Source organism: Puntigrus tetrazona, chromosome 7 (assembly GCF_018831695.1).
Source record: "Puntigrus tetrazona isolate hp1 chromosome 7, ASM1883169v1, whole genome shotgun sequence".
Lineage (NCBI taxonomy): Eukaryota > Metazoa > Chordata > Actinopteri > Cypriniformes > Cyprinidae > Puntigrus > Puntigrus tetrazona.
The window spans coordinates 3,241,565-3,313,653 of record NC_056705.1 but is presented as its reverse complement, the minus strand read 5'-3'; the positions used below and the strand labels follow the sequence as shown (position 1 = coordinate 3,313,653).

The 72,089-nt window shown below is 39.2% G+C and overlaps 1 protein-coding gene across 1 annotated transcript; it reads right to left on the bottom strand.

Moving 5' to 3' along the window:
• Positions 1-25,128: 25,128 nt before the first annotated feature.
• ednrba (endothelin receptor Ba) lies at positions 25,129-55,001 on the bottom strand. Its single transcript, XM_043243361.1, is given in 8 exon segments — positions 25,129-26,083; positions 26,470-26,578; positions 26,756-26,889; positions 29,432-29,479; positions 29,482-29,583; positions 52,930-53,134; positions 53,226-53,338; positions 54,291-55,001. Coding segments are annotated over 8 exon segments (1,302 nt in total). The 5' UTR covers positions 54,690-55,001; the 3' UTR covers positions 25,129-25,891.
• Positions 55,002-72,089: the final 17,088 nt, after the last annotated feature.

Here is a 72,089-nt window from a genome sequence, read left to right as displayed (position 1 = left end):
TGTACTCTTTTAAAGACCAGGTATACTGACTCTTTAAGTTTGTTTTATTTTTGTTTTGTGTTATTTTTTGTAATGACTGCTGTGCAAATGTTTATGAATTATACCAATTTGGAAACTGTTCTGCCTGGCAAAGTAAATGTTAATCTTGGTTAACTTATAATATTGTCTGGAAATAACTTCTTTCTAGTAGGTTAGTGACTTCTGGAGGTTTTCGTATTGTTGGCGTGCTAGTGAGTCAGATCAACGATCGATGGATGGAGCCGCCTTGAGATCTTTGACTTCTGGCCACCAAACTGGCTTAGCATGCTATTACTTAGGGGAACGATAAAAATGACTCTTTTGATCGAGGAGATGGCTGCATTAAGGTGCGATCTAATGGGTAGCCTTCTGACTAAGACCTGACTAGCCCAGATGCGTCGTGAGTCTGTTCTGGCCAAACAAGGTCTCTAAGCAACTCAGACTTAACGAAACGAGCAAGTCAAAACTAGGAAATATTATAGCATCAATGATCCAAATTTAATGACAACTAGAGGGACTGGCAGTTACATTTAAGTAACATAACTAAAATCATGAAGGATTGAGTCAGACAAAAATTATATAAGGTCAGTACTATAATTGGAAACCTGCAAGATTAATAAATATTAGTGGATTTTCAATCTAGACGCAAAGAAAAGATCGAATACACATTGACCTTCTCACCAGGGCCTCTGGATTCCGTTCTATGGTGCTGGGACCCTTACAATGGCCTACAGCATCTGAGACCCAGAAACATTAGCAAGTGGAGTCGCCTCCCCGCGCATTGCCTCATGCAAGCGGGCAAATTAGTAGAGCATTAACAGAGGCCTGTAAAATCGCAAGGAAAACAGTCACCATCTACACAGACTCGTTATGCCTTTTCAACATGTCATGACTTTTTCGGCTCTATATGGCGTAGAAATTTCTAAACTGATGGTAAACTCATTCAATCATGTGATGCAAAAATAGCAGCCTTGCTAGTGATTTTGCTCTGAAGGTCGATTGCTATTTGCAAGTGCGCTGCATTCCAGATTTAACGATTTTATCATTGGGAAATAAACGCATTATATATCGCTAAGTAAGAATGCAACAAAGGAACAGAACCTTCCTAACATGTGTAATCGTTAACCATAACGAACTAACATTCCTCTGGTTCTCTTACAGCTATGCAGGTTTTCGACATCAGAGGAGAAAAAACAACGGGTGAAGGCCAAGTGCAAACTGAAAGACGAAGCATCTGGCTGAGTACCAAGACAAGCCTTGTTTGCCAAAACACTTTTTCCCACACTATGCCAAATTAGTACCATTTAGACTACATGGGCAAAAAGGGAAGGTTTACATGATCAATCAATATTGGTTCACAAAAAGGATTTACTTCCTTTGCAGAAAAATACTGTCAATCATGTATGATTTGTGCCACAAACAATGTAGGAAGAGGACAACAGGTCCTTTGGCAGCACATCCACCACCAAGTCAACCTTTTGATCATATAATGTTCGATTTCTATTGAACTGACACCAGGTGAAGGCAAGAAATTCTGCCTTGTTTTGCTGATATGTTCAACACTGAAAGATAGATTAAGCAACATATATATTCGTAACACCATTGTACTGACTATGAACACAAATGCAAACAGAGAACTGGGATGCTAGAGGTGTAAAAATAATATGCATAATAGCGTGTTAACCACCTCACTGGGTGTAGAATTTTATCTGTGTTGAAGACGGAAGGAAAACTGAAACAACCAGACACAGTAAACACAAGATGGTGTGTGATTTTGAACTATTTCAATTGGTTTGAGATGAATTTGAGCAACCTTGGAATGTATACTTGCTTCATAAAACTCTCTAGTACTGTGAGCACACTGTTATCTCTTTGCTCATGACTCTACTGTGTGTAACCAGATCATTCTTTTGTTTCTTTGCAAAGAAATAAAAGCAAGGCAAAGACAGATTTGTTTGATTCTTCATTCTCAGTCTTCTACATTATTTTGAATTGAAAATTCCATGACAGTCCCAAGAATTAAAGTGCTAAATAATGTATGTTATTATATATGTTTACCGAGCATGCAGTAATTTTATACTTATACTTGTTAGAGGGGAGAGCAAACGAAATGTGAGATCGAGTGTAAATGACTATGTGAGTTTTTAAGGTCTGCTTCAAATTGGCTGAGTAAGTGTTGCTTATTTAATTTTCCTAAAGTCTGTATCATTTTGTGTATTTGCTGATTAATATGCTTATAATGGTTATGATGTGCAGATGGGGTATGTATGTTTATGTTCTTTTTCTTCTTGTTTGTTTAAACAGGAGAGCTGTTTTGGTACGCTTATTTAGGCGTTTTTGTAACCTTTGTTTGCACCGGGTAAAATTGAAGGGCCTGTGGTTTTGGTTTGGGTAACAGAGGCCAATCCTGTTAAACCTATTCAGGAAAGTTGTAATTTTGTTTCAGACCAACACATTAATTAGGTGGTTGTTCTGTAAATTTATTGGCTTTTATTTTACTTGTCTTAGATGGCCTGAATTAAACCCCAATGCTGAGCTTTAAAGCTCAACAAGAATAATAGAACCCTTATTGTTATATGTTCTAAGTGTGTTTGTGTGTTTTTTTATTTAGTACAAGTATTGATCTGCTCGGCCACATATAGATAATGTTATATGCAGCACCAAATCCCAAATGAGTTATACTTAAAGCCTGTCCTCTGAAAAGTACTGAGAATATTGTTAAAAATTATAGCAACACCTCCCTTTACCTTTTAGACGGCCTATTTTAAAGTAATGTATTTATTTGATTTTAAATGTTTCTGTCAGACAGAGCAAATCTAGTTCTGATCTTGATCAAATCATTTATATAAAGTGTTTTTTGTAGAAAGGATCTAAAATTCAGCAAGCCAAGTTTTATTTATATTTTTTATTTATATTTAATTGTTAAATGAATGGTATGATGTTCTCTGCGATTCTAATTCCGGGAAACAGACACAGTCTCTATAATGTGATATCTGTAAAGAGTCTCTATGTGCTGAGAATTAACTAATTATCAAAGAATCAAATTTAATTTTTAAAAAGGGGCTTAAACTTTAAACACGCATTTGCATAGTTATAGAAGTTACCTGCATTGGTTTGTTACTGCAAAATAACTTGATGCGGTAGACAAAAGGTTCTAGATTGATTTTCAGGTGGGCTGAGGTTTTTCTCTGGTTTCTCTTTAAGGTGGAAAGTCCACAGCAAGATGACAAAAATATCGAAGGTGTTCACTAGAAGGATATCTGTCTCAAAGAAAAGAAGATTTTTGATAGTTCCCCAGACACTATCCATTTGGATGGAACTGCAAAATGCACAGGCACATGGATATTGAGTGAGAAAGTTCTTTATTTGCGTTTATAGCCCATTGGCAGATCTTTTATTGCTGGTTTGGAAATTTGGAGTAAAGTTTTATTCCATAGCACAAGGGAAACCAAGATGCACTTCATGGTCTGGTAATTTATATGCAAATGTCAAAAGGTTACAGGTCTTTTAAGACAATGTCCAAACAAACATATAGAGATCCATACAGATGCTGCAGCTCCCTTGGGCTGAAGATCCTCACATGGACATATCATCAGACCGCAATGGGATCATAATGGCTTGATAGCAGGTGGATACTTCATGGTTGTAGTAGGACTAGACAACAGCTGGGATAACAGTTGTAAAAATAAGGAAGCATTTGGTAATTTAGTCACCTTTCTAATTTGATACCAGATCTCTAATTATGCTATTAAGGATCCAATTATTTTTTGATTCTTTAATAGACAGGATTGGAAAGCAAAGCAGAAAAAGAAGAATAGAAGGAAGTTAAATCTACGCTAACCGAGGGGAGGTCTGCTTGAGCAATGCCTGGAAAGCATCCCACCAATACATCAATATTCAACAATTTGCTGCCCAGTAATACTGGCGAAAAATTAGGCAAACCAAACTGCTCAAATGCTTAGGTTTCTGTAAATGAATCTTAGATATACAAGCTTTTTTAAAACCCCATAAGGAAAGGCATAATAATGGAGTCAAGAGTTTCAAGAATGATTTGGGTAAAAATGGTACATTTTGAAAAGATACAAGAATCTTGAACGCTCACCATTTTTTTAACTGCATTGATTTGGCCGACATTGATGTGGGGAGTGATCATAAAGAGATATGATATGATCTACCTGACCTATGCTAAGTGCAGAATCTGTGGATGATTTCACAGCAATTGCTAAAGGTTCATGGCAATAGCAACAGCAGGTGAAAGTGACACTCTGTCGTGGTGCCCCCTAAGCAACTCGAATTGTGGCGATCTTATCAAGGTTAGTTATCTCCTAATCCTAACTTAACCCTAACTTAAATTCTCTTTAATAGTAGTTAGAATATATTTCATTCCATTTTGATCAAAGTCTTTCAGCATCTAATGCACAATTAAGCATAATTTTTGCCTGGAATAGATTATTTTTAGAAAAAATGTCTAACATTAAAAAGAGGATTTATTAGCACAAAGCCAACCTGGTTGGGGTGAATAATAAAGAAATACATTTTTTTAATCTAGTTGCTGTAATTTTATGAACACTTTTAAATCAGTATTGGCATGCGATTGGACGATAAGAGGACACATTTGTTCCATTTTGCAAAGTAGAGAGAGAAGGAATTTCCTGTTGTAAAAGAATGATTAAACATGTAACATAAGCATATTGCTTATAAAATTCGATAATAAAAGCTATCAGGCTAATTCTACGAGAAAGGCATTAAACACATCTAGCATTCTGAATAGTAATGTCGCATTTAGCATTTCCTGATTAGCATCACTCAAGCTTGGAAGAGGAAATGAATGAAGAAAGTTCATAATAGTTTCTGAAGACAGATGTCTTGGATTTGTATAAATCTGCATGAGTTTATAAAGGATTATTAATGTATTTTGTATTAGTCAAAATGTTACTGGCTCATCCTAAAATGTCTTACATTTTACTACAAAGTCTTATTCACCTGATCCAAAGTAATTTTATTATATCTCATATTTAAGTCACATAATATCATTTAATACACACAAGTCTGCAGTATCCTTATATAATTTTTCCAATTGGGTAAGACGGGCATCTATCGCCAATAAGCATTTTTGTTTTGAGTCAGAAACATCACTTTTATTGTTGATCTCAATAAATTCTGTCAAACATTTTGAAATATGCTGGCAAAAATTCTACATCTGGAAAGGAGGTAAGGGCAACTCAATTGTAACTTCATTTGCCTTAACTAAAGTCAAAGGATACTGTAACAGAATGATCAGAAAGTTGTGGTATTTAGATGCAGAGACTTTAGGTATTAATTTAGAGTTTATAAAGAAATAATCTATTCTAGAATATGATTTATGGACATGGGAAAAGAGGCTGCTTATCAGCAGGATGGTGTAGCCTCCAACACAACAGGTTCAATGACTCAGTAAGATGTTTAATGACTGATGCAGTTAAGGAGGGGGTCTGAATGAACAGGAAATTTATCCAAAACTGGATCCAATATGCAGTTAAAGTCTCTTGGCAAATTATAAAGTATCGAAAATTTAAACCTTACGGAAAAGGCTGGGTCGTTGTAATTAGGGGTACAAAGATTTAAAAAGTAAAGGCAACAACCAGTGATGACAAATATATTGACCATTCGGATCCATTAATATGGATATGTGTTTAAACATAACTGAATTACAAAACACAAACACTTCTGGCTCTGGGTATGAAAGTTTATTGAAAAACTCTGGGATATCCATTTACACTTCAAATGGTTCTGTTCAACATGTTTGATGTGGGTCTCTTGTGGTGGAAGATTATATCAACAGAAGCAGAGTTTTAAATATGAAAATGACTTTAGCTTGTTTTGCCTGACTGTTCAATCGCCATCATGAGGTCTACGGAACCACGGAGGAGAAGCTACGGAGGGAAGAATGGCCATTGACTCCATGGGGCCGATGGTGAGCTGAGGATGAGCGCAGGGCTGCTGGGGAACCATCGACGCAGATGGTGGTATGGGTGGGAGGGAAAGAGAAACCAAAGTGGTAGATTACTGAGGCGTGTGCTGGCTGCGCTTGGAGGGAGCGCCAGGCACGGGCACGGGAATCCACGAGGTGCGGGCACTGGAGGGAGCTCTTGGGGGAATAGGTCTTTGGGGAGCGCCCGTGGAACAGTCCCTAGGAGCGCTTTCTGAGGCAGGAACGCAGACAGCTGGATGGAAATCCAGCGCATTCAGGGGATGGCTGGACAGAATCAGCGGCATTCAGGACGGCTAGACGGATCAGGAACTCCAGGATACAGGTGGTGCCAGGTCTGACCTCTAGATCTACGTCATCCAGCTCTTCCAGTAAATCCAGCAGCCCCAGATAGATAATCAGCTCATTCTAGTCAGAGGTGCAGTGGGCTGGACATTCATGGCTCTCGCTGTACTGCTTTCTCCACTGTGGTGGGCCTTCTGCTCTCAAAAAAACAGTGCAAACAGAACACAAAATACAAGACAACAATAAATATGAAGTAAAAATATGCGCAGGTGGGGAAAAAAAGTCAATTTTTAGGTGTGACTGCTGAGGAGTTTGATGGCTTGGGGAAAGTAACTGTTCAACAGTCTGGGTTGAGAGGGCCTGAATGCTCTGGGTAGATGGCAGGTGTGGGGTCATGTGTAATTTTGGCGTGGCTTTTATGGATGCAGCGCAGGGTGTAAATGTCCGGGAGAGGGTGAGAGACACCAAATGATCTTTTTTCAGCTGTCCTCACTATCCTCTGAAGGGTCTTTATGATAATATATGGTTTGTAGTTTCCAAACCAGGCAGTGATGCAGCTGCACAGAACCCTCAATGGTCCTCTAAAACATAGTCTGATGGGTGGAGGGAGATGAGCTTTCTCAGCCTTCTCAGGAAGCAGAGAAGCAAGGGGCTTTTGGTGATGGAGCTGGTGTTGAGTGACCAGTTGAAGTGATTTCTGAGCAGCTTCAGTGCCTGGTGGTCGATTTGAGGGTACACAACTGTCATTGGTGTCCATGTTCATTTAGTTTCCAGCTGAAATTTCAGCTGAAACATACAAAAACATAATTTTGGTTTGGGAGTGGGCTGTGCTACTTCCATACTGCCATCTTGGTTCAAGAATATTCTTGTAATATTTGAGAGAGAACTATTGTAAGAGTTTTGTTGCATCTAATGAATAATATTTGAGACTGCACACAAATAAAATTTAGCTTGTCATTTTCAACACAGTATACGTGGACACAATTGGACCTTCTGCACATTTTATTTATACAAATAAAAATTTTCTTCAGACTGTGGAATGATATGGAGAAGCAGCACAAAGAGTGATGTAGAAAGCCAGAATTAACTATTGTAAGTAATCTATTTGTGCAAGGTGGGTGACACCCACTTGACGGTTCATTACGGTGGATTGCCCACACAGCTAATGAGATTGGTGCTTTACCGTATTTAAGGCTGAGTCATGTCACCTGTGTGCGCTACCGCTGGGACTGTTTTTGATGAGTGCGATGTGCAGAGGGTGCGGGTCTGTGGTATGTAGCAGTTAATGGAGGAGGGTATGAGGATTGGGTGGCAGATCTTTTCTTTCCCCAGTGCGCAAAGCGGTTGGGTTGATACTTTGTATTGGTTACAGGCTGTCCACCATACAGTTGTGGTATGCGTGTTCTTTTTATTGGGCAGAGTTCATGGAGCGTGACGTTAACTGGTGCTTATTTTATTTAGTTGTGATCCTCGTCTGTCTTTCCTGTACACCCAGAGTTGTGAGCATGTAAAACTTGTGCTTATAATAATCCAGCATTTGGTAAGTGTGATTTTTGCTTTATCCTTTTATATGGGAAATTTATATTTTAAATATCACTTCTATATTTCAGTGCGTTGACGCTTTCCGATGCTGCATCTAGTTACTTAGAATGCGAAGTGTTTACACGGGCGCTTAAAAAGGACGCGCTGCTGTTTTTCCTGTTTTTCTGTTTTTCTCCTTTTCTTTGGGACTGTAACGTTACACCAGCAGAGGAGCCTTCCTATTCTGACCGTCAGCTCTTCCTCTGCTTTCTCCACGCCCAATTCTTTGCTGCCATTTTAACTAGGCCCAACAACAGCCTGGTGCGAAGTATTGCCAGCTCATCACTGCATACCAAGCGCTTTCTTATCTGTCTGTTTTACTGTTTTGACCTATTGCCTGTTTTTTCTTGACTATTGTTCTTTGATTACCTCTGCCTTGACGCACTGATTGGACTGATTATTGTATTTGAACCTTTGCCTGATTATTTGACGCTGAGTTTGGATTACGTTGATTTGTTTGCTATCTTCCATTAACTCCGCATATGGATTCGACTCCGCTTCCGCCTCTGAATCGTTACAGGACTTTCGTTTTCTTTATTTTCCTTTTGTGGTATGCCCACTGTTATGTTATTAATTTTGTTTGCATTCGTTTATCGTCATCATTTAAAACTGATCAAGATCGTAGTTGGTTGCACCGCATTTACCGTGCTGTGAAAAGTGTCCTGATGCAACTTTGACTTTGATAACCTGATTGTTGACCCTATCGCCCAGTGAGCATTTGAAACCTGTTCCATCCAGTATTTGGGTCCTTCTTTGCTTTGAATATTTTTGTAGGTTTAATTTGATGGAAATATCTTGACTGTATTACCGAATGTAATTATTACTTTTTTTTTCTTGTTTTGGCTTGCTCTAGGCACTGCCGGTCCCTGAGGCTGGAGGCTAGTTAGCTTCGGCATTGGTGGTGGTATAATCATGAGTGCAGTGCTGCTTGATTCACTCAGCAGAGTGTGTGTGTCAGCGTGTGTGTGTGTGTGGGATGCACGAGTGCGCCATTAGGATCCTCACTTCATCTAGCCTGCCCTGCTGCCGAAAGCCTGTGCTGTATCTTTTTTCTTTTTTGTTTCTTTGAGTATTCTAAATGCCTTTATTTGTAGGAAACAGAGCTCCTTTTGTGACCATGTGCCATTGAATTGATAATGATTGATCCTGAGACTTTTAACTATTTATTGTGATATCTAAAATAAAGTTCTGTACATTGTTCCCACTGCCTCTCCTCGAAGTTATTCTGGCTCACTTAATCTGTGCTTTCTCCTAATTTTTATTTCCGGTTTTAGTTACAGGTGTATGTATGAAGGTTTGTTCCTTTAAATACAACAACCTTTCTTCTACTCAGCATTGCCACATATTGATCAAAAAAATAACCATAATATCTGCCTTAATAATCAGAGGCTGTAGCCTATGGTGAATAAAAAGTATGAACTTGTCATTATACATGAACACTTCCCAGCAAAGTAAAAAGTATCAACCAAAATGAGCTGAAATCATGTTGTTAGCAAAAAAATCCAGTTTCATACATCTCTTTTATAATTATACATATTATGTTTTTTTAATCACAAAATTGGACTAAAAATCATCTTAAGGTGCTTTTTGCAATTTTAAGATAAAACTTGTGTGTTAGTGTTCCATCTTCTTTTTGACAATCGGGAAAGTCCATATTCTTTCTTCAATCTCCTCTTCACAGTGCTTAAACTCACCTGCAAACAATATCTTAGGAACAGTAAAGTTTAGCTCAAGAAGGTGTCTCAAGATGATCTATGGTGATGTTAAAGGCAGTGCTGTCCCTCTCACCAGTTTGTTCAAGAACTGGAGCTTTGTGTCCATGGCACATTGCATCCCTCTTTGTAACTTTTCCGGCAAACATTGTCCAGGTTTCCGCGAGATGAAACAGACATGACCTGGAGACAATTGCTGAAGACTGTAATTATTTGTAACTCTCTACATATATTTAAATTCTCATCTTTCCTTTAGAAGTTTAGTAACTTTATAAGTCTCTTTGCTGTTGAGCCAAAAGATCAGTGCTTTTATGATGTAAGTGAAAAACAGGAATGGTCAAAAGGGTTCCTACTGGGGCCTGAGATTCTCGCGATGTCCACTCACGCTTTGTAAATTACATGCTTGTGCTTATTCATCTACAGAATCATGCTGAGAGGGGTCACTTAACCTTAACCTCGGCATCTCTGAGTATTGCCGATCCCAGATCAGTTGACTGAATCGTGTAGTTATTGTGCTTTCCGGCCCAGATTTACTCAAAAAGGAGGTATAAATCATGTTGGTGGTAAACGACAGGTGCAAGTAGGGGCACACCAGGAAGCCACTTTATGCATTTGTTTTGACGTGGCTGTTGAGTCATCACATTTAATTCCCTTTAATGTATTATTTTAGTACAATTTCATATTTCAATAATAATACATAACTACTCAAAAATTCAACCCAATTTACACTCAAATGTTCTTTCAGACACACTGTTCGTGTCTGGGAACAAAATGCAAATGCATTGATAGAGGGCAACAGATAATTAATTGGGAAAAAGCAACAACTGGATATGGATTAATTAGTCATGTAATTATGTAACAAATATGCTAATTACTCTGAATAACCTGCCATGCTTTGAGAAGTTAGATAAACCTAGAAGCATGAGAAGTTATCAGGTATTAGGTCTGAGAATATGGCATTTTCATTTACATTTATCCTTTTAGCAGATGCTTTTAGCAGAATACTTAAAGGGGAATACATAATGTGATTCATCTTTTGACAGAGGAGGACAGAGGAAGTAATTGCAATACCAGCCTCAGGCACTGTTCAAATAAGCACAGAGGGACAAAATGAATAAATAAATTTGATTTATTTATTTATTTATTTTTAATTTAGGTGAAGTCAAGTAGTGTCGATAGAGACTTGTGGTGGAAAATTCATGTTTTACTGATGAGGGAGGGATATCTGGGGACCACAGGGGTCTGCACTTGTCCGAAGAAGTCATCAGGTCCATGGTACATTTTCTCTCCTATTCATTTTATCTCCTATTCATGTGTGGAAAGTACAGCTGTTGGAAATGGTAATCCTCACCATCCTCACCATCGCTGGACAAATTCTCCAAGGTCTGCAAGTTCATGCCACTCCACAAACAACCCACTGCCTGGGAGACAGTGGAGGTTTTGATGAATCAGGTCTTCTGTTTCTACGGGTTACCCAAGGACATTGTATCTGATCGAAGATGGGATGGTTAGCAACCTCTGCATGGCATTAGTCTGGCATGCGCTGCTTGCCAACTGTTGCAGTGCGATCAGATAGTAACGAAGTTCAGGTTGTGGCATTTTCTATTAGACCCCAGTCTGTCGTCACAACATAACCCCTGATGGAGGTAACGGAGAAGTTATGTCCTTTGCCGCAACCTCAACCATCGCTGAGAGCTGAGACTGGTTTCAGCCACAGTGGTTACACCTGTAGCCTATTTATACCCGCGTGATGCGGAGGGGCCCAGGATTAGTTAACCACTTGCCAAATTTTATTGCTGTTTTCTTATCAGAGCTAATAAGTGTTCCAAGCAAGACCCCAGTCTGTCGTCATGGAATAATGCTTCCGCTCTCTCCATCATGGAACGAGGGTTACATGTGACCCTCCCCATCTAGGACAATCGGATCACCTTTCTTTTGTTCCTCACCCCAAGTACTCCCTCATCAACCGTGAAGCCATCAGTGAGGACCATCAAAGTCTGGACAGCGGGGGCTGACTCCACACTCCAGGACAGGTTTCAACACACAGACTGGAGTATGTTTGCTTCCCAGGCTACCTGTGGCTCTCACACGGATATAGACCACTACACTTCCTCTGTTCTGGATTACATCAACACCACCATAGACAGTGTTACTACCCAGAAACAGATCACCACATACCCAAATCAGAAGCCATGGATGAACAAGGAGGTGCGCCTTCTGTTGAAAGCACGCAACACTGCCTTCAGATCAGGTGACGCACAGGCCTACAGCACTTCCAGGGCAAATCTGAAGAGGGGCATCAAAAAGGCCAAGTACTGCTACAAGCTGAAGTTAGAGGAGCACTTTACCAACTCTGACCCTCGACGCATGTGGCAGGGCATCCAGGCCATCAGTGATTACAAACCCAACCACTCCACCCCCACAGCACCTAATGTCTTCTTTCTGAACGAGCTTAATGACTTTTATGCTCGCTTTGAGAGGGACAATAATGAAACGGTCACCAATATCACCCCCTCAACCGAACCACCCATCACACTCACCTCCTCAGAGGTTTACACTGCACTAAGCCGGATCAACGCGCGCAAGGCTGCTGGACCAGACGGTATCCCTGGACGCAGACCACGAGCATGTGCAGAGCAGCTCGCTGGGGTATTCGCGGACATTTTCAACATGTCCCTTGCCCAAGCAGCTGTACCAACATGCTTCAAATCCACCTCCATTGTGCCAGTGCCAAAATCTCTAGCCCAGTGTGCCTCAAACGACTATCGCCCAGCACTCACACCCATCGTTATGAAGTGCTTTGAGCGACTAGTCTTGTCACATCTGAAGGACTCTCTGCCTTCCACACTGGACTCCCACCAGTTTGCCTATCAAGGCAATAGGAGCACTGAGGATGCAGTCTCCATCGCACTGCACTGTGACTCACACACTTGGACAACAAAAATACTTTACGCAAGACGGATGCTGTTTGTTGACTTCAGTTCAGCATTCAACACGGTCATACCTCTAAGTTAATCACCAAACTCAGAGATCTGGACATTAACACCTCACTGTGCAACTGGGTTATGGACTTCTGACCAACAGACCCCAGCATGTTAGGTCAGGCCACATCTGTTCCACCACCATCACTCAACACCGGTGTACCACAAGGCTGTGCGCTGAGCCCCTTCCTCTACTCCCTCTTCACCCACGACTGCAGGCCTGTGTTTGGATCTAACTCCATCATCAAGTTTGCAGATGACACTACGGTGATCGGTCTCATCAGCAACAACGATGAGACTGCCTACAGAGAAGAGGTCCAGCATCTGGCCACGTGGTGCAAAGACAATAATCTGCTCCTTAACACCACCAAAACCAAGGAGCTCATTGGGGACTTCAGGAAGGTGAGAAGAGGCTCACATGATCCCATCCACATTAATGGGATTGCTGTGAGCCTGTCTCATGCATCAAGTTCCTGGGAACCTACATCTCGGAGGATCTGTCCTGGACCACCAACACCTCCAGCCTGGTCAAGAAGGCTCACCAGCGCTTATTCTTTCTGAGGAAACTTAAGAAGAACCAGCTGTCCTCAGCCATTCTGGTGAACTTCTATCGCTGTACAATAGAGAGCATCCTAACAAACTGTGTCACAGTCTGGTATGGGAGCTGCTCTGTTGCTGAGCGTAAGGCACTGCAGCGTGGTGTGGTGAAAACTGCCCAGCGCATCACAGGAACTCCACTTCCATCCATTGAGGACATCCAGAAGAAACACTGTTTGGCGCTGAGCACGCAGTATTCTTAAGGACTCCTCTCACCCTGCCCACAAACTGTTTTCTCTCCTGCCATCCGGCAGGCGATTCAGATTCCCGGACTAGAACAAGTAGACTGAGGAACAGCTTTTTTACCAGAGCTGTCTCACTACTGAATTCTACCCCACTGATGTCTGCCCCACCCACCCCATTAAAAAACAAAAACACAAAATGCACTGTTAACATTCATTGCACTCCACTGTATATATCTTTGTAAATGTATGTACATATCCACTGTACATACTCTTTGTAAAATTGTCTATACATATCCTGTATATCCTGCTCTTTCTTATGTACATAACGATCTGTAAATTGTTTACACATAATCACTGTAAATTCTCTTCCCATCTGTAATTTAACTTGTACATATCACATATTTATCTTTGTAATTTATATTTATATTTGTAATTTATATCCTGCACTTGCTGCTTATTGCACTCCTGGTTAGACCTAAACTGCATTTCGCTACCTTGTACTTGTACATGTGTAATGACAACAAAGTTGAATCTAATCTAATCTAATATGTAACCAAGACGTTTTCTGTATAGATTCAGTGAGTTTCTCCTGTGTATTTTTCCCTTTCTTTAATACATAAGGCAGAGTATGATGTTATTCCTCCATTTATTAAAACTAATAAAACAGAATCTATATCATCATCAAGTATTATGTGAGACATTTAAAGTTAATAGAAAACTGTCAATCGACAAGATATAAATTGGCAAAAGTTTGCATCGGACAGTAAAGTTGTGTTTAACTCCATACCAACCCTGTTGGATAGTTATAATAAAAAACAAATATCAAGCATTACAGGAGCTTGATCTGATTCAACAATAGCAGAATACTCTATGTTTTTTATTACCGGGACAAGCAGTAAAGAATAATCTTTCCTAGAGTATGTGTGATGCACATGTGAAATACAAGAGAATTCTTTTTTTATCAGGAAATAAAATCCTCCATGAATCCACACAACCAATTTGGGTCTGTAAGGAGGTGAATCAAAACCTGTAAATGCAATAAGACTAATCTGAGAAGGGATATTCAAAGGAACAAAAGGACTTCAATAAGAGAGTAAACAACACCACCCCCCCCGTTGTGTTTATGACACCCTCCTCACCTCTGCTCTTCCTGCTTCTCCTCCTTCTGCCCAAAAGACTTGGTTTAAAGTTCATTAGGAATAAGGCATTATATGTCATGTGTCTTGTGAACCTATTGTTCTTCACTCTCATGTTTGGTCTCATTTGAAAGGTCTCAAAGATTGGTAAATTGGTCTCAATTTCACAGTAATCACTTATATTATGGAGAAGATTAAGAACTTGGTAGAACTGTGTTCTGTTGAGAAGTGGGTGTGTCCTCCTTTTGGGTCTCTGAACGTGTTCCAGCCAGGTGTGACACTGGAGCATGGGAACCTAAACACCAAAAAGGTTTATACAACTACATTTGGGATCTCTTTGTCTGGTCTGAGTATATAAGGAAAGTGAAAAACACAACAAGGCGTGATTCTGCAGCCAGATCTGCCTCTTAGGTGGTGTGTGTCCTCACATGGATCAATGGATGGAGCCGTGGCACGTTTTTGAGATCTTGACTTCTGGCCACCAAACTGGCTTCAGCATGCTATTACTTGGGAACTCTTTTTGAGTCTATTGAGGAAATGGCTACATTAAGGTATGCGATCAATGGGGTAGCTCTCCGACTAAGACCTGACTAGCCCAGATGTGTCGTGAGTCTGTTCTACAAACAAGGTCTCTAAGCGACCCAGACTCTAACGAATGATAAGTCGAAACTAGGAAATATTATGGTTAATTAATGATCCAAATTTAATCACAACTAGAGGGATCAGCAGTTACATTTAAATAAATATAACTAAAATCACGAAAGATTGAGTCAGATAAAATTATGTATAAGGTCAGTACTATAGTTGGAAACACAAAAGATATTAGTGATTTTTAACTAGACGCAAAGAAAAGACCGAACATGCATTGACCTTCACCAGGGCCTCTGGATTCTGTTCTGCAGGAAAAAGGGGACCCTTACAGGTCATATACCCAGTAATAATCTGAGACATTTTAAAAGAGGTACAGTGTTAGAAAGGCTGGCTCAGTGCGCATACCCCACCTCTCTGATCGGTGCACATGCTCAGACATAACATAAGTGACGCAGCAGAAAGGTGAAAGAACTGTTTATGCAGCTGATGTGTGCGCCAGTAAAATAAAGTAAGTTATTTGATCTTTTATTAATAATCGCCAGCTTAACTGTTCATTATAGGTGTTTACTATGTTTACATGTTATTGGGTGAGTTAAGCATTTATTACTGTTAATGGCGATTATACCCTGTTCAAGAGAAATTAAACTCTTCATATGGAATTGAGCGGATCCTGTGTTTTGACTGACACCCTGGAGGAAGGCTACATATCTGACCTCACCTAATACAGTCCATTTAGTTATAGTTACAGTATTGGTCCTTCAAACCAGATCTGCATTTCTCCTGGACAAAGAATTAATCAGTAGTAATATGCAACCAGAAGGAGCATCTGCACAGGTTGTGAGACCCAAACAACAGGTGCACCTCCTGCCTAGCTTAAAGATTATGATTTTACAACTGTACGCCAACGACAAGACGGTCAGCCAGTATTCCTCACACAACATGGTGTACACAAGGGCTTGGAGACACTGTACAGAACATCTCTTCACCTTTCTCAAGAGCATTGATTCTTATAAGTCAAGCTCCCTGGGACGTTTTTGTTGAATGGCCTGCTGCCTTCAAGAAGGAACATCTTTCAGAATGTGGATGACACTGGATTACAGCCACCTTGTACCAGTTACGCCCCAGTGCAGTCTCCTTATCATCCTCAACCTTCTTCATATTATCAGCCATGGAAAGTACAGCAGTCTACTCCTCTAACTCAGGCATCTTATGTTACACAAGATAGGCCACCCATACAATATGAATCTGCATCTCATCAACACGGGTCTACATTGACTCCTTCACTGCTCCAGCCTACCCATAATCAGAGACTACAAACAGCCTACTTAGCAGCATCATCCTCGGGTCACCCCAACCCTTTCTACTATGACTAGAGATCACTTAAAGATAGCTCTGAGAACCTCTCTACCACGAGATTCCACAGAACAATTCAAATACCAAATCCTGCTGGATCATCTAAGACTTGATGAAGCTCACTTGGTGGCAGACCTCAATTCATCATCCCCATACTCTGATCCTATGGCAGCTCTAAACGAAAGGTTTGGACAGCCACATAAGTTAGCAGTCAAGAAGATTGCCAAAGTAATGGATTCACCAGACATCAGGCCGGGTGACAATGAGGCATTCGACCGGTTCGCTTTTACAGATAAGGGCCCTTGTTGGTATGTTGGAAACTCTTGGAGAGGAAGGTGAAGCTGAGCTCTGATGCAGGTCACATGTAGAGAGACTGCTGAGTAAGTTACCAGCTGAGATGAGATCAGGGTTCCAAGACAGATGTACCACCATCCTGGATCAGTATATAACCTTTGTGAATTCTCAGAGTGGTTGCAGTAAGAGTCTCAGTGCCAGAGCAGTGAAGCACAGGTCAGTTACAGAGGCCAGAGAGTAGATAATAAGTCAGAATGCAGGAGAGAAACAAGACCAGCTGCTCGCTCAGCCAAAATTCTTCATGGAGCTGATGACATTGTAGTTACAACAGCTGCTGAGCCAACCCAAGCTAAATCAGCTAGAGCAGGGACCAAAGCTCCACCTAAAGCCTTCTGCCCATACTGTGATAAAGAGGATCATTATCTCAGTCAGTGTGCCACCTTAAGTCTTTCAGTAAACAACAAATGATAGACTGTATCCAAACTAATCATGGCGGACACACCAGGCAGCACAGTGCACACTTAAGAAGCCTTGCAATATCTGTTGAGGTAAGCATCTGCAAATCTTGCATGAGGACAACACAAAGGCAAAAGAAGATTCTTGCCTTGAACAGTGCCTTTTCCTATCCCTTACCCCCACAGAACTAGAACTCAAATGAAATGTTGAGAAGTTGACGCTCTACCTTTCCGATATGAGAAGAAGGTTACAAGATCCAGGAGGATCAGCAAGCCATTAACCTATTAGAGACCAAGATCAATAGAGTAGAGGTTAATGGGATACTACAATATGCGACTCTTTGCTACGCAAAAAGGATTTTCCCTTCCCATGCCCCCAAAGGAGGTGGTGATGCCAAGCCTCAGGAATATGGAGTGACGACTGATTCCCAAATGATGGAGGCACTGGAATCGGAGAGTCTTGGTATATCCCGCACCATTTGGTCAGCCATAACAGAAAGGATCGTGTGGTGTTTAATTGCTCCTTCCAATATAAAGGTCTGAACCTAAATGATTCACTGTTGCCTGGTCCAGCCTTGAGGCCCTCTCTCCTGGGCGTCTTAGAGCTTTAGAGAGCACAGCATAGGTATCAGTGGTGACATCCGTGGATTTTTTCACCAGGTCCTGCTTTCGAGACGAACCACCTAATGTCTACGAATGGCAAGCATTGCCGCCGGCACCACATACAGTCCATGTTGTGCATCCTTCACCCTTCAAAGACATGTCTCATTGCATAGCACACAAGACGAGGAAACATGCTTCTATGTGGACAACTGTCTTCAGAGCTTACCATCTGTTCAAGAGGCACGGCAGTTACTGGACAAACTTCGTAAGCTGCTATCAACTGGAGAGTTCAACATCTCTCAATGGGACAGTGGCACAGGAGCTGCATGGGGGGGCAGCACAAAGTGGTTCTCTCCAGTCAGCACTTATCAAGAAGCCGAGCTGACTGCACTAAGAAAGGCCCAAATGGACAGTTTCCCAGAGGACTATCAGCTGTGGTAAACCTGTTAGATCTAACAGCCGTAATCCTTTGTTTCTCTCCAGAGTTCACCAAGCCAGCAATCTAATACGAGTTGGAGGACAATTAAGATGTGCAGAAGGCTTCGATCCCAGCACAGTACACCCCATCGTATTGGATCCCAGTCACCCTATGACCCGCTTACTCATCAAAGAGTATGATAATCGCTTTGCCATTTGAGACCAGAAAGAGTGTTCAGCGGCCAGAAGGTTCCCTACCCCAAGTTATCTATCCAGTGTCTGAAATACTAGGAAGACAACGATGGAGGCATTCATAATTTTGGCTGACAGATTCTGAACAGCCTTCATAAAGCACTATTTACCAGGATTGCAAACCAGGAAGGGTCATTACCCTCGGCACACATCAAACCTGGAACTGTTGTCATGCTGATTGACCCTCAGATGCCTCTTCATTCTAGCAGATTGGTAAAGTAGTGAAAGTCTTCCTGGGGCTGATGATCATGCACGACCTGCTGAGATACAGGTAATGGATAGAGTTTACACAAGGCCCATAGCCCAACTAATTGTACTGCCAGAAGACAGAGGACAGAAGACAGAGGACGTTCCTGACAGACACTAGGGGCCATATAAAGGAGGCTTTCAACAGAACAAATTTGGACACAAATTTGGGGGCGGCAGTGTTAGAAAAGCCAGCTCAGTGCGCATGCCACAGCTCTGATTGGTGCACATGCTCAGACGCAACATAAGTGATGCAGCAGAAAAGTGAAAGAACTGTGTGCATCAGTAAAATAAAGTCAGTTGTTTGATTCAGTCTTTTAGTAAAAATCGCCAGCTTAACTGTTCATTATAGGTGTTTATTATGTTTACATGTTATTGGGTGAGTTAAGCATTTATTACTGTTAATGGCATATCGTGTACTGCCAAGCTCATTTGAATATACCTTGCTGCCATGAACAATGACTCAGGTTTCACGACTATGGCAAATAATGGAAACCAATATCAGATTTCTTTTTTCCTCCATGCTGCTGCCATAATAGCAACTATATCGCTGTTTATTTGAAGTTTGTTTACACAATGTTTGTGCTTACATGGTGTTTATGTAAATTGCCTTATACGTGGTTCCACATAGAAGCGGGTTGCCACTTCTAACCATTAGATGGTAGCATTGTTATGTTTATTGCTGTATATATATCGTTTGGTTCTGGAGGAAGGCTCGACATCGGACCTCACCTGATACAGTCCATTTATAGTTACAATATACAGTTTTAGGTTCGAACGATCCAGAGCTGTATCCATCACACAGTTCAAATACCCACCAAATATATGTGTAAATCTGGTAAAAGAAAATATTTTTTCACAAAATTAATGTCATCCCAGTTGGGTGCATAGACACTCACCAAAACTACTGGTTTACTGAAAAGATGGCCTGAAACAATAATGTATCGACCCTCTGCCTGTGTACCTTGACAATTTTGCCTTACCTCTGACATCCCTGTTATTGTTGTCGATCCATCCTGCCTGTTTGACATGGAGGGTTCTATAGGATTGTACAGAGATTATTTAAAGGTGTGTGTTCACTGTGTTTGTTTGTTCACTTCTCACTGTTGAGCCCAAACAAGTATGGCCACATGTCACATCCTTTTCTTTTCCTTAATTCAAAAGGTTTAAAAACTTCCTGTAAGGGTAGGCTTAGGTGTAGAGTTGGTGTAGGGCAATATCATAACATAAAACCATTAAGTTTATGGAGCTTATATATATATATATATATATATATATATATATATATATATATATATATATATATATATATATATATAGCCTAATAATGCATTTTTTTCAAGTAATGTTAATGTTTCCTGTCGTGAGATTATATTTCCCTCAAATGGGAGTTTTTAGGTAATATGCCACACTCTTTTTTTGTGTTCTTCACGCCATTTTGTGGGCCGACAAGAAAAATTTAGTTTTGGATTGTTGGATTGAAGTTTTAGCTTGTTTGCTGTACACCATGTCACACCGCAGCTTTTAGGCATTCAGAAATGACAAGAACCTCCAGTGGGCGTGGTTTTCAGATTATTCAGATTGTGTTGCTCTTTCTAAATGGTTTGTTCCCAAGTATTTACTCCATTAGTGTAAATGACATCACATTTAATGCCATTTAACAGGATTTTTTCATACTGCTGAGTGGATTGTATTAATGGTGGAAATGCATTGTTTGTATGGACTGTATAAACTTCAAAAGGCCGTTCTTTGGCAGTTTAATGGGTTTGCTGCTTTTTTAGTGGTTAAATTTAGCCTGATAAAATTGTATGTTCTTTTCACGTGGTATCCTTGTAAAATTATTTATTTATTTAGTTAGTTAGTTTACTATTGGAGTGGTAAGTCATAATATAAATTATTATGGTCTAATATTTAGCCACACATTTGCCATAAATTATGCTTATAATTACAATTAAATTTGGATACATTTTTTATTTTCAAGTGATTTTTGCTTTGTGCTTTCACTCTTGACATTGACTTCAATGTTGACATTAGGCATTAAAGACATTACAGTTTCTCACTACCTCTTACGATTATACACACATTAAGAGGTTTCTAACCTAGTTTTAAAATGATAAAAGTTTCAAGACAGGGTTAAGGTACAGTTTAGGTAAAATATGCTTTTGAAGTTGAATGCTTTGGGACATTGGATGCTTTGTTTTGTTTTGATCCAGGAACTTAAAAAAAATAAATTATACTGCCCATGTTCTCAGAATACTTGGAATCAGTGTTACATGTACCTCAGACTTATAATTTTACCTTTTTTGAAGCATAAACCCCATAAAAATGATGCAAGCTATGGGTCTTCTTATGGGAAGCTAATGGGGCTCTGAAACCTATAGATGTCTGAGGTTCACTCTCAATTGACCTATCGGTAAACTCCACCTATACTGTTGCTCCTTTGAACAAACAAATGCAATTCCTCACTGTTTACAATGAAAGCATCAGGGGTAAATCTTGTACCCCAAATGTTTTTGCACACTTTTTGGACATGGAGGGCCACTAAATGTGAAATATTCCATGGAGTTTATGAAATATGGCAAAATAAATACAGTGTATAACTGAACAATTTCAAATCACCATGCAAGCGGAGATATCTCATATTACGTTGGTATGTTTCTCATCACGATTGTGAATGACATCCCGGATCAGGACTGTTCATGTGTCGCAGGGTACGATTAAATAAATGTAACATTACCAGTTTAATATGAAGAAACAGTGTAGACCTTTGTTTGTGTTTTTTTGACCTAAACTGTACAAGATGTGAGAACAGTTTGCTCTATAAGTTTGTACATTAGCATGGACTCACTTACATTAATGTCTAGTTTTAACATTCTGCTTAATCAGATGAAAATTGTAACTTAATGAGTGTATGATATACAGACAATTAACATATTTGTCTTCATTTGGATTGAGGTTGAATGCTTAGAGACATTTTGCTGTTTTATTCAGAAAAAAAAATATCATAATGCCTATCCTCTCAGGATACCTGCAAACAGTACCCCCAGATACATTGTTTCCTTTTTGAAGTATAAACCCCATAAAATAGATGCAAGCTTTGGGTATTCCAATGCTTCATCACTAGAAAACCTATAGATGTCCGAGTTTCAACTGATATTCAACTCATTGGCTCATCTGCATTTGTGGGGAGCGTTTTAAGAAAAAGTAGGTTTTCAACTTGAATCAAAATGGCAGACAAGAAGTTTAGCCAATTATGGCAAAATTGGTAACACTGTTCTTGGCATGATCAAACTTCATAACAGGTGCTGTTATTGTAGATTTTAGTTACTGTAGGAGGAGGAATCAGTGTGTACATTTTGGTGTCAATTCAACTAAGCACTGTCATGATTAACAGAAAGGGACTTAAATGCGTGAGTCATATATTTATTGAAAGCACAAGTTCAGGGGTGCACAGGGGTGAAAAATCTTGAGAAACTCCAGTCAGCGGGAGACAACTATGCCTTGGACAGAGCAGAGAACAGAGTGTGCAAACAGAGACTTAAAGCAGGCCAGTGTCAAGGACAAGTTCTCAGCACCAGATTGGATTGGCAGACTGCATTGGGGGGTGCCAACGGGCAGGGAATCTCAGGCTGGTAGAGCAGGACTGGAGGGAACACACACATGGTACAACAAGCCCAAACAAGACAGCACTTAAAACCACACATCAACACTACTCAGCAGCACAAGATGAAATATATCAAACGAAAAAACTGAAAATAAAATAGAAACATAAAACAGTATAACAAAAGTTAATAAAACAGAAAAATAAAGTAAAAGAAATACCAAAATTAGAGGAATGAAGTAGTAATGAAAACTAAAACACAAAAACAAGGTAGTTCAAGACTAGTAACAAGACTGAAAACCATGTAAAAATATAAGCAAGCAACAAAAACACTGAGTGATTGTCTTTTTATACAATAAAACAAATACAAACAAATAAATGTATTATTCCGTGTTTGTTAGTATACTGAGTCCGCTTTGTATATAATGGTCTGGTATGTGTACTACATCGTTTTGTGTCGGTTTTGTAGTTTCATGTAAAAAAAAAGATATAGCCTTAGTGGAATATTACGGTTCCAAAGTTATGCATAAACAAGACAAGTGGTGGCACTACACAGTTTGAATTAGAGATATTTGAGTTACTTTTTTCAGTAGGACAATTCCAAAAACCTTGACATAGTCTACCAATACTATAATGAACATGTTCACTCTATTCCATCTTGTTATAGTTGTTAAAGCAGACAGTTTGTTTCAGAAATTAAATTTAACAGGTAAAATTACCAAAAGGGCAAGCTTTTAACTGAACTGTGCATGCATTTTAGACACTCTGTGTAGTTCTCTGTATTTGCATTTTAGATATTATGTTTTTCTTGGTCTATGCAATAAGTGTAACCTTCACACTTCTCTCATTTTAGGGGTGGCCAAAATATAAAAGATACATATTGATTAAGATTGATTAAGACAAATTAAACCTCGCAATTCCATCCCTGATTTAGTAAAATATGTTGGCCCTTGAGCTCATCTCTCGTGATTGTGAACATCTGCTTTTGAAGTAATTTTGAGTGCATATTGCACAGTAACGTTCAGCTAATAATATTATAAAGTAGTGCAATTGGCCTATAACTAATTTGTAATTTATAATCCTAAGCCTAAGAATAATTGCATTCTTACTGGAAATAATATAACATCAAATTTCCTGCTAAGAGGAAATGAGACCTGTTTTTCCTGAACAGTTGAACTACCCACTGTTCTCCAGCTCCAACAAATCATTGGTTTTCCATCATCTTTTGTATTTTTCAGCTGTGACTGTATGATTTTAAGATCCACCTTTTTCACACTGATGACAAAAGAAGGTGACAAACTACAGTTTCAGACATTCACTGATGCCCAAGCAGGAGTGAGTGGTGAACATTTCTTAGGGTATTTATTAGGGTAAACTGTACTTATATTGTCATCTGGAGCTGAATGGTCCAGGAGTGACCTTTTGAGGTCAAGAGGCATCCTAATCCAATAAGAAATTGAAGTAGATTTATTGTATCAAGTGGGAAGCCCCTAATGTGATCATGTGATAACAGGTGCTGTTATTGTAGATTTCAGTGACTGTAGGAGGAGGAATCCTGCTGGAAAAAGAAACAGAGAGACTCTTTCATGGCATAATTTGTCATGCATTATGATCATTTAAAGAAGGGAAAGCTGGGCAGGAGAGAAACCAGTTTTGTACAAAACATCTCACATGATGTCCTTTAGTCATGCTCATGAACCATGTGATCTTGTTTAAGAGGAGGCTATTCACTATTCTTATTACTGTCTGTTATTTATTCCTACATGTTGTCATTTTTGTTTTACATTGGTAACAGAAAAAAATAGAAATGTCCTATTAAAAATCTGTTTGTTTATAACTCATGACTATTTACTTAATACCACATAATGTGACCAACAGACACAGAGGATGCAACAACTAAATATAAAATACATCATAAAATAAGGACAAGCATATAAAACAAGGCTGTCCAAAATAAGTGCAGCTTTCACTACAAATAAGAGCTTGTATTTCTTAAATAAAATGTACATTTACATTTTACATTTACATTTAGTCATTTAGCAGACGCTTTTATCCAAAGCGACGTACAAATGAGGTAGGCAATAGAAGCAATTTATATCAACAAAAGGGCAGCAGTGCATAACTGCTCTGAGTGGGGTCTTGGCTTACCTAACGCAGACACAAGGCTTTTTTTTTTTTTTTTTTTTTTTTAAAGGAAAGGATAGGAAAGAACAAGATAGGAAAGAGCAGGAGAAGAAGAAGAAAAGTGCTAGCGATGTTGGGTCAAGTGTAAACGAAAAAGATGAGTTTTGATGTAATTGTATTGATGTAAATGTAATTGATGTAAATGTAATTAAAAAGTTAACCAAACAACCTGATACACACATCTGCATAGTGATGAGAATTTTCACATTTTTTTCCTGACAGTGAAGAATAATTACAGACAAAAATTACCCCTCTATTTTCCGACATTTTATACATATTTTGATCACTATATAATTGTCTTAATGCTGTATTTTTTAATTAAAAATATATATCAGCTTAAAAATATATACGTTAAAAAGATGCATCTTTACATTGTTACCACAATTATATGTAAATTGTCTAATTTTTGTTTATTGTTTTTTTTAAACAATTCTCAAAAGTATGATTTTTCATTTTTAATTCCAATTAATCACACTCAAACTGCAGTTGTTGATGTTTTTTGACTAACACAAAACACAATAAAAAACATGATAACAGTTAAAAAAACAGTAATTTGTATTTGCAAATAAACTCTTCAAATAAATTCTTACATAGTCCATAGGCAAGGAAATATACAAATTAGTAAAAAGAATTTAAAAAGAAAAATGTGAGCAGGAATTCTAAACACAATTAAATGATTAATAAAATGTCTGAGGCCTTGAGCCATGTGGAAAAATAATCATACAACTACTGTATATCTCAAGTAAATCTTGTTCTTCCACTAGCATAAGTATAATCAAAGTATAAGTTAGCATGCATGCAACACTGACAAACATTGGCAAATATACTATGATTAAACACAATCAAAAAACAAAGCTAATAGTAGCATCACATAAGGAATATACAATTTTAGGGTTAATGTATTTTCTGGCATAAAAGAGCTAATGAATGAGGTTGTTGACTTGGACTATGCTGCAGGCAACTCCATATATGTACACCAAAAAAACAAACCTAGCATTGTTTTTACAATCAGTTGCTTTATTACATTTGAAAATTCTTTATATCAGGGGTTTTCAAACCAGTCCTGGAGCACCCTCAGCACTTCACATTTTTTATGTCTCTCTGATTTAACACACCTAATTCAACTCATCATTTCATTAGTAGACACTGAAATGTATGAGTCCAGTAAGGGTGTTTGAAAACCACTGCTTTCAATATACATGGAACTACAGAGAACAATGTGCAGTCACTTTCTGGTTCTGGTGTTGAATATTTCTGATGTTAAATCAATACGTTGAATTTGACTTTTTTACCCTTCCCAAAACATCTAAAACACTATCATAATGTTAAAACTACAGAGAGCAGATAGTAGCTCCTGACACTACATGTATGCCAGTCAAGAGTGAATATAAAGCTGGGACTTATATATAAACGTCTTTATATCTTTCCATATTTACTTAATAATGAATATACTTCCAGCTGACACAGATTTAGGTTTTATGGCAAATGTATTTGAAGTGTATTTGTTGGAGGCGCGGCTATTGCTTTGTTCAGATCCTCGCTCTGTCACCTTCAGCTTCATGCAGGACTGCTTGTCATCCATTGCTAACATTTCAGAAGGGAGGCACCAGCAACACAGACATGACTGGAGGGAAACAGAAGATGATAAGGAATATTTGTATATAAACTACAGTAGGAATCAAAACATCAAGTAGATCAGCCTAATAGCTCATTCTAGCAAGAAAATTAAGTTGAATGATGTCTTTAAAAGTAGGCATTACAAAGAAAAAAAGTTGTAAGTGAAGTGGCACTAAATTGTAACTAAAATTGAATAATATAAGGGAAATTTAATTTCAGCACTAAGACATAAAATTAGCTATTCTTGTTTGCACTGGCAGTTTATATATCTACTGTATAGACATTATTTAGTACAACAATATTAAATAATATTAAAATAATTATTTTACTATATTTATTTTTTAAATTTTTAAAATCATAGCAGTCCATCATTATCTGTCAGTCTGTTCTTACTCTGAAGCAACTCTTGAAGCGCTTGCTAACCATATACAAAGCGATTGGGTTTATGCATGAGTTCACAGATGCCATGTTGATCCCGATATAATCAAGAACCAGGAAGAAACTACAGGTAAACAAACACACAAACAGTTTCATTATTAGTAAGTCCGTGAACAGAAAGTGTGTTTATTTTTGGATTACACACTAAAAACACTTGTCCTTCAAATGTAAAATGTAACTGTTTAGAAGAACCTTTTAGTGTTTAACAAGAAGTCTGTGAAAATAGAGGATGTATTCTTACCTCAGTAGCTCACAACGGTTAGGATCCCTTTCATCATAAATGGTATGCTTAAGAATACGACTGAGATGCAGAGGAAGCCAGCATAGTGCAAAGACTAGCACCAGACAGAATACGGTTTTAGCCACCTCACGCCTCTGTAGGGCACAATTACATCCGTTGCTGATATATATAATTATTTATTTGTTTATTTATTTGGGGGAAAATTTCAGTTCATTAAGACATAATGACAAGTAAACCATCTGCAAAAAGTATTAAAGGGGTCATGTATGGTTCTCTGAGGTCCAATAATAATGTTATTAAGCTTTTGCATTAAAAATGTAAAACAAAAACAGAATAGACTAAATGATCTGTAAGAAGAGACAAAGCAACATTGAAGGAAGGCAATGCAAACACTGGGCCTCATTCACAAAACACGATTATGTACACATTTTTGCATGGAATGTGTGAACAGATGTTTTCACAAATAAATCATAATTCATCAAACACATTTGTACTAAAATGTATCCTAAATGTACAAAAAATTCAAGAACAACTTATACCACACATACACAATAATCATACACACCCAAGCCTTATAAGCATGTATACAGAACCCTACATATAATTAGATATGTTATTTACAGGGTGGGTAGAGGTCCATATATAATGTTTGCTGAGATTGACCAAGTTGCTTTAGGTTACCAAGAGAATTTTCTTTCCCTGGATGAGTGGAGCCCTTATATAGAGCTATCTTGGGCATATATTATGCAAATTACTAACCTTGTGCACGTTGTCACAATTTAGAAGACTCCAAATTCACTAACAGCAGAAATTAGTTTAAGAACAAGCTCATGCGAGTATGCATGTGTTGTGAATTAGGCAGAAAACTTTTGTGAGAAGTTCAAATGTGCGTGTATGAAAATGTATGCAATTATTAGTGAATGAGACCCACTGTTTTTCCATTTTTCCATCATGCACAGATCGATGGGTCTGACTAAACAGGAGTGATTTCAAACCAGATGTTGATCTTCTTCTGCAGAGGTGGTGCTTACTAATAGGAAAGAAAAATTAAACCAGGTTTCTCCTAAAAGTTTAGAGAAACTGATTTACAGAAAATGCAAGCCTGGAGCTTTCTTTGCTGAAAGGCACATGCATGCCTTATGATGGCGTCTTGATTATTAATTGACTAATTAGATTTTTAATACATATTATATTGTAGAAATGTTAGAGCCCATTTTGAAGCATTTAACGTGGTTCACACTTTGTAAAATTACTGAGACCAAAAATGTAGAGGAGAAAATATGAGCGCCCTAAATCTTTAGTGTAGGAGAAAAATCTGAGCACAAAAGTTGTTGAGGTTTCTTCTGAAGCATTTTAAGAGTGTTTGAGAAGCAGTTTGAGAAGCAGAAGACTCAAGCAAAAGTTTTCATTCAATCATAAAGTATCCTGATTTCTGTCTAGGAGAAGTATTTAAAATGTTAAATAAAATGTTAGATATGTTTTCCTATTTAATTTTTTTTCCCTCTGGTTAGCATTTGATTTATCTACACAACTTCAATCAAAGACAATACATTTATTGTCATATTTGAAGTTGCTTCATGTAGACAGTGTTTTATTGCACAATGATTTAACAGAAAATCTGCTATAAATTTACACACATGCATTGATCGAACACATTACAGAGACTAATTATCAAAAGTATCACAACGATTTAAAATTACTTCTGGGAAAAAAAAAAGAATTATTGCACATTACTACTTCATTGTGCTGGAAAGTAGCCACAAACTTTATATCAGCGCTTAGATTAGGTTGTTATCTTTAAAATGAGACAATACTAGCTTGCATGGCTCACAGAAAAGTATAAAATGAGACCATTTCTATCCATTTAGCCCAAAGTATTATGAAATTGGAAGCTTTTGTCTATGCCTGATCTCTCAAAAGTAGGAAATAGAGACCCAAGAGGACATCTACAATTAAATATTACTAAACTTATAATACTATAAATATATCATAATCTTTTTTACTGTCTTTTAGAGGAATCAAATGGAAAAAATAATAATAGTTTAATTAATTAATTTAATAATAGAAATTGTTATTAATGTTTTTGTTTTTATTATAAATTTACGGGAGAAAAACTAATATATATGAATTATTCCAATTGATTGATAAAATATACTGAAGTTAGAAACTGTAAAAATATTCTTCTACCACAAAAATATTTCTTCTACCACATTCTCATGTTTGACTAATTTCTCTCAAATATTTCCCATGTCTAATGTGTGTCTACTTCAATTTTAAGAGAAACTAAAATGCCGTTGATACTAAAACAACAAATATATAAGAATCTCATCTAAGTCTCCTGAGCTTTGGAAAAGCGATCACTGAGCAATACATCTTCCTATGGGTATCCACACAATTACGTCATAGAGTAGAACATTCCAAAAACAGTGAGTTTGGCAGATTGCCTTTAATATAAACTGGTTTTGAATAATGACAAAGTTTTGAAACTTGCATAATGTTTTTATAGTACAATGTCCTCTTATATGTCAAAAGATAAATAGAACTTGTGTTTCTTAGTTTGTGACCCCTTTAATAAACTTTGGATGCTACACCGTGTGTATGGAGGATATGGTCTCTCTCTGGAAGGAAAATACAGTAAACTTTCAAAAGGAAAGAGAAATGAAAGAGTGCTCTGACCTGTTTTAGTTGATCACTGAGTGCAATTTGGACCCCATTCTTCTGAAGAGAAGCATTTCACAGGTCATGAGAGTGTAGAAGATGGCAGTACACATCAGCGGCATGCAGAAGTAGAAACTGAAAAGCCACCAATCTTTGGCTGACTTATAAAACTGGAATATAACAAAGATCAGAACATTCATTAAGGGAACTGAAATAATCTGTTTCTCCACTGAAATTACCTGGAACAATTTGTCCCAGTAACCTTTTCCCCACATAATGTACAAAGTAAGCACAAATTTTTAAGGGAGTCATATGATGCCAATTAAAAATTCCCTTCTCTTTGGAGTGTTATAATCTTTCTTACTTTTCTATGTCACAAAGTAAGTTTATTTTTCAAACATCGCCAAAATGTTTAGGCAGAGAAAGAAGGCAGAGCTATTATTCTCACTGTAGTATTGCAGCGGTGCCATGTTCAGAAGACATGTTAAGGTGTCGATGTGAAAGTAAAACTACTTTCTTTGTGCTTCCAAAAGAGGACATAATTACAAATCAGTGGTCAAGTTGTATTTACAACACTGTTCCAGAACAGTTCAAATTACAACTATTTTCATGCGGCAGCCTGCAATGTAGCATGCATGATCACTGAGCTCATAGTGAAAGCATGGTTCCAACGAACATTCACAATGTAGCAAATAACTACATAACTTTTAAAACTATGGTTGTAATCATAGTTCCCTGTTTGTCAGTCACTAAAAGTTATTTTGTGACGACAGACTGGGGTCTTGCTTGGAGCCCTTATTATTTTTGATTAAGATCCTGAGCCACTGTCAGATTTTGGTTGTTGTACTTGTATTATTAAAAAAGCTGGAAAAGGAATGGTTTGTGTGGCGGTAGGACACAATCAGTGGCGTCCCTGCTTGTTCAGCGTTTCCTCTTGTTGGTTCACAAAAGAGCAGTTTTGGTCGATTTGCCTCTTTTTCTTTTTCCGCCGTGTCCTCTTTGTGGTCATTACCCATCTTCCGACAATGGCCATGATCTGGGAATCCAGCACATTGAGTTCGGGGAAGGGTTAGGTGCTCATTGAGAGTCTATGCATGCCTATGTCAGTCCTGCAATCGTGCCTTTCTATCCTTCGGCTGCCACCTGTCCTGGTTTCCCTGTCTCAGGCAGAGGACCACCAGCTGGAACAACGCGTCGAGCCTCCCGCAGGAAGGTAGAGAGTTGATTCAGGGAAGTAAACCTGTTCACCTCACACGAGTCCTCCTCCTGCCAGCTGTTTAATTCCCTGAGCAAGAGGCCCCTTTGGCTCGCACAGAGGACCTGAGGGAAAATCCTTCTAGGTCAACCGTAGTGCCCTTCTGGGATCTCTATGTTGTTCTGGCTGGCCTTCAGCAGGATCCCTTTGAGCCACTTGATTCAGTCGAGCTTAAGTTCCTGTCTGCTAAGACAGCACTCCTGACCGCCTCACTTCCATCAAAGAGGGACGGGACCTCCAGGCTTTTGCAGTTAGCAAAGAGTGTCTTGTGTTCAGGACAGCCTACTCGCACATCGTCTTGAGACTTTGGCCTAGATACGTGCCGAAGGTTCCCACCATGCCTTTCTGCGATGAAGTGGTGAGCCTGTGAGCACTGCCCACGGAGAAGGCAGACTCAGCCTTGACGTTGCTGTGTCCTGTAAGGACCTTGCACATATACCTGGACCGCACCCGGAACATCAGGAGTACCAAGCAGCTCTTTGTCTGTTACGCTGGTCAGCAAAAAGGGAAGGCTATATCCAAGCAGAGTTTGGCCCACTGGATAGTGGACGCCATCTCCTGGGCATACCTTTCCTAAGGAAGGGTGTGCCCTCTGGGCGTGAGAGCCTACTCCATTTGGAGTGTGGCCTCCTCCCATGCATTGGCACATGGCACTGGGTAGAGCAGTCTGACGCCAGGCCCAGTATCTGTGTTAGCTGCCTGAGCTCCTGGTCAGCACCTGCACAGGCTAGGTGGCCATATGGTTGATTCCCTGTGGGAGATCCCATGGGTGTATTCCATGGTAAGATTCCCCTACGGTTGAACTTGTGTCTTCCCTTGGCAGGTCTTTTGTATGGCTCCGGTGTCATTCATTCCACCATTTCCTTGGGCAGGACTTGACACAGAGATCTATAACCACATGTTGCACTGCCCTGGCTGGGCAGGATGTGTCCTCCGTAGCGTCTTTCTCCGGATGGTTTGCTTAACCCTTCGTTCTGCCAAATTATAACAACAAATCGAAAGAATGAAGCATCTCTTGAAGGTCAAAATACATTCTCTTAAGAATCTATTTCTATCTTAGGAACAACGGTTTGGCCTCTCCAGCAACAAATGTACTCCCCATTGGTCCCTGTGGGCACCATGGTCAGCTAATTTTCTCTGGGGCGTTGGGAAGGTTACAACCTTGCATAGCATTTACCTGACATGCTGTGGCCTGTCAGCATTTGTAGTGCTGTTGGTTGTGACAGGGTTCAGGTTGTGGCGTTTTCCATGTGGATCACAGTCTATTGTCACGACATAACTCATAGTGACTGACAGACAGGGAATGTCATGCCCACTGAGTTTTGTAAAAAAAATAATAATCACGGACATAGAGAGTAAGCAAATGAGCTGAAGGGCGCAGAACCTCTCTTCAAAAGTTAACTGTACTACTGTTTACTAAACCTGGTTTGTTTTATCTTGGTTGTGTTTTATCTAGGGTAATTAAATGGTTTACCCCCAAATATTTTTTTTACTCTGTTTACTCATCATTAATCTAATTTGGTCTAATTTTATCAAGATTTTTAACTATTCCATGAAGGTGAAAAGACTTGGCCAAACTTGTTTTAACTTCAGAAGAATTTTAAAGGTTTGATTATGTAGTCAATTCTAAGTTACTGTTTATGGAAATGACTGCATGTTTTCCTTCAAAAAGTGATTCTTATGGTGAATTTACATTGTATCTAGCATGTCTGTGTATATACATACTAATAACTGTTATAAAGTATGTCTTTTTATAAAAATACTATACATATTGTAGAAATGTTTTGACAAAAATAGTCAAGTTTGTGATGTTTCCATTATTAGACAGTGTGTATTTGTATGAGGATACTGTACACATTGTAAAAGAAAATTGTATTATGACAAAATAAATTGGCAAAAGTTTGATGCTTGAAGTCATTCATCTTAGATGAGAAAATTACACATTCTGAAAGTAAAATAATTTCTTTATGTTAGTTACCTTAATATTTTAAATTGTATTTGGTTGGATATTTGGTTAGATGAAAAGTACAAGAATTCAGATAATACAAAGAGAAAACATTAAGACAAAGTATAATTTGAGATAAAAAAAAGAAAAAACAGATTGCAGCTTTTTTTTTTTTTTTTTTTTACCTTAATTTTTTCTCATGTTCGTCAAACAACAGCAGTAAGTTAATAGTTCCTCAATCACTGGGAGTATGGTGTAGCATTTAAACCAATCTGACACAAAAAATATGTTATACTTAACAAATAATCTTTAATGCCCCTTTACCCAACCAAAGGGACCATTCCCCTAAAATGCATATCAGTTGGTTCCTCCGGCAACTAACTGATAACACAGGTTTATAGCCTAAAAGGAATGTAGACAAAGCAAGTCTAACTGCATTCCCATTTTGGAAAGAGACAATTTCCTCAGCCAGGACCCTTTCTCTAATTAATTCACAGGAAAACCTTTCTTTGAATTACCACACATATCTTTCAGGTCATTGTGTACATTGTTGTTTTTCTTGCATATTGTCTTTGGTATTGTATAGTGTTTTATGCTTGTTTATGACGGATCACTAGTTAAGATCACCTCGCCTTAGCCATGTTTGATCTCTATGGATTTGTTTTTGCATGATCTAATTGAGTGTATATTACATGTTGATTCCTATACAACATATTAGGGTTATATTAAGAATCTTTACTAATTTGTCTATCAACCTTCAATCCAGTGCATATGCAAATTACCATGCTTAGTGACAAACAGTCATAAAACTCTCCCTCTAAAAGTTCTAGACATTATTGGCTCTTTCACTCACAAGAGGTGTAAGGTGTTCCTAGATATCACACTATAGAGACTGTGTCTGTTCCCCGAATTAGAATATACAGAGAACGTCCAAACCAAATTAAAAGCAATAATTTAATTAATGTCCAACAAATTAAAACTACCTATAATTCAAATAAGCAACTTGGCTTGCTGAATATTAGATCACGTTCCACAAAAGCACTTTATATATATGATTTGATCAAAGATCAGAACCTAGATTTGCTTTGTTTGACAGAAACCTGGCTAAAACCAGATGAATATATTACTCTAAATGAATCTACCCCCCAAAATTATTGCTATAAAAATGAGCCACGTTTAAAAGGTAAAGGGGAGGTGTTGCTACAATTTATAACAGTATTCTTAGTACTTCTCAAAGGGCAGGCATTAAGTATAACTCATTTGAAGTTTTGGTGCTGCATATAACATTATCTATAGAATCATGTGCTAGTGATAAATCCTCTGTCATGTTTGTACTGGCTACTGTATACAGCCCACCAGGGCACAGCACAGATTTCATTAAAAAATTTGCTGATTTTCTAACTGAGTTAGTGTGATGAGCTGCCAAGCACTGGGATCGAACACGGGTCTCTCGGTTGAGGGAATGAGGTTTTTCTCACTGAGCCATAGCAGACATGTATTTTAGTTGGACCCAAGAGCAGAGGAGTAACAAAAAGGCTTGGATTGCTGAACAAAAAGGTGTTTACTGGGTATTTTACAAAGTACAACAAAAGTCAGAAGCCGAGCTTCCACAAAAGATACAGAAAAAAAAAGGCAGCAGAATACTTGTGTAAATCAAAAAACAGCTTTTCTCGGGAACAAAAAACATCCATTGAAGGTCCAAGACTGAACATAATTGACTGAGAGAAGCATGCTTAAATAGACCAGTCCACAGGTGTTACAAATGAACCTGATTAGCATTAACACAAAGAACTGTATATACCACTGGAACCACCTAGTGGCTGGGAGAGTCACTGCATGCTAGAGTCTTACAGGAGCCCCTCTTCTATGAACGGCTCCTGACGTTCCCTGAATTGGATTACGATGGTGGAAGTCCCTGATGAGGTCTGGGTCGAGAATATCTCGAGCAGGCACCCAAGACCGCTCCTCTGGGCCATAACCCTCCCAGTCAACAAGATACTGATTCCTCCCTCTGACCTGGCGAAAGTCCAGAAGTCTGCGTACTGTGTAAGCTGGTTGACCACCAATAATGCGAGGTACTGGGGCGGCTTCCTGGCAGGGGACAAAGGAGAATAGAAAACAGGCTTTAAACGAGAGATGTGGAAAGTGGGATGAATACGCATGGACCTGGGTAGGAGGAGACAGTAAGACACAGGGTTCATCCTTCTGAGAACCTTGAAAGGACCAATGAAACGAGGTGCTAGTTTCCATGACTCAACATGTAGTGGTAGATCCTTAGTCGACAACCACACCCTCTGACCTGGTCTGAGTGATGGTCCAACCCTCCGATGTTGGTTTGCATACCTCTGTTGGGTTTGAGTGGCCTTGCGTAGGGCTACCTTAGCCTTCTGCCATGCCCGTCGACACCTCTGCACTAACTGAGCAGCAGCTGGAACCCGGACCTCAGGATCCTGCTCAGGAAACAGGGGAGGGGGGAAACCAAATTGGCACTCAAAAGGAGACATGCGTAAGGATGCATGATATTGAGTGTTGTGTGCAAATTCAGCCCAGATCAAATGGGAACTCCAGGCAGAATGGTTGTTGGAGACCAGGCATCTTAGAGTCTTTTCAATGTCCTGGTTGACCCTCTCAGTCTGCCCATTTGACTGAGGGTGAAACCCAGAAGACAAGCTAATGGATGCTCCAATTAGACGTCCGAAAGCCCTCCAGAACCGAGAAGTGAACTGAGATCCCCTGTCGGAGACCATATCTTGGGGAAATCCATGGATTCTGAAGACATGTTTCACTAGTAGGTCTGCTGTCTGGCCTGCAGTGGGAATCTTGGGTAATGGTATGAGATGACATGCCTTAGAAAATCTGTCCACCACCACCAGAATTACTGTGTTACCTTGAGAACTTGGTAGACCTGTAACAAAGTCCAATGATATATGTGACCAGGGGCGTGTAGGGATGGTTAGTGAGTGCAGTAAGCCTTGAGGGTGGGTTCTGCGTTCCTTGTTCTGAGCACAAACTGTACAAACGCTGACAAAAGCCTGAACGTCTCTCTGCATATTGGGCGACCAAAACCTTCTCTGGATGAGTCTCAGCGTCTTTGTACTCCCAGGATGGCCCGAAGGGAGAGAAGCATGGCCCCACTGTAACACGTCAGGAACGCATGGGGTTGGGCACAAACAGACGACCTGGAGGGCAGTTACCTGGAACAGGGTGTCTTTGTTGGGCCTTCCTAACCGCCACCTCAAGTCCCCACTGGATAGATGCCACCACTCTGGAGTTGGGTATGATTGGTTCGGGTCTGCCCTCTACCTCAGGTGGGTCAAACTGCCTTGAGAGGGCATCAGGCTTTGCATTCCTGGAACCTGGACAATATGAGAGGGTAAAGTCAAAACGGTTAAATAATAGGGCCCAACGAGCCTGGCGGGAGTTCAACCGCTTGGCCTCCCGGATGTACGTGAGGTTCCTGTGATCCGTCCAGATAAGGAATGGGTGTTTAGCGCCCTCCAGCCAATGTCTCCATTCCTCTAGTGCCAACTTCACAGCCAGAAGCTCCCGGTTACCAATGTCATAATTCCTCTCAGCGGGGAGAAGTCGCCGAGAGAAATACGCACAAGGGTGGAGCTTGCCATCACTCCTTGCTCTCTGTGACAAAACTGCTCCGACCCCAACATCTGAGGCATCCACCTCCACTACAAAGGGCAACTCAGGATCTGGGAGTGTGAGGATGGGGGCAGAAGTGAAGCGCTGCTTAAGCCGGAGGAAAGCTTGATTAGCCTTATCAGTCCACTTAAATGAGCCTGATCCCTTCTTGGTGAGAGCAGTAAGGGGTTCTGCAATAGAGCTAAAGTTCCTAATGAACCTCCTATAAAAGTTTGCAAACCCCAAGAAGCATTGGACCTGTTTGACAGAGCGTGGTTGGGGCCAGTTCAGCACTGCCCTAAACTTATTGGAGTCCATCTGGACACTGCCCTTTGAAACAATGAATCCAAGAAAAGAGACGGTAGACACATGAAATTCACTCTTCTCTAGTTTGACAAACAATCCATTAATTAGCAGTTGAGACAAGACAGATCGTACATGTTGGACATGTTCTTGATAGCAACGGGAGAAGAATATCATCAAGATAAACGAATACAAACTTGTTTAGCATATCCCGTAGAACATCATTAATAAGTGCCTGAAATACTGCTGGTGCATTGACTAGCCCAAAAGGCATTACCTGATATTCATAATGTCCGTTGGGGGTGTTGAAAGCAGTCTTCCATTCATCACCAGCTTTTATCCTAACAAGGTGGTAAGCATTTGAAGATCAAGCTTTGTGAAAATGGTTGCCCCTGTAGGAGTTCAAAGGCCGTAGTCATGAGTGGCAGGGGATAGCGTTTTTACCGTAATGCTATTAAGTCCACGATAATCTATGCATGGCCTAAGGCTACAATCCTTCTTAGCTACAAAAAAGACGTAGATGGGCGAATGAATTCACTGTTAAGTGCTTCTTTAATATACTCATCCATAGCAGCTCTTTCAGGGGCTGAGAGTGAATACAGTCTCCCTCTAGGAGGACAGGTTCCTGCAAATAGATTGATTGCACAATCATAGGGTCTGTGAGGTGGCAGGGAAGCAGCACGGGTCTTGCTGAAGACTTCACAGAGATCTGTATATTCTGGGGGGACTCGAGATAACTGAGAAGACAACACTGAGTTACTAGAGGTCACAGGTTGAAGTTTGGGAATAGCTGGTACCTCTATGGATTGGGCTGTTGACTGGAGGGGAGCAGGCAGTGACTTGGGAGTGTCTGGTCGAGAGTCCAAAGATGTCTTCGGGAACTCGGAAAAATAACAAAGAGACAGGTCTGAATCTCCACAATTAGTGCCCCAAGCAATTAATTCTCTAGATGTCCAATCTATGTGTGGGTTGTGAAGAGACAGCCATGGGTAGCCAAGAATCAAAGGGAACTCTGGTGAGTGGATCAAATAAAATTGTATCCTCTCATTATGGTTATTAGTCAGCATGTGGAGAGGTGGTGTGTATTGGCTTACCTGGCCAGAACTCAGAGGTCTCCCATCCAATGCGGTTATGGTCAAAGGTCTTTGGGTTATAAGGGGCTGAATTCTCAGGTGTTTAGCCAAAGCATAGTCCATAAAATTTCCTGCAGCTCCCGAGTCAATGAAGGCCCACAACTTGTGATGTTGGTTACCCAGATGCAGTGAAACATGGAGTGAAACCCCAGAGACTGCCGGTCGGGGGAAGTTAATTACTCTCGTCCCAGCCCCCCTCTCCTTGGACGAGAGTTGCCTTTTCCCATTAACTCAGGGCAGTTGAACCTGAAATGATCTGGTTTTCCACAATATAGGCAGCATCTCTCCCTCATGCGACGGTCTCTCTCAGCTTGTGACAACCTAGCCCTTCCCAATTGCATGGGTTCCTCAGAATTCATAGAAGGTGTTGGTGATTCAAAGGTGCTACTAGAAATTTGGGACTCTGACATTCCAACGTCCCTGTGGCGTTCCTGTCTGCGGTCTCGAATGCGGTTGTCTATTCTGATGGCAATGGCTATGAGGGACTCCAAGTCAGGAGCTGGATCACGAAATGCCAGTTCATCCTTTAGTGCAGGGGAGAGACCATGGTGAAAAGCTGCTCTCAGGGCCTGTTGATCCCAACCACTCTCTGTGGCTAAAGTGCGGAATTCAATAGCAAACTCTGCCACGCTCCGTGTTCCTTGAGAAATCTAAAGTAGTCTGTGGTCAATATCTCCTCCACTAGGGGGATGATGAAATACCCTCTTCATCTCTGCAACAAACAGATCAATATTGTCAATGAGTGGTGAGTGGTGGTCCCACAATGCTGTTGCCCAGTCCAGCGCCTTTCCTGTAAGGAGAGTCATTATGTATGCCACCTTTCTGCTCTCAGTTGGAAAACTGTTAGGTTGTAGACCGAAAGCTAGAGAACACTGAGTAATGAAGCCTCGACACCTCTCTGGGTTCCCATCATATCTCTCTGGTGCAGGTAGCTTGGGCTCAAGTAAAAAGTCAGTCCGTGGAGGTCTAGAGTGATCTGTTGGCATGGATTGAGTGGTAAACGCTGGATGGGCAGACAGCTGACTTAACTGCTGAAGGATCTCGGTTAACATCTGTTCATGTTTGTAGACCATAGAGGCTTGGTCAGAAAGAGCAGCAAGGATATGCTCAGCACTGGAAGTAGCATCTTCTGCTGGGTCCATCTTCTTGGTTCAGTCTTGCTGTGATGAGGTGCCAAGCACTGGGATCGAACACGGGTCTCTCGGTTGAGGGAATGAGGTTTTTCTCACTGAGCCATAGAAGACATGTAGTTTAGTTGGACCCAAGAGCAGAGGAGTAACAAAAAGGCTTGGATTGCTGAACAAAAAGGTGTTTACTGGGTATTTTACAAAGTACAACAAAACTCAGAAGCCGAGCTTCCACAAAAGATACAGAAAACAAAAAGGCAGCAGAATACTTGCGTAAATAAAAAAAACAGCTTTTCTTGGGAACAAAAAACATCCATTGAAGGTCCAAGACTGGACATAATTGACTGAGAGAAGCATGCTTAAATAGACCAGTCCACAGGTGTTACAAATGAACCTGATTAGCATTAACACAAAGAACTGTATACACCACTGGAACCACCTAGTGGCTGGGAGAGTCACTGCATGCTAGAGTCTTACAGTTAGTACTGGCCGCAGATAAAGTCTTAATTGTTGGCGATTTTAATATGCATGTTGATAAAGAAAAAGACGCATTAGGGTCAGCTTTCTTAGACATTCTGAACTCCGTTGGGGTTAGACAACACATCTCTGGACCTAATTATTGTTGAAATCATACTCTAGATCTAATACGGTCACATGGAATGGATGTTAAAGTGGTTGAAGTTCTGCAGCAAAGTGATGACATTTCAGATCACTATCTACAGTCGTGGCCAAAAGTTTTGATAATGACACTGCTTTTGCTGCTAAACTGCTTTTAGATCTTTGTTTCAGTTGTTTCTGTGATGTATAATTACAAGCACTCCATACATTTCAAAGGCTTTTATCGACAATTACATGACATTTATGCAAAGAGTCAGTATTTGCAGTTTTGGTCTTTCTTTTTCAGGACCTCTGCAATTCGATTGGGCATGCTCTCAATCAACTTCTGGGCCAAATCCTGACTGATAGCAACCCATTCTTTCATAATCACTTCTTGGAGTTTGTCATAATTAGTGGGTTTTTGTTTGTCCACCCGCCTTTTGAGGATTGACCACAAGTTCTCAATGGGATTAAGATCTGGGGAGTTTCCAGACCATGGACCCAAAATTTCGACGTTTTGGTCCCTGAGCCACTTAGTTATCACTTTTGCCTTATGGCATCATGCTGGAAAATGCATTGTTCTTCACCAAACTGTTGTTGGATTGTTGGAAGAAGTTGCTGTTGGAGGGTGTTTTGGTACCATTCTTTATTCATGGCTGTGTTTTTGGGCAAAATTGTGAGTAAGCCCACTCCCTTGGATGAGAAGCAACCCAACACATGAATGGTCTCAGGATGCTTTACTGTTGGCATGAAACAGGACTGATGGTAGCGCTCACCTTTTCTTCTCTGGACAAGCCTTTTTCCAGATGCCCTAAACAATCAGAAAGGGGCTTCATTGGAGAATATGACTTTGCCCCAGTCCTCAGCAGTCCATTCACCATACTTTTTGCAGAAGATCAATCTGTCCCTGATGTTTTTTTAGGAGAGAAGTGGCTTCTTTGCTGCCCAGGCACCAGGCCATCTTCCAAAAGTCTTCTCCTCACTGTGTGTTCAGATGCGCTCACGCCTGCCTGCTGCCATTCCTGAGCAAGCTCTGCACTGGTGGAACTCTGATCCTGTAGCTGAATTCTCTTTAGAGGGACGATCCTGGTGCTTGCTGGACTTTCTTGGACGCCCTGAAGCCTTCTTAACAAGAATTGAACCTCTTTCCTTAAATTGTTGATTTAGATGCAATCTTAGTAGCCACATCCTTGCCTGTGAAGCCATTTTTATGCAACGCAATGATGGCTGCACGTGTTTCTTTGCAGGTCACCATGGTTAACAACGGAAGAACAATGATTTTAAGCATCACCCTCCTTTTAACCTCCTTCTAACCCAATCAGCCTGACATAATGATCTCCAGCCTTGTGTTTGTCAACATTCTCACCTGAGTTAACAAGACGATTACTGAAATGATCACAGCAGGTTGTTTAATTACAGCAATGAAATGCAGTGGAAAGTTTCTTTCAGGTTTAAGTTAATTTTCATGGCAAAGGAGGACTATGCAATTCATCTGATCACTCTTCATAACATTCTGGAGTATATGCATATTGCTATTACAAAAACTTAAGCAGCAACTTTTCCAATTTCCAATATTTATGTAATTCTCAAAACTTTTGGCCACGACTGTAGTCTTGTGTGAACTCTGTATAGTTAAACCTGTAAACTCTGCACCTTATTACAAGTATGGTAGAACCATCACTTCCACCACAAAAGAAAGCTTTCTATGTAATCTTCCTGACTTATCTCAATTCCTTAGCACATCCAATACGACACAAAAACTTGATGATATAACAGAAACTATGCACTCTCTTTTTTCTAGCACTTTAGATAAAGTTGCTCCTTTGCACTTAAGAAAGATGAAAGAAAACAATCTGACTCCATGGTATAATGACAACACACGCACCCTAAAGAGAGCAGCCCGGAAAATGGAGCGCAGGTGGAGAAAAACTAAATTAGAAGTATTTCGTACTGCCTGGTGGGAGAGTATCCTGTCATACAGAAAAGCATTAAAAATTGCAAGATGATTATTTTTGCTCTCTTTTAGAAGAACCCCCGGTATTTATTCAGTAGAGTAACTAAATTAACGAAAAATAAAACGTCAACAGGTGCTAATATTCCCCAAGAGTATAGCAGTAATGACTTCATGAATTTCTTTACTTCAAGATTGATACCATCAGAGATAAAATTGTAACTATGCAGCTGTCAACTACAGTTTCACATCAGATAGTGAGCTTTAGATCCCCTGAGGAAAAATTACACTCTTTCTCTGTTATAGGAGAAGACAACTTGTTAAATCATTTAAACCAGCAACATGTACGTTAGACCCTATTCCATCTAAACTATTAAAGGATTTGCTTCCAGAAGTCATAGATCCTATTTTGAACATTATTAATTCATCATTGTCATTAGAATATGTTCCCAAAACCTTCAAACTGGCTGTAGTTAAGCCTCTTATTAAGAAACCACATCTTGATCCCAAAGACTTAGTAAATTACAGACCAATCTCTAATCTCCCTTTTCTGTCAAATATACTAGAAAAGGTAGTATCCTCACAACTGTATTCCTTATTAGAAAAAAATGGTGTCTGCGAGGATTTCCAATCAGGATTTAGACCATACCATAGTACTGAGACTGCTCTCATTAGAGTTACTAATGACCTGCTTCTATCATCTGATCGTGGTTTTATAGTGCTATTAGATCTTAGCGCAGCATTCGATACTATCGATCACAACATTCTCTTGGATAGACTAGTAAACTATGTTGGCATTAGAGGAAGTGCCTTAGCATGATTTAAATCATATCTATCTGACCGCTAGTTTGTAGCACTAAATGAGGAGGTATCATATCGCTCAAAAGTGAAGTTCCTCAAGGCTCAGTGCTAGGACCGTTACTTTTCAACCTATACATGTTACCTCTGGGAGATATTATCAGGAGCACAGTCTAACACTTGATGGCTGCTCTGTTAATTCTTCATCATCAGTTAGGAACCTAGGTGTCTAGGAATCTTTCCTTCGAAAACCATCTTTCCTTGTTTCTAGCATCTGTAAAACTGCGTTTTTCCATCTTAAAAATATATCTAAATTACGACTTATGCTTTCAACCTCTAATGCAGAAATATAAATTCATGTGTTTATGACTTCGAGGTTAGATTATTGTAATGCTTTATTGGGTGGTTGTTCTGCAAAAAACTTCAGCTAGTCCAAAACGCAGCAGCCAGAGTCCTTACTAGAACTAGGAAGTATGATCATATTAGCCCGGTTCTGTCAACACTGCACTGGCTCCCTATCAAACATCGGATAGATTTTAAAATTGTATTAATTATCTATAAAGTCCTGGAACAATCTCCCTAACTCTCTTCGGGAAGCAGACACACTCTGCCAGTTTAAATCTAGAATAAAGATCTTTATAACTTGGCCTACACATAACACACCAACACACTTTTATATTATTCAAATCCATAAGGATTTTAGAGCTGCATTACTTAGATTTGCTGGAAGAATGGCATCTACGCTAATATTATTCCTGTCTCTTTCTCAATCTGTTTTCACAGTTCGTATCCAGATTAGATTGTGGATCAGCACCTAGAGATTATGTTCATCAGAGACCAGAACACCTAGATGCGCTCTGTGGACAAATCACCAGATCCTGATGCACACACATACACACTTAGTGTCATTTACACTATCTGACACAGCTGCGTTTAAAATTGAACTGGAAGTTAAGTTCTGGGCGTCTGGTCAGAGGAGAACTGGCCCCAACTGAGTCTGGTTTCTCCCAAGGTTTTTTTTCTCTATTCTGTATGGATGGGGTTTTGTTTCCTTGCTGCTGTCGCCTCTGGCTTGCTTTGTTGGGGACATTTAACTTCTAGTGATTATCGTCAAATTGATTACAGAGACCATCTCTGCATTTAATAACAAATTGTTCACTCTCGTCATTATACATCCCTTTCATTGTATTCTTCTACCTTATACTGTACAGTGCTTTGATGCAACCTGTGTTGTTAAAAGCGCTATATAAATAAAAATGATTGATTGATTGATTGATTGTTCACTCTGGTTCAAAAGGCCTCACTTTAATGACCTTCTTCTATTTCTTCTGGTCTCTTCCACATCTCACTACTTCTCAATTTCTAAAGACAGCACAACGCATCTGGCCTGCCTGGAGACAGCCCCAGCTGTTGTTAAGTTGTACACTGAGAAGATGAAAATTTGAGCAGCTCTGCAACTCTTACGTTTTGTGCCAGGCCTTTCACCCTTGACTTTTCATTCAACCAAAGATCCTCAGATCTAAGCAGATCTATCTCTTAGCTTTTTTTTTTACCTTCTACCTGGGAAGAAACTCCCTATCATCAGGACATCTTTGGAATTCATTATTCTTCAAACCAAGAAGAACATGATTGCAAGTTCAAAACCTTGGAACCATCAAGACATTCATCCGCGACTGCATCTGGACCCTCATCGTCGAGGCAATGCAAGTATCATACAATAAACCAAACAAAGGTTTAATATTAGTTATAGACCCTGTTATCTCAGGAAAAAAACAATTACACTTCCATAAAATTAAAGTGCTCTTTTTTCACGCCCTCACCCCCTTTGTACTTAATATACTAAAAAATATTCTTTAGTACTTCTTAAGATAAACTTAAGATCATCTAAATGTCCTCAACTGTGCTATTTTGACACACCACAAATATGAACTAAAATACACTTTTAACATACCACCCTTGTATGTATGCTTTACAAGTGGTTAACTCACTGTTTCATTATCTGCTTTTCCTCATGGAAAAGCCTTTTTATTTTTGCTTGTGTGTTCATATATGCAACTTAGCGTTTAGTTAATAAAACTTTTAGGCACAAATTACATGAATTTCTGAAATTGCCTTACAAATTATTTTCCCTTTTTGACCCTTGCTACATGCTTTAATGCATTCATACTGTAAGATGGTATTTTCTATGGCCACGAAAATATCCTTTCATACAGTTTATATAAACTTTTCTCTAGAAATATGGCACAGTCTTAAAATTGTACTCATGGACTCAAGTAAAAATCACCCTGTTGCAGCCAGCAGTGCAAACACCCTCACCCTCACCCCCATACACATCTGGATCACCTCTAGCCCGAGGTGCAATGCTCTCTGGCCCGACAGCCAGGACACATCCAATCTGAGTGCAAGCTGCAAAAAACAAGACATCATAAGGAATTCTTAGACCCAGAGTCTGAACACAGACTGATCGCTTGCCAGCAAATAGGGCCAGTATTGAAACTCCCCACGCCTACTACCACAGACTTTGTGGCTTTTGAGCTTACTTCTGAGCTTGCAGTAAACCTGCGTTAGGGGAAGGCACCAGCTTTAAGAGCCTTTTTTCCCCCGAAACCTGCACCCCATTGCAAGTTACCATATGGGCATTGTGGCAGCCTGCCACACCATGCCTATTCAAAAACTGTGTGACCTGAAACAAAAGGCCTTTAACAAGCACAAGGTCTCTGATCAAGATGTTTATAAGACCCCATTGAATCTGAACTTCACAAACCCACAATCCAAAGCAGGCACCAGAAGGCACCCAGCATTACTACATAGACCCTTCTACAGAAAGCCACTAGCCAGCAAAGTTCAGAGCCATTACCATTAAAACAGATACAGGTTCCAGACCAACAACTGGCAAAATCCATGGAAAAGGCCAACCACACCCTACAAACACCACAGTATGTCCAACAGCAGTCCACTTCTCTCTAAGAAAATATAGCACATAATCTTAGAGTTTGTACTTGACTAACTAGGGCCCAGGCCAGGAAGCAGACAGACTGGCTAAACCAATTATCTGCTATCCCCCTTCATTTCATCTCAGCACATAGAGACTCTTTATCCTAGAAATTACACTATAAAGACTGTGTGCATTCCCCAAACTAGAAAACGCAGAAAACGTCCAAGCCAAATTAAGAATACAAATTGAATTGATGCTCAAAAAATAAAACTGTTTATAATACAGAGAAACAATTGTAACTTACTTAATTTCAGGTAACTTTCTACGAAAGCACTTTTTGTAAATAATTTGACCAACAATCATAACCTAGATTTGCTAACCAGACGTAAAACTGGCTAAAACCAGAAAAATGCATTACCTTAAATGAGTCTACCCCCAAGATTACTGCTATAAAAATGAGCCATATCCAAAGGGTAAAGGTGGAGGTGTTGCTACAATTAATAGCAATATTCTTAATATTACTCAGAGGGTAGGCTTTAAATATAACTTGTTTGAAGTTTTTGTACTGCATGCAACATGATCTAGAGGAACACGTGTTAGGGATAAATCCACTGTGATGTTTGTACTGGCTACTGTATAAAGGTCAGCGGGGCACCACGCAGACTTTAATAAAAGATTTTGCTGATCTAAATTAGTACTGGCTGCAGATCAATGAATCACATTTTATTTATAAGGGCTTTTAACAATACAAATTGTGTCAAAGCACTGAACAGTTTAATAGAATAAAGTGATAGCGATCTATAATGATAAGAATAAACCTTTTTTTATTAAGCAAGCCAGAGGCGACAGCAGCAAGGAACCAAAACTATAACAAAATGGAGAAAAAAAAACCATGGGAGAAACCAGGCTCAGTTAGGGGACAGTTCTCCTCTGGCCAGACGACCAGCACTTAATTTCCAGTTCATTTTTAAATGCAGCTATGTCACATTGTGTAAAGGGCTTATTGCGTGTGTGTGTGTGAGGATCTATGTCTTTATGAAGCAGCTTTCAGTAGTTTAGATTGAATAGTGTCTAACATACATGTTGGGCTAGATGATTTTGTAAGGAGCTGAATCAAGAACCTATAAATGCAATAAGACTAATCTGAGAAGGGAAATCCAAAGGAACAAAAGGACATCAAAAAGAGAGTAAACAACCCTCCCTCCCTGTGGTTTTATGACACCCTCTTCACCTCTGCTCTTCCTGCCTCCCCTCCGTCTGCCCAAAAGACTTGGCTTAAAGTTTATTAGGAATAGGGCATTATATGTCATGTGTCTTGTGAACCTATTGTTCTTCACTTTCATGTTTGGTCTCATTTGAAAGGTCTCAGTGCGATTGGTAAATTGGTCTGAATTTCACAGTAATCACTTATATTATGGGAAAGATTAAGAACTTGGTAGAACTGTGTTCTGTTGAGAAGCAGGTGTGTCCTCCTTTTGGGTCTCTGAAAGTGTTCCAGCCAGGTGTGACCCTGGAGCACGGGAACCTAAACACCAAAAGGTTTTTACAGCTACATTTGGCATCTCTTTGTCTGGTCTGAATATAATAAAGAATGTGACAAAACACAACAAGGCGTGATTCTGTAGCCAGATCGGCCCGTAGTGTGGTGTGTGTCCCCATACACCATACTATACACTTTTCTAAAGACCAAGTATAATGACCTTTTAAGTTTGTTTTATTTTGTTTTGTGTTATTTTTGTACTGCTGATCAGTTGTGCAAATGTTTATGAATTATACCAATTTGGAAACTATTCTTGCCTGGAAAAATAAATGTTAATCTTGGTTAACTTATAATATTGTCTGAAATAACTTTTCTAGTAGGTAAGTGATTTCTGAGGTTTTCCGCATTGTTGGCGTGCTAGGGTGAGTCAGATCAATGATCAATGGATGGAGCTGGGGACACGTTTTTGAGATCTTGACTTCTGGCCACCAAACTGGCTTAGCATGCTATCACTTAGGGAACACATAAAAAATTACTCTTTTTGAGTCTATTGAGGAAATGGCTGCATTAAGGTAAGCGATCTACGGGGTAGCCTCGGACTAATACCTGGACTAGCCCAGATGTGTTGTGAGTCTGTTCTGGCCAAACAAAGTCTCTAAGCGACCCAGACTCCTAACGAACGATAAGTCGAAACTAGGAAATATTATAGTTAATTAATGATCCAAATTTAAATCACAACTAGAGGGATCAGCAGTTACATTTAAATAAATATAACTAAAATCACGAAAGATTGGAGTCAGATAAAATTATGTATAAGCTCAGTACTACAATTGGAAATGCAAAAGATTAATAAATATCAGTGATTTTTAACGAGACGCATTAACCTTCGACCAGGGCCTCTGGATTCCGTTCTGCAGGAAAAGTGGGACCCTTACAATTTAAAAAGTTAATACTTAATATTAATTATAGTATTAAATGCAGAGTATGATTTCGACGATGAGTAGGTCCTGACATGTGTTATCTAATCACAATAGAGTTCAGTGTGTCTACCGCTTTGAAAAAGATGCAAAAAGATGCATACGCATTGTATGCATCTTTTTGCATCTTTTTCAAAGCGGTACCTACAGTCCTCACATTCTTTCTGTCCTAACTAAATGTTTGGATGCATGTCTCAAATTAGCTATTTTCTTGCATTTATCACATGTGAATCCCTGGTCGCCAACAGAGAGAGATAAACTATACATATGCATACTAAACTATAGCAAGAGGTGCAGGTGACAATGCAATGAAAAGCAATTTGCTCACTCAATGAAAAATGGAATAGAGCAAAAAAAAAAGAACAACATGAGCAAAATTGAAATACAACAGGAAATGCGAGTAGCAATCTGATCAGCCAATGAATACTAACACATTGCATTGCATGCACTTTAAACAACAGAGTGATAAACAGAAAAGCGAAGCTACAAAGTGCTACAAATATAAACCTCTCAAATACAGAAATGCTAATTCATGTGTTTATGACTTCAAAGTTAGACTACTGTAATGCTTTATTGGGTGGTTGCTCTGCATGCTTGTTAAACAAACTACAGCTAGTCCAAAAAACTCTAACCTTCCTTTGAAGAGCTTGACACGCCTAACGGGATGTCAGTTGACAAGCACAGTTCCTGCATCATCTGCAAACCACAAGTGCATTGCAACTGCACTCACCACCTGGGGTATGTCAACAACCCCCTAGCCACTTCACAGAAAAAAGCTCATCCACAAGCTCTTCAGCTCCTTGTGCACCTCTGTGAATAAGAAAAGAATAGGGGCAGGGCCTTGAACCAATCATTTCAGACTCAGGACTGGGAGGTGTGCATGCCTTCCGCCTGATACTCACAGTGGCCCGGGAAAGCACTACTGTCAATTCTGGGTTTGATTCGGCAGAATTAGAGGGGCAGTCTGACCGAATCTTCATTCTCAGAAGGACAATTGCCCATCCCCTGATGCTGCCATTGACATCTAATCTTCCATTGGTGAACCAAGTGAAATGCTAGGCACATAACAAGACAGCAAAATCACTGGGGTACCACACAGTACAGCTACTGAAGGAGGAGTGAAAGATCTGCGGGACTGGCCCGGCAGAAGTGCTCTCCCTGTAACCTCAAATCGCCCAGAGCACTAGCTGATGGTTTTCTACTCACAGCAGAAAAGCCAGCATGGGTATTGACATTTGAAGGAAAGGTGCGATCGCCACTCTGCTATGGTTACAAATTTATTTTTCAACAAGCGCATAAACAATGAACGCAGCTTCAGCACACTGGATGTCCAGACACTGAAGACAATGAACGTGGCTGTCGACAGAGGATAGGAAACAAACACACCCAAAGAGAACAGGATCAGAAAGGCGTCTTTAAAAAGTGCACAGAAACTGCTCTTGTAGGTGAAACAAACACGAGAATCACTGAGCAAACAGGAACGCAGCTGGCTGGTCCTAATACCACCCAGAACAGTTTCTTCTTCCAGTTTTAGAGGAATATCTCCTGGTCAATACTGCTTCTTCATTTACTCCGCTCTGAAGCAAAAATCTGATGAATGGTTGCACCTGTTGCCTATTTATACCTGTATGACGGGGAGTCATTTTCTCTTAATCAGAGCAAACCAAGACTCCAAGCAAGACCCCAGTTTGCCGCCAGGACATGCGCTTGAGGTGCCTGCATGATCACTGTATCTTTTTACCTTCTATGAGAGGAAACAGTTACTTTGTAATTTATGGTCATACAGACAGCTAAACATAATTCAAATGCTGCTTAATATTTGCAGTCAAAATTTCCTTTCTGTGAACTTCAGAGCTTGTTTTTTTTTCTTTCATTTTGTAATCCTTAGATTATTGAAGTAACATATTTTGTGTATGGACCTATATATTTGTTTTACTCAGTTTTCTCTGTTTAGAGACAGTTGTGATTTTATTTTCTGTTTTATTCCATTTTATTGCATAACAGTAAAATAATGTTTAAATTGTCCTTAAAATAGACTATATGAAATAAAATGGTTTTTTTACCAAATGTTTTTCATCTCCAAAAATAAAAACAATGTTTGATGATTATGCTACAGGTTATAGCGATGCAATAATACCATCACAATGGATTTAAAACGAAACAAACAAAATGTGCTTTAACTGTCAGCTTTAATTTGAGGGTATTTACATTCAAAGCAGGTGAAAGGTGTAGGAATTACAACAGTTTTCATATATGCCTCCCAAGAGAACAAAAGTAATGGGACAATTGGCTTCTCAGCTGTTCCATAGGTAGGTGTGTGTTATTTCCTCATTATCCCAATCACAATGAGCAGATAAAAGGTCCAGAGTTCATTTCAAGTGTGCTATTTAACTGTTGCTGTCAACTCTAAAGATGAGATCCAAAGAGCTGTCATTATCAGTGAAGCAAGCCATCATTAGGCTGAAAAAACAAAACAAACCCATCAGAGAAATAGCAAAAATATTCGGCGTGGCTAAAACAACTGTTTGGAACATTCTTAAAAAGAAGGAATGCACCGGTGAGCTCAGCAATACCAAAAGACCCGGAAGACTATGGAAAACAATGACCGAAGAATTATTTCCCTGGTGAAGAAAACACCCTTCACAACAGTTGGCCAGCTCAAGAAAACTCTCCAGGAGGTAGGTGTATGTGTGTCAAAGTCAACAATCAAGAGAAGACTTCACCAGAGTGAATACAGAGGGTTCACCATTAAGATGTTAATCATTGTTGAGCCTCAAAACAGGAAGGCCAGATTATAGTTTAGCAAACAACATCTAAAAAAGCCTTCACAGTTCTGGAACAACATTCTATGGACAGATGAGACCAAGATTAACATGTACCAGAGTGATGGGAAGAGACGTGTATGGAGAAGCATGGTGGTGATAGTATCATGACATGGGCATGTATGGCTGCCAATGGAGCTGGTTCTCTGTATTTATTGAGGATGTGACTGCTGACAAAAGTAGCAGGATGAATTCTGAAGTGTTTCAGGCAATATTATTTGCTCATATTCAGCCAAATGCTTCAGAACTAATTGGACGCACTTCACAGTGCAGATGGACAATTACCCAAAGCATACTGCAAAAGCAATCAAAGAGTTTTTGAAGGGAAAGTAGTGGAATTTATGCATTCCAGACTTCAGAACTGATTGTAAAGGATTTTCAGTATTAAAAAATGAGTTTTATTGATGATTATTATTCTGTCCCATTACTTTTGGTCTCTTAACAAGTGGGAGGCACATATGCAAACTGATGTAATTCCTACACTGTTCACCTGATTTGGATGTAAATACCGTCAAATTAAAGCTGACAGCCTGCAATTAAAGTACATCTTATTTGTTTCATTTCAAATCTATTGTGGTATTGTATAGAGCAAAATATTTTTAGAATTTTGTCAATGTCCCAATATTTATGGACCTAACTGTATGTCTTAACAGGTTTTCAGTTTTCAAACAGGAACAAACCCCAACAAAACTACCAATCAAAAAAAATATCTTCGCAAAAATGACACAACAGGCTCAGTTTACAACAACAACAACAACATCAAAATAATAATGATAATAACCCAGCCAATTTAGTGGAATAAACTCAGCAAACTCATGTCACTCGTATTAAAGTAAAAAATTTAAGTATTAACAAAAACCTGTAGACTTAGTTGTCAGTCTCTCATTTTTAATTCCTTTGTTATTTGTTATAAACGGCCTTCGCCAGCAACATTGGATATTTTTGCATTTAAATTAAGCTAAAATATCAAATTGCTTTTATGTTTCTTTGCATCGTTTTTGTAGTAAATGTGCAGTGTGGTAAAAAAAACAAAAACAAAAAATGTTGGTGTTCTGGACATAGCTCTTACCATATATATGTTTTAGATCATGATTGCGTGTACTTATTTCCACTTATTTCATAATGAAGCATAGTAAAATAAATGCTGTAGAGTAATACTTTTGAAATGCTTTTTTGGTAACAAAACTGTAATAATAAACATGATACACAATAATAATATTGATAACAAACTCAATACTATATTATACTTTGCAAAGTATGCAATTAAATTAAACAGAATATACCTTGCAGTGATATTCGCTGCCACCTTTATGTGTCTGCCCCCTACTGATTATGTCTTTTCTGTGTTAATGCATTCTCTGTGCATTCTCGTAATGCATGATTTTCTTCCTCTTTGCACGCAGTGTGGTTGGTCCAATCCATAAAACCTGCAGAGCAACCTATGCTGGCTGTGCACAGAAACTATAAATGGAGGCAATTCTAATTCAAGGACAGTCTGATGCTTCTTACTCACAATCCTTAAGTAAGTTACGTTTTCTTATTAAAAATAACCTGCTACTTCAAATGTGAGCTTTGAGCAATAACGGGTAGTGCTTGTTGTTTGTGGTTTCTCCTATCACGACTGCAGACATGGTAACACGCGAGAAGATGTTACTAAATCATGATACTCATGTTATAGTAAGGGAAGTAACATTTCCACCAGAGGCTTGCAGAATTTGGCAAATCAGTTACACCAAATACAAAAAATAATTTTCTTTTTAGCAACATCATATGACCCCTTTGAAAAGAATTCATATAGGAATTTTGCTGAAAAATTAAAAAATGCAAGCAGCACAACGTGACAAAAAACAGCAGAACTCTGTGTGCAATATCATCAGGAGGTTTACAATTCAAGCTGATCTGCAGACACAGGGTACAATAGTGTCAGCTCACACTAGGCATTTAAAATAGGTATGCACTGATAATCATCAGCTGTGAAAATTCACACACCTTATGGCATTTACCACTGATTACTAAGTGAGCTGAAGCAGTTTGCAAATGAAGAGTGGTCTAAAATTCCAATATAGAATTCATGGTTACAAGAAGCACATTTCCAGCGCATTTGTTGGGTTCCGTGTTAGTTTTGGTCCAATGCAATTAATAAACACATGAGTACAAAATTGTTTGCAACTGCAACAATCTGAGAGAAGGATTGCATTTTCTGCCAGAATTGCAAGGGTGCCATATTTTTGCCCATGACTGTATGCCAATATGGTGGTTGAAGTACAGTGCTGTGTGAATTCAACTAATCTGCATGATCAGGGCCTAAGCCCTACTCTCCTAAATTCCAGACCTTAGAAAAGTACTACCTCACGATGCAGGGATTTTCTGAAGGGAACACTTTTAAAAGAAACCTTATTTCTGGTTTCTGGAGTGAAAACAAACTACTGACCCAAACTCCACAGAGTTCTTGGGGAAAGTTCCTGCAGTAGAAACATTCCTTATGTTTCCTGCTTAAATTTTGTTGATCCAAACAAATACAACATGTCTTTAACACTTTATTCTGCATATGTAAACTGACCTGCATGAACTTGTTTTTCTGCATAGGGTGGAGCAAGCAAATTCTAAGTTGCTCTCCTTTGTAGTCCATTGTGATCATGTCAAAGGCAATGGCCTCTGGCACTGCAAGTATAATGGACAGCACCCATATCAGAATGATTTCAATGGCTGTCCATTTAGGAATGCCGATGCCTTTGATGCGGTTCCACGATGCCACTGCTCGAAACCTTTGGGGAAAAAAAAATCAGTAGCATATTAAATAGTGTTACTAGATACTGAGGTAGTAAGAGCAAACAAATAAAAAAAACATACAGATACCTATCTATGCTCAGTGCACACAAACTCAGCACTGTGATGCCAACTGATGTCTTTTGTACAAAGGGAACCATTTTGCAAAGTCCAACACCAAATGGCCAATCTTCTGCAAGAAGCTGAAAGACAGGTACTTTTGAGTCAATGAGCCAAAATTACACAAACAGAATAAAGAATTGCAGCAAAAAATTATTCAGTCAAATTTAATCTAACCTGTTTTAGTGACATTTTATAGCACAGTGGGGAATTAGAGTTTGTTTAAAAGAAATTTCATAGAGTCAGATCATGGATCTTCTTAGGAACCAAATAAGTTTTTTTCATGTACACATATTAACTTGATATACATCGTGAAGAGTTCAAATATTAATTATGTCATAACCCACAAGAGAAAATATCATACAACCTTACAGTTATTTTTAGTTGTTTGATACAAAACTGAAATAATCTTTAGGTTATGTGAATTTATATTCATATTTGGAATTTATCGCAGATTTTTACATTTAAAATGTTTGCCTTTTAAAAGATAAATAATTCAGTTTGTATTTATAGTTTGTATTATACAGAAGGATTAACATCATACACAAAGATAAAAGAAAAACATAATGCAGTTCACAGTGCATTGCTGATTGATAAATGTTTAATATAAATATTTAATTGCTTGATTTTTTTTATTTTTATTTAATAGACTGTTGTCAGAAACTGCAGTTAGAGTTGGACATAATTATTTGGTTTCACACATTTAAAAAAGTTATTTTGTTCATTTTTTTGTTTAATGTTTTATTTATTTTAGATACCATTTGCAGTAGCATTGTCTCAGAATTCCTAGAGATAAATTCGAAGTATGTGTGTATTTAGACAATTAGAATGATCGTTTAATGCCAGAGAGGAGTTTGTCATTAAACTGCTACTGTCAATATTGCAGACAAGGAAAATGAAATAATGTCATAAAACGTTTTTTACTTATCGTTTATCCGTTTATTTATTTTAATGCCATAAAAACACGTGTATAACGTGTTCTTTGTTATTATTTATGAAATATTGAATAAGAATTGTCCTGTAAATTGTGCTTACCTTATAGACGTTAATGGGAATGTCTATGACAATATGCAAAAGGTCCCCAAGCGCCAAACTTGCGATAAGGACATTAGGACCATTCCGCATGCATTTATTTTTATAGATGATTCTGAGCAGTGTAGAGTTTCCGATTATCCCAACTACAAACACAATGCACGACACCACGGTGTTAATATACTTAAAAGTATCTCTTATTTCTGTGGGACCTGTGCACATAGGCGGCAAAATTCTTGGTCGTCGAGGAATGGACTCATTGACCACACTTCCTTTTCCAAATGCAGATTTCAGGGTTGGAGACACGAGTCCCGTTGAAAGTTGCCCCTTTCCTTGAGCATTTATTAAGACGAAGTGTCCAGTCAGGAGAATGAGCAAAGAAACAACGCATATTGCTTCCATTATTTGTATGCTTGCTAAAACTGTTTATCAGTTTAATTTAACATTACGTCGATTACCAAATATCTTAAGGCTAGAATTTCAAAGAAAACAATCAGCAATAGTCTTTCCACAGTGATATTGCTTGCAGATTACAAATACCTCAAAGTGGATATTTTAACCCTCGTTTAAGTTATTTGTATCGAGAGAGTGTCCTTGACGTCTTCTGACGAGTTAGTCCATCAGAACTCCAGATGACTTAATTCGCCCAAATGTCATTCCAAACGCAGGGATTTCATTCACATGACTACAACGTTACGTTTTGCGTTATCTGTATTCGTTTCCTCAGGAGATGAATCCTCCCCCGACTATGGAAGCCCGTTTCCGCCACGCTTAAGAGAAGGATGGAGACAAAAAAATACTAATTAAAATAAATAAACAAAACATTTTTTTTTACTTTTCACAACGTTGTATTTTGGTTTAAATTATGTAATGCTGTAGTACAACATTTTAAAAACGTTTTTTAAAAATAAAAGTATGTTTTGACGTTTTAAAAACGTAATTGAAGTACCCAAATACAACTTTGCACAAAATTTTCTGTTTCTGTAAAAATTCTGTAAAAAAAAAAATTCTGTAAAAATCTGTGACATTTTAACAAACTGCAACTATTATAAGACATTTTATTTAGGTTTTGAAATAGCGTAATCTGAACGTTAGAAAAAGACGTTTCAAAAACATCAGGAAAGTACCCAAATACATCTTTGCAAAAAACGTTTTGTTTGTGTAAAAATATCAGTAAAATAACAATGAAAAGCAATTCAGTGACTGAGTAACTGATAGCAATACTACATCAAAAGCATTTAAAAGTAATACTTTTTATGCAGTTTCAACTCATTTAATTGATATAATCGAATCTAATAATCCACCTGTTGATTATTGCCTTATAGTTACTTGTCATCATGAGCTATCAGCTTAAATCATAATGTAAAACAAATGAAAGGCGGGGCAAAAAGATGATAGCTTAGGCTGGCGTGCCAACATACACTTTTAAAATACAGGGCAGAAAAATGTGAAAAATGTTTTCTCTCTTGGAAGGATGATCTTTTTTTTAAACCATACCCTATTTATTGCATCAAAATTTCTTAATACTGTACTGTATAATACTGTAGTTAGGGTGGATAATTTTATCAGTTGTTTTATTATGTAATATATTGTGTATTTTTATTATTCAATAAATTAGTCATTTTGATTAATAGCCATTGCTATATAGCTATATTGCTATAGAACTTTGTCTGAGTGTTAAAACTTGATTTGTGAAAGTCTGATAGTATAGATAGCATCAAGATATTTTTGTGTTTCCCTTACTGAGGCTAGGGGACGTTATTTGAAGGAACTTCACAGAACATTCAGGACATTCTCAGGACGTTTAGGTGACCATATTTTATTTTATATTGGATCGGCTGGTGAGATAAGGGACTGCGTGACAGTTCTCTTTGTGATATCAGTTTAGGTTGTAGTTGTTCAACAGCATATTAGCAGATATTCAACAAACCAACACAAGTTTTCAGTAGCTGTATATTAGCAAAGTAGGAGCATTTCTTTAGAAAGCATGTAGCTGTTATCCAGTGTTTCAACAGACCTTCAGTGGTCTAAAGTAGCAACACAAGATCATTTCAAAAGAGCTTTAAACATATATAAGGATGCTTGCTGCTTGATTCCTGAGTGCTCTATTAACTGTTTGTTGCATACAAATTACCTGTCATTTTACTTTGAGGTACATTAATCTATCCATCTGTTGTCACATTAGGTCCATCAAAAGTGAAAATCTAAGAAATGCTGTTGAATGACTCTTACAGGTCAACAACACAAAGAGCATAACTGCTGGTCAGTAGATGCTCAGCAGATAAGTCAGTAGATAGTTAGTACCATCACTGATAAGTATTTGATTTCAGGTTAGGAAAATAAGGACACCACGGTACAATTACATATCTGCCACATGGTAAATAAACACAAGAGTCCTCAGTTTGTCCAACCAACAGTTTTTAATTAAAAGCTTTCAAGAATTTTAATAAACGTCTCTATGTACAACATAAATGATTTTTTTTTTTACCTAGCTTGCATATCTTGACATGTGAATCAGAAAAAGTCAATGGTTATATACATATATAATATACAGAACAAGAACATTTTATATGGCCAAGGCAACGCAAGGTCAGAAACAAGAAAAAAAAGTTAGTGATAGAACTGACTGATGTCACTCAAAAGCCCTCCAACAATCCCCTGTCTATATCTCCTGCCTAACCAGTAAGTGCATTCTATATATATATATATATATATATATATATATATATATATATATATATATATATATATATATATATATATGTATTAGGTGGCTTTTGAGAGCCTTCTTTGTCCAGTTTGCACGCAATCGACACTTATTGAATTTACCCATATGCTTTCACTGCTCTATGTATGTACCCCCGTCAATCGATTAACAAAATTAATGTTATGATTCACTGTCTGGTGTTGTGTAAAGAGGAGGCAGAGGCTGGAGTAGAATCCATGTGCGGTCATTTGTTAAACACAGGGGCAACAAACAAAAGGCAGGCAGAGAATCGGTAACACAGATGCAGTCAGAGATATCAACAAGTTAAGTGGAAATCCAAAAATCAGCGGTCATAAAACGGGCAATGGGTCTATACCAGGTCGTGAGTCCAATCAGGCAAACAGAACAGAAGAGCAGGTCCTTGAATTGGTAAATGGGAAAACAGGCATAATACACATTGCAGGTAATCAGAAACAATAAGATAGAATGCTTGGTATGGCAGTAGAACTGGCAATACTTCGCATTGTACACATAGAGGGTCTCTCGTTATAAAGGCCTCAAACAGGAAATGAAGGCAGAGTGAGTGCAGGGGTGTAGTGCGGCTAGTACTCAGGTGATGGCTCCCTCTACTGGCTTGGCGTTACATGTTAGCATCCTCTCTCTGAAAGGGCTGAGAATGCATGCCACTCATCACTATGAATGATGCTGCCTCTTTTTACATATTTTTCTGGTAAAAGGGTCATCTTGTCCTTTTTGTCCACCAACCAAAACAAATGTACAAAACAAATTTGATAACAGGACAAACAAACTGTGATATCAAATTGAGTTGAATTATTGTGTAGTATTGTGAACAATGGCATCACCTATAGATATCAATTTTAACTTGATTGAGACACAGAGGATATTATTGAATCACAACTTTTAATGGTAGGCCTATGCTTTTTGTTTGTTGTTGTCTGATACTTTTAGATATACTGTTTTAATGCTACTGTCTATGTTAGCATTTAATACAGTTTTACCATGATTAAAGCTTTAATACAGTACAGTAACCGTGCATGCAGTATGTATAACACTAGTTATAGCTATGTGAAAGTAAGTGTATAGTGCTGAGCTGAATGAGAGAGAGAGGGAGAGAGAGACATGAAGAGTGTGCAGAACAGGGAGACACAAGGAGCAGTAATTAAAAAGGAGCGCAACATTGCCTACCATACTATTTACCAGAGTTTATGATGTAGTAACATATACTGTATTTATTTACATATAATATTTTGTTGTAGTCTCTTACAAGCTTTTTTTCATTGTAGGCAATACTGTGGTGATTTTGTAAAAGACAATTTCTTCCTTTGCATTAAACTTTTAGCTTCATAACTTATAATAGATGTTGTTCATGCTAATTTTTCAGAATTTTTTTTTGGTCAGGTTCATGTAGGCTTAAATAATTTGTGTATAAACCTTAATAATAATTTAGATAAATAAATCAACTCTGCACATCAAAAGACAAACTACTAAAGTCACAAAAAAGCTTTTCATTTAATGTCACCTTGAGAGCTCAAAGATAGCTCAAGCCAATTTCTATATAACAAATTAAAACAAATATGAATAGCTGACTTTCATAAAATAAGACTACTGTAAATAAAGCAAAACTAACAGCTAACAAACAGAGAAAGAAGACTCTGGAGTTCAGAATTAGGACAATATATACTCATTGAATCATCATCAATAAGTAATAAATTTCATCTTAGATTTTCTTTCACAATTTACTTGTACTTTAAAATGTACTTTAAAAACTTGCCCCAGAAAAATAGATGTTACAACCACAAGGGCCAAGAGCCCAACTAAACCACTAAACTGAACCGTTAAGTTTTTTGTCAGGCTGGATTATAATAAGTAGAGATGCTGAGACATTGTCACGCAGACTCTTATCTCACCAGCTAAACCAGCCTCATTCACCAGATCACAATCACCTGATTACTGATCACCACCACCTCTTACCAGCTCCCTTCATATACACACGCCATTCAGTCTCTCGTCGGCAGGTCTCAAGGTTACCTACCTAAATTGTCTCATCTGCCTGCCTGTCGATCTCCTTCCATACCTAGAGGAAATAACTCATTAAAGACTGTTGCTTTCAAGTTTAAGGACTCTCTCCCTCTTGAATGCTGTTTGATTTGATCTGTGAATAAACTCACCTGTTCATTGAATCCTTGTGTCTGCCTTGTAGACCAGTTTCTTGCCAGAAGACCAGCCCTTTTAAAGAAGTACAATTATGAGTGAGATGGATCCTCAACCTTTTGAAGATTTTGTTCAAGTGCTGGGAGCTGCTATGCCATCAGCTCATTAACCAGCTACCAGTTCCATGGCTAGACCCGCAACTTACAGCGAGGCAGCAATAAGCTGCGGCTTTCTGTTGCAATGCTCTCTCTACCTGGAGATGCAGGCTAATCTATTGCCCTCCAAACACTCCAAGATCACATTTATTATCTCTCTGTTACCCGAGAGAGCTCTGCAGTGGGCTGAAACCTTTTGGAACGCTGTCAGTCTGCAGGTGATTTCACTCAACAACTTCATGGAGAACTTACATATGGTGTTCTATCAATCTAACACTCATCTCTCTGTCCAGGATGAACTTCTCCAGCTGAGACAAGCATAATCCACGATTATATTTTCTGCTTCCGTATTCTCGCCATGAGTAGTGGTTGGAATGACACAGCTCTTGCCTCTGTTTCGTCTGAGCTCTCCTCCGGCTCCGGCACTGATCATTCCTGAACTCATGATCACCAACCACTACCACCTAACTAGCCAGTTACTCTACTGTGGTTCACCCGAACATGCACTCCGCCTCTGCCCGATCTGTCCTCCACGCACAGCTGTGACAACTATCCAAGTCACTCAAGTAGTAGGCAACATACCCATACATAAAATGCTCTTCTAATCCATAACAATCATTCTCTCCCATTCAAAGTGTTGGTGGATTCTGGAGCTTCAGGAAACTTAATCTCTTCTCGCAGTCAGGCCAGTTTTAACATTACTCTCCAAAGGAATAAGAAATCATCAACATCCAGGGAAACCCGCTGGGACTAGTGCACCATTGCACACCAGAGGTGGAGTTGCAGATCAGATGTCTTCATTGGGAGATAATATACTTTCTTCTCTTGGAGGATTCGGTGGTAGATATCGTCTTTGGCAGACCCTGTCTAAACCTAAATTAATTTAAAATGGAGTCAGACTTGTTGGGATGACTTGAGTAAAGTTCCCATTCTGAGTTCCAGCCCATCCAAATTATCTGTCTGGTCCACCTCGACTGAGAGTCCTGAAACCAAAAAGATTACATCAATCCCACCTGAATAAGAATCCTTTGATGTTTTTTAGCAAGAAGGCTGCAACTATCCTGCCACCACATAGACTGTGGGACTGTGTAATTGATCTGCTGCCCGGTGCCAAACTACCCAAGGGACAAGTTTACTCCTTGTCCCTTCCAGAGAAAGTGGCGTTGGAGGAAGTACAGCAGACCCAAGTATTCAGCAAGCTGGATCTCAGGAGCGCATATAATCTCATTCGGATCGACGTGGTGATGACTGGAAGAGATTCTCCGGGACATGTTAAACCATCATTGTTCATCATTATCTACATAGACAACATTCCTATTTATTCACCTGACCTGAACGAACACCAACGAAATGACTGCCAGGTTCTCCAATGACTCCGGGATCATCATCTATACCTGAAAATGGAGAAGAGTTCAATCTAACCACCATTCACTTCCTCGGTTATAGCATCACTTCAACCAGCATCAAGAGGGACCCCAAAAAGGTAGAAGCCATCTGCAACTGGCCCACACCCCTTACCATTAAAAAACTGCAGAGATTCCTATGATTCGCAAACCTCTACCAACGATTTTTAGCCCACTATAGCTAAATAACAGTTCCACTCACCTATTTGCAAAAATTTACCTGGACCCGTGATGCCGAACAAGCATTCTGTCAACTCAATTCTGCATTCTGTTCAGCACCCAAACTTACCCATCCAGATCCTAATCTGCGTTTCATAGTAGAGGTTGATGCAGCCATGCTTGGAGTTGGAGCCACCTTGTCCCAACATAAGGGGAGTCTTCCAGTACTACATACTTGTGCTTTCTTCTCTAAGAAACTATCTGCTGCTGAACAGAATTATAACATGAGGAATCAAAAACTGTTGTCAAGCTTGTGTTGGAAGAATGGCGGCACTGGCTCGAGGGATCAAAATATCCATTTGAGGTAGGCCCGCACGTCAGGCCCGCTGGCCTTATTCTTCACCAGATTCCACTTTACCATCTCCTACAGACCTGGTAATACGAATTTAAAAGCAGACTCTCTTCAACGATTACATTAATCCAGTCCCGAAACAGATGTGTCCGAATCCATTTTACCCACCTCAGCCTTTGTATCACCCATTAAATTGACTCTCTCCAACAAGATATGTAAGGGGATGTTCTGTCTGTGCCATCACCTCCACACCACGACGTCTCCCTGAGAGCAAGCTTGTACCCCTGCATATTCCTCGTCGACCATGGTCCCACCTTGGGATTGCTTTTGCTACTGACCTCCCTCCTTCTAACAGGTATACGATCATGCTAGTCATCGTGGACTGCTTCTACAAGTCATGCAAATTAATTTCCTTGTGAAGGTTAGCCACAGCCTTCGAAACTGCGGAATCTCTTTTCCATTATGTCTTCAGAAATGTTGCTTTGCCTGAGGATATTGTGTTTGAGAGAGGGATCCAAATCACATCAATAGTCTGGAGGGAATTCTTGCATTTATTCGAAATTTCAGTCAGCCTGTCATTGGTGTATCACCCTCAAACCAACAGCCAGACCAAAAGGAAGATACAGGTGATCGGTCGATATCTTCGGGCCTACTGTCACCAACATCAGGACAGCTGCAGCCAGTATCTACCCTGGGCAGAATATGCCCAGAACTACTTAAGACAAGAGACCACAAGACTGAGTCCCTTTCAGTGTGTTCTAGGATATCAGCCAACTCTGTTTCCTTGGAACAGTGAATGCTCAGAAGTAGATTACTGGTTCCAGCAGAGCAAGAGGGCATGGGACTCAGCTCAGTGGGCAATCCAGAGACACAAGAAATCCAAAAGATCTACCACTCCCGAGTACCAACCTGAAGATCATGTCTGGCTGTTCACCTGGGATATCCATCTCCTCCTGCCCAGCAGAAAGCTGAGTCCAGAACCATTAACTATAACAGGACACATCAACGAAGTCACGATGAACTGGATCTGCCTGCTCAGTACCGTATATCACCTTCCTCCACCCGAAATCGAACCCATGGAGACCATCTACAAAGAAATCCTCAACCTCTCCTCCTCTTAAATGCTGTTTGTTTTGATCTGTAAATAAACTGACCTGTTCATTCAATTCTTGTGTCTGCCTCGTAGACCAGTTTGTGACAGACATTTAGTCTTTATTCTTTTGTTGAAATAAGTTAAGTGAAGCTTTTATTTATTTACATTGAAGGTGTTTGACCATAATAATTCAGAAAATACCTGTAGATGAACAGTTTATGGTTTTGATTATGGTTTTGGAGTTATCATAATTATTTATTTTATTTATTACAAATTTATGTCATTTTACATAAATATGTAATTTAAGAAAACAAAAAAGTACTGTATAAAAAATAGTTTGTATCTGTATAACATTATATTTTGTAATTTGTTATTAATGACATTATGCAGAAATTAACTGCCAAGTAGTTAGTTTACATATAATTTTACAGTTTTGTATACTGTTGTAACCAGCCAGCAGAGGGAGCCCTCGCCCGAGTACTAGCTGTGCTCAACCCCTCTGCTCTCTCTCCTCTCATTTCCTGTTTGAGGGCTTTATAACCCAAGTGCCCAATGCAAAGTATTGCTAGTTTACCTGGCTTACTGAGCATTCTAACTATTTATTCTGTTTTTCCTGTGGATGATTTTGCCTGTTTTCCTGTTTCTCGATTCCCAGACTGTATTGTTTGCCTGATTAAACTGATTCTAGTTTAGACCTATTGCCTGTCTCCTTATGTTTTGCCTTTTATATCTGCCCTGTACACAGATCGGACTGCCTTTGAGATTCTGACTCTCATATCTGTTTGTTGCTTTCATCCTTAATAAACCTTAATTAAATCTGACGCTTTTCTGATGACACTATTAACAGGCAGAGCGATTGATTGGGCTGAATCCTTCTGGGATGCTAACTCAAGGCTAAGATATTCAGTGGATTATTTTATTCAGCAACTCTGTGAGTTATTTAAATATCCAGCCAGCTGTAAAGATATATTGATGCAAATGAACATCACCAAGGGTAGCTTGTAGCACAAAGTGGATGGAATGACATTGCTTTGAAAGCTCTGTTCTACCGAAGCTTAAACATTGACCTCCAAACCAAGCTGGCCTGTAGAGTCGAGGAGTTGTCCTTTTCTGATTTTATCACCGTGGCAATTAAGATCTACAACCTCATAGGACAAGCACTCAAGTATAAGAACAGCAGGAGGGACCTACATAAGACCCCTAACACCAGTCTCAGTCAACACAAACCAGGACAATGAAGCCATACAACTCTGTGTCTTACGGTTTTCTGATGGAGAAAGATAGAGGTGCCATCAGAATCGCTTGTGCTTCTACTGCAGTGCAGCAGGACATTACAGCCTAGGATGCCTGCACAAGCCCCAAACTCCCAGGGTAAATATTGAACATTTCTCTTTGATCACTAACAGAACACTTAAATTACCCATAACCTTCAAAGCTAATGAACTATCCCTTGATCTAACAGCAATGATGGACTCTGGAGTCGCTTTAAACCTGATTGACAGTAACATTGTTTCAACATTCACACTCAACCCTGTGGGGTGGGGTACCTATTAAAATCAAGACCATCAATAATACCCTGAAAGAATCATGAGCCAGACCCAAATCCTCACTCTACAATTTGGCCACCTTGATCAAGAACCTATCTCCCTATACGTTGTAGACTTCCCCACACATGAAGTAATTCTGGGATTGCAGAGAAATGCCAGTTCCATGTCAACAAGACCTTGTTCTTGGGCTACCACATAAGTCACCACGGAGTAAAAATGGATGAACTAAAGGTCCGGGCAGTAACTGAAGGGGCACAACCTTCCACATTCAAGGAACTACATAGATTCTTAGGCTGTGTGAACTTCTACAGGCGTAAGTCTTGTCCATGAATGCAGCCTTCAAGGAATGTGCTGTACACCCATTTCAAGTCATCACAGATCATAGGAACCTAGAATAAATCAAGAGGGCCAAAAGCCTAAACCCGTGCCAAGACCACTAGTCATTATTCTTCACTTGGTTTCATTTTACTGTCACATATAGACCTGGTAGTAAGAATGGTAAAGCTGATGCACTCTCCAGACGTTATGAACACCTCACCATAAATCTTGACCACAAACCCATTCTCCCACCAATCATCATTCTAGCTCCGGTGTCCTGGGAAATCACGGAAGAATTGCAGCGTGCACAGCAGCATGAACCATCACCAGCTTGCTGACCACCTAAAAAACATTATGTACCCCTCAGCCTATGTCAGCGAATCATGCAGTGGCTCTACACATCACTCAATGCTGGACACCCAGGTATTTCTCACACAATCCAGCTGGTGCAGAATTAGTTCTGGTGGCCCGGAAATGAACAAAGAAATAATGTCATATGTAAAATCTCTGTGCTAAAAGAATTAACCTAAAGAACTGCCCTCCAGTCTCCTTAAACTACCAGTAACTTCACCACAATTCTTGTCATTATTGATTGCATCTCTAAATCTTGCTGCTTGGTACCCCTGAAAGGACTCCCCTCTGCTATGGAAAAAAGCTCAAGCTGTTCCATAACATTTTCAGAATATACAGTCCACCAGAAGACAGAGTCAGTGATCGTGGCAAACACAATTACCTCTCATGTCTGGAGAGCTTTCTGTAAACAACTTGATATTAATGTCAGCCTCACATTAGGATTCCATCCTCAATCTAACAGACAAGTCAAATGCTTAAATCAAGATCGGTAGATATCTAAGATAACAAAGCAAGCCAGAGGCGACAGCGGCAAGGAACCAAAACCCCATCCTTACAGAATGGAGAAAAAAAAACCTTGGGAGAAACCAGGCTCAGTTGGGGCCAGTTAACTTAACCTCCAGTTCAATTTTAAACGCAGCTGTGTCAGATAGTGTAAATGACTTAGTGTGTATATGTGTGCATCAGGATCTGATGATCTCTCCACATCGCACATCTAGGTGTTCTTGTCATGAACATAATCTCTGGGTGCTGATCCACCATCTAGTCTGGATACAAACTGTGAAACAGAATAAGAAAGAAGCAAGACTAATATTAGCGTAGCTGCCATTCTTTTTACAATGTCACAAGTACATTGTGATTTATGAGAAGTATTCCCGGATTCTAGCTGATCTAATTAATGCAGCCTAAAAATCTTTTAATGGATTTGAATAATAAAAGTGTGTTATGTGTAGGCTAGGTTAAAAGATTGTTCCAGAGTTTATCTGCTAGATAGGAAAAGGATCTCGCACCTGCAGTCGATTTTGATATTCTAGGTATTATCAAACAGCCAGAGTTTTGAGAAGGCAGCGGACATGCAGGATTACAATGTGATAAGAGCTCACTGAAGTATTGAGGAGCTAAACAATTCAGGGCTTTATAGGTAATTAATAAGATTAAAATCTATCCGATGCTTGATAGGGAGCCAGTGTTGACAAAACCGGGCTAATATGATCATACTTCCTAGTTCTAGTATGCACTCTAGCTGCTGCATTTTGGACTAGCTGAAGAATATGACCAGAATTTACTCACCCACTCTTCCACAGGCCTCACTCCCTTGTTCTCGTGGTCTGGAGAACCCTCCTTGGTCCCAGCGGAAAATTGGATTGTCATAGCGAGAGGGTGTGGTACAGTGTACACGTCCGTCTCCAGTGGGCCATCAGGACGCAAAAGATCCAGGCCAACAGACAACGTCATCCACAGCTTCCCTACCAACCAGGACAACGAATCTAGCTCTCAACAAGGGACATCAAGTTGCGGCTACTGAGCAGGAAGCTCAGCCCCAGGTATGTTGGCCCTTTTAAAATTCTAGAAAGAATTAATGAAGTCACTGCTAATTATCGTATCTCACTATATTTTCATGTCTCCCTCCTCAAACCGGTCCACTTGGATGCTGGGTTACTAGCATGTTGTTAGCATGATTAGCTAGTTACTAGCATGTTTTTAGCATGACAAGCTAGTTACTATCATGTAAATAACGTAATTAGTGCGTATCTAGCATGATTGAAATAAATTAGAAATTGTATTAGAGTAGAAGCTAAAATGAGTTTATATGGGTTAGATAAAGTACATAGAAGGGAAGTCTGTTTTTAATGGGCCTTAATGTGTTTAGATTTCCATTTTGACTGTTGGAGTTTGAATAGTCTTGGCTCATCTGGACATTCTGTGAATGTAAGTCAATGGGAGTCGAATCAGTTAGAAAAGATATAGCACACTCCATGAGATCAGTCTAAAGAGTTGGGCTGAGTTTGAAGTCTACAGAGTTAAAGCTCTAGAAGGAGTTAGAATAATAGAACAATATTAACTAGAAGCTTAAGTTAAATTACAAACTTTGGTTCTTTTGCCCCAAGCCAAAATTTAGAGTACTTGTCTGGCACTTCTGAGCTGCCCCACTGCAAATAATGTACAAGAGTAATAGTTTTCTATGGACCCTTGCTGTTTTCTATTCAAATAAAAAAGTTTGCTAGGCTATGACAGAGGTCAGAGTGGACAGAGTTGGCTAGCTGGATGCAAGATAAGTCATGCCTATTTTCCCTGTTTGCTATTAAAGTGCTGTCACTAAAGCATTGTGGGCAATGACACAGAAGATAACTGAAACAATGCACCTTAACTCAAGGCCATCATCTGGGTCCAAGCACAATGGTTTGTGTAGAGGATACAGTTACATCATGAACTCTTTTCAAGTCCTTATGTGAGTACTATTATATGTCCAATTTGAAAATAGAGAAGAATACGTAGGAATAGAATACGTCCTTTCTTCAGCTTGGTGTACATGTATCTAGTGATGTATAGTTAGACTATGTCTGAAACCTTGAGAATACCATTAAAATAAAATTAAAAAATTAGTAACCATAAAAAGTAGTAATTTAGGAGACTGTTACAATTGAGGATTCTGAGGCATGCAGATCCAGTTTGTAAGGAGGTGAATCAAAACTTGTAAATGCAATAAGACTGATCTAAGAAGGGATATTCAAAGGAACAAAAGGACTTCAAAAAGAGAGTAAACACCCCACCCATGTCAAGACTACTGGAACCATAGGGCCAAACCAAGGGAGTATATTCAAAAAAGATTAGAGAAATGATAATAGGCCATTCTGAAGTTGCAAGTGGCTCACCAGAGACAAATAAAAGAAAATTTAAGACATACTATTTTTAATGTAATATAATTCATATTATAACAAGCTTATAATATATTATATTGCAATGACCAAGCATGGTCGTAGTCTCATGGTGATTTGGCAATAATTTAGAAGAGGAGAGAAAGTTGTAGAAGGGTGTGAAGAAGGATAAAGAATGTAGAAAGAGGGAATGTGTATGTAGGGAAATCTGGGAACACTGTTAGTTCTGGAAGATGAGAAAGAAATAAAAAGCAGGTGGGGAAAGATATTGGTAAGAAAGGAAAATGAAAGGAATTATAGAGCTAATGAGAAAGAACTTCTTTATCCTTTGTTAGTGCAAAAATCTCCAATGAGAAAAATAATGTGTCCAGAATTTACCAACTAAAATGATGCTTTAAGTTTGAGTTGATTGATCTGCTACCCAGTAACAAGGGAAGGTGTGAGTTTGGTCTTGCTTCTTGCAAAGAAAAAAACCCACAAACACAGTGGAGCAAGTACTAGCAAACCAAACCATTCCTCCTTGGGAAGGAAGGCAGACATGAAATCTGATCAGAAAGTTCATTTTTCTGGACATATTATTTAAGTTGTGTGTAATGTAAAAGTCAGGTGGAAAGTCACAAGTCTTTACAGACTGCAGAGATGGAAATGTTTAAATTTATACAAATCTGACGATTAACACTTTGTTAATTTTAGCCTTGTAGTTTCAAAGCATGATCATGACCGTGATATGTCTTTGTAAACTAAAACAAATTTGCTTCTGATGGGATGCAGTCCTAGGTTGTAACCACCAGCAATAGCTGTTTGGCCGTGGCCACAACAGGAAAACCAGGACCCACTAGTCTTCAAGCAATTTGTAAAAAGGCTCAAAATTTTGTAGTTTCTCTCTTGTCTGTTTCTTTTTCAGATTGACTGTTGGCAACCCTGGGGAATAAATTCCACAGGGAAGTCTGGTCAAACCTACACCAACTTACACCAAGGAGATGGGTGTGGAGACACTACAAGGGGTCATTCACACCTCATAACACTGAATAAATATTTCCATGAACTCCCAGTGTAGGACTGGATCTAAATTAATCAACACAAATTATGGTAGGCTAAACATCACCCATCTCCTACACACACATTTTCACACAAACACACACACCTTCATCATTGTAATTACATGACACATTTACCTGGTACTAAACATAAAACCTCCAGGTCTAAATTATTCAAATTTATCACATAACACATAATTTCAAACATATAGGGAAAATTAAATATAATTTTAAAACGTTTGTGCAATCTTATGGTCTTATGTATGTGAATATCGTAAGGTGCATAGGACCTGCATGGCCACAGTCACACAATAGTGAATTACAAATTTTAAAAATGAGACCTATTCAGCAATGCAGCTGGTCTCCTAGGACAAATACTTATGTCCGGTCATTGGCATTGTTACAAACTGGGGGGCCCACTAGTTTGAGGCACATGTCTAATGACTATAAAAATTCATTTAAACAAGTAAACAATCACATTTACATTTTTATCAAGTGTGACTGGCCTGCACGTCAAATGCACAGGGAAGGATTGAAGAAATTGAATTACAGATTTGAAAATCTTTTTCTGCTGTTTTTGACTTAGTTAAATTCTAAGGGTTGCATTAATGCTTTGAAATGAATATATATAGGCAATTTTATAACGAGAATTTTGAAATTGTGTATTTCTATATATAATTATGTGTTTATTTTAATTTTACATACCACCGGTAAATATACTGGTTATAGTGATTTTGTTACTTCCCTTTTATTCACTCAGACCAAGAACCTAAATCCAAATTGTAACATTTAGTGGTATTAAATAATCTGGAAACCACATGAGACCTGCCCATTAAATAAGTTGATTCAGAGAAATGGAGACCCGGTTTACCACTCGCACTTGACAGATGATTGCTGCTTTGTTAATTTTTGTTTAACCCTTCTCTCCCCACATCATCACCCATGTCAGTGTTCAGTGCTCAGGAGTTGTTTAGATGCTTTGCGTTCATTGGAGAATCATCAGCGGAATGATTCCTTCATTTATGGAGACCTAAAAAATTCTGCAAGACACACCTTCTAAGGGAAGGTGATTGAAAGCTTTGCAGCAGGTCAGATGAACGCACTGGAGAAGACACCTGTCCAGATCAGAAGGATACTTTCAACTCACGTTTGATCAACACAACGGATTTGGTACATCAAGTAATCCTGCAGGCTGAATATCACCACAGCCTGTGCAGATGGACACACCTGACCAAAGACTGCAGCGGCACAGGACGCCGATACTTAAAGAGACTATACATATCGCTGATGTGATTTCTACAGTGCTTGCTTTAATGTTGTTATTTCAGGTGACCACTCTGCTCTCACACACCCTCAACCAGTGCAGCCTGCTCTGACAAGACCTCGGCTGTAGACATCGGACTGAGTTCACCTCCTCGTGGTCCCTTAGGCACCACTCAGAGTTTGGCCCAAGTGACCAGGGAAGGACTGTAAGGAGGTGAATCAAAACCTGTAAATGCAATAAGACCTGATCTGAGAAGGGATATTCAAAGGAATAAAAGGACTTCAAAAAGAGAGTAAACACCCCACCCCACCCTGTTGTGTTTATGACACCCTCATCACCTCTCTTCTTCGTGCTTCCCCTCCTTCTGCCCAAAAAGAGATGGTTTAAAGTTCATTAGGAATAAGGCATTATATATCATGTGTCTTGTGAACCTATTGTTCTTCACTCTCATGTTTGGTCTTATTTGAAAGGTCTCAGTGCGATTGGTAAATTGGTCTCAATTTCACAGTAATCACTTATATTATGGAAAAGATTAAGAACTTGGTAGAACTGTGTTCTGCTGAGAAGGAGGTGTGTCCTCCTTTTGGGTCTCTGAACGTGTTCCAGCCAGGTGTGACACTGGAGCACGGGAACCTAAACACGGTTTATACAACTACATTTGACATCTCTTTGTCTGGTCTGAGCATATAAGGAAAGTGACAAAACACAACAAGGCGCGATTCTTTAGCCAGATCGGCCCATAGTGTGGTGTGTGTTCTGATGCACTACACTATTTACTTTTTTAAGACCAGGTATACTGACTTTTTAAGTTTGTTTTATTTTGTTTTGTGTTATTTTTGTACTGCTGATCAGTTGTGCAAATGTTTATCAATTATACCAATTTGGAAACTGTTCTTGCCTGGCAAAGTAAAAGTTAATCTTGGTTAACTTTTAAATATTGTCTGAAATAACTTTTGTAGTAGGTTAGTGACTTCTCAGGTTTTCCACATTGTTGGCGTGCTAGGGTGAGTCAGATCAACGATCGATGGATGGAGCCGTCTTGAGATCTTGACTTCTGGCCACCAAACTGGCTTTGCATGCTATTACTTAGGGAACGCATAAAAAAGTACTCTTTTTGAGTCTATCGAGGAGATGGCTGCATTAAGGTAAGCAATCTACGGGGTAGCCTCTGACTAAGACCTGGACTAGCCCAGATGTGTCGTGAGTCTGTTCTGGCCAAACAAGGTCTCTAAGCGATGCAGACTCTAGTCGAAACTAGGAAATTTTATAGTTAATTAATGATCCAAATTTAAATCACAACTAGAGGGATCAGCAGTTACATTTAAGTAAATATAACGAAAATCATGAAGGATTGGTGTCAGATAAATTTATGTATAAGGTCAGTACTATAATTGGAAACCCAAAAGATTAATAAATATAAGTGATTTTTAACGAGACACAAAGAAAAGACCGAACACGCATTGACCTTCGACCAGGGCCTCTGGATTCCATTCTGCAGGAAAAGGGGGACCCTTACAAGTAGCAGGCTTTTATTTAGCAAAGGCACGGTCAAAGCAGGCAGACCTTGAAACACAGCAAACAGGAGTATAAGAGGCAAGGCAACAACTAAATTCAAAAAACAGGCAGAGGTCGGGTCAGGCAGCAAACAATCAAAAGTCAAAACCAAAGAATGTTAACAAGGGGAAAAACAAGGGAAGAGAGAACAAGGCATATGCTAACAATAATACTACTGTGGATGAAAGGCCTGCTAGAGGATTTATAGTCCCTTACCTTTAGCTAAAACAAAAAAACAAATACAAAAGAACAGCAAATACGAATGATTATTTGTTTTTTATGGATTAACATTAAAAACAGAATACAGCTTGTAAATGCAGTTGCTTTAGTGTGCAATTTAGTATCATGTTTCACCTCTGATATACGCAGCTTGTGCTTACATGAAACATAAACGACTGTTTTTGATAATATTTGCCAAGCTATCATGCATTTTGAAATAATTCTTCATGCGATTGTCCGTTCTAGCTGTAATGAGGAGTCAGAAGCATTCGGATCCATTCGTGAGCTCTTTAATTAGAATAGTCAAGCAGGCAAGGTTCGGTAACAATAGCTGGAATAACACAGGGCAGGCAGAGTCGAAAACAGAGTCAGGCAATGGTCGAGGCAGGCAGGCAGAATCAGAGTCGAGGTACAGGCAATAGGTCAATGGGTAGGCAGCAAACAATTGGCGAAATGAAAACACGGAACAAGGTCAAACACAGGAAGACAACAATAGCACAAATGCTTACAATTACCAGCCGGAGCAAGGATAAGACTTCACAAAGAGTTCTGGCTGGTTGCAGCTTAAATAGCCTTAATAGCCTTGTTAATAGTC